The 72,089-nt window shown below is 37.3% G+C and overlaps 3 protein-coding genes across 4 annotated transcripts; all 3 read left to right on the top strand.

Annotated features, from left to right (window-relative positions):
* Positions 1-14,464: 14,464 nt before the first annotated feature.
* Positions 14,465-15,818, top strand: LOC102226720 (forkhead box protein Q1-like). Its single transcript, XM_005796110.2, has one exon. It carries the CDS (start codon positions 14,618-14,620, stop codon positions 15,368-15,370), a length of 753 nt encoding a protein of 250 aa, XP_005796167.1. The 5' UTR covers positions 14,465-14,617; the 3' UTR covers positions 15,371-15,818.
* Positions 15,819-17,119: 1,301 nt separating this feature from the next.
* LOC102226978 (forkhead box protein F2-like) lies at positions 17,120-20,461 on the top strand. Of its 2 annotated transcripts, none has more exons than XM_005796111.2 (2): positions 17,120-18,390; positions 19,469-20,461. In XM_005796111.2, exons 1-2 carry the CDS (start codon positions 17,451-17,453, stop codon positions 19,648-19,650), a joined length of 1,122 nt encoding a protein of 373 aa, XP_005796168.1. In that variant the 5' UTR covers positions 17,120-17,450; the 3' UTR covers positions 19,651-20,461. The 2 variants fall into 2 exon arrangements, with proteins under 2 accessions (XP_005796168.1, XP_023190817.1); XM_023335049.1 differs by having other exon boundaries at positions 17,120-18,225.
* Positions 20,462-24,166: 3,705 nt separating this feature from the next.
* LOC102237989 (forkhead box C1-A-like) lies at positions 24,167-26,316 on the top strand. Its single transcript, XM_023334939.1, has one exon. The coding sequence runs from the start codon at positions 24,372-24,374 to the stop codon at positions 25,788-25,790; it is 1,419 nt and encodes a 472-aa protein (XP_023190707.1). The 5' UTR covers positions 24,167-24,371; the 3' UTR covers positions 25,791-26,316.
* Positions 26,317-72,089: the final 45,773 nt, after the last annotated feature.

Consider the following 72,089-nt stretch of genomic DNA (forward strand, 5'->3'; position numbering starts at 1 on the left):
CGATCTCCTTTAGAAATTTCACAAGCTGGGCATGACCAAGTCAATTGATGGGAAAGGGCCCTGCATTGTGTTCATACATTTCTTTCTTAGAATTCCTGGCTCACCAAGGGATCTCCTAAAAACTGAGTCATAATCAGATCAGAAGTCAACAGCCAGTTGTAATAGGGGGAAGTGATTGTTTAATGGGTGTGATTTGTGTGATATAAGGTAATATCCAGCAGGCTTAGGGATCTCAGTACCTGTGGGGTAGAGAGCTGAGTTGGGAAGGGCTTAGCCCTCCTGACAATGAAAATGTGAAGAAGCTTAGTTGGGACAGATTCAGTGTGATAAAAACAATAAACTGTTTCCAGAAAAACTCTAACATGACATTGTCCAAAAAAGAAAAAAAGAAAAAAACAATATTTAATGGTAGATAAGATGTAGACAATACTCATGGTGGAGTTGAAGTTAAAACACACAGTGCTATTTCTCCATTTTGTCAATATTTTTTCAACTGAAGAATGAAATGTACCATGTCTAGATTTCCTGGTTTGGGATACTATAGAGGTTTTATAAACCTTATTTTCTTCTTTTATTTAAATAACATTTGGTTTGGAATTGTAGTGTTTGACATGTACACTTGATGTCACATTTGAGTTACTCAGAAACTTTGCGTTTGGCTTTCCTTCCAATCTTTCCTGCAGAGACCATTTCTATTTACGTGCGTGAATTTCTAGTTAGCCGAAAACCAAGGTGCAGATTTGATAATCCTGTTCATTTGATGATCTTGTTCAAGCCTTACCCTCATGATTCATAAGCCAATTTGGCTTTTTTTCAAGCACTCAAACCCACCCTTCTTCTCACAATCAGGAATGTTTATGTAAAGAACTGAATCATTTTTGCTTTATCTGAAGTTACTGATCAGTCAAATGACAAATGATTCATGCCAAAGGGTGGAACCAAATCTGTCACGCACCTTCACCAACTGCCATTGGTTGCAAGGGGATGATTGGTAAAAAAACAACATTTGGAAAATTTTTAAGTTCTTGCTGCAAGAATGTCCTCGTAGCTTGAGTTCAGTTAATGAAAGAGAAAATCTCATAGTCTGCCATATCCACTAAAACTGTAACACCAATTATAATACCAGAAGTTATGAATTCCGGTACAATGTGTCATCTTAGTCTATGAAAAGAATTTAGAAATATTGAATTTTTATTCTCTTCACAGCAGACCTGCCAGAGATACAAATCTGGAATTATAGCTAGTGTAAAACAGCAATGCATTAAAATAGTTTTGAAGAAAAGTTATAATTGCTTGACTTAGACATTATTACGATATCTGCCTCTTTAAACAAATCTCCATGAAATCTAGAAGTATTACTTTCATGCATTAAGATATCGTTACATATAGTTGAATAAATCTAATCCTTCCACTTGGTGTGAAGATGCTACATTAAACGTAGAAAGTGTCTTACTTAATTTGTCCAAAGGTTGCTTTTTTTTTATTTAATTGATCCTATAACTTTATGAAAGATAAATCTTCCATAAAGTCCTTAAAACCATGACCTTGGTTTGAATAATCCGTGGTTTTGATGTCAACCCCTTGGCATTCAACCCCGATCTGCCAAAGATTATAGGAGCAACCAAAAAAAGGTGTGGAAAAGATGTTACGCAGCGTAGCAAAAGATTGTTTAATGTTGTCTAGTTTAAAACTCAGATTCCACTACTATGCTGCTGCCTTGTACAGCATATAAGTAATTTTTGACTTTAGAATGTGATTCAATGTATCTCAAGAATTTTGAGAACATACAGTGTATGTCATTGTCTTAACCATCTTGTGAGACCCTTCTGTGCTTCCTGCACAAGGATGATTTACAGATCCCTTTCTACAGAAATCAGAATGTCTTCTTTAATTTGCTCAAATATTGCTTATTTAGTTTATTGTGAAAAAAATTTTTTTTGAGAAAATTGTTTTTGTTTTTTGTGATCTGTGAATACTGTACTTTCAATGTCTTTATTTGGGAAGAATCAGCACGGCTCCACGGACACGGATGCATCCACCTGACCTGGCAGGGATGCACCTGCTGTAGTGTGCTTAGGGGACAGAGGTAAAGGTAAACATCCATCCATCCTTGTCCCTAGTGGGGTCAGGAGGTGCTGGTATCTATCTCCAGCTACGTTCCAGGTGAGAGGCAGGGTACACCCTGGACAGGTCGCCAGTCTGTCGCAGGGAAACACAGAAACAGACAGGACAAACAACCAAGCACACACACACTCACACCTAGGGAGAATTTAGAAAGACCAATTAACCTGACAGTCATGTTTTTGGACTGTGGGAGGAACCCGGAGTACCTGGAGAGAACCCACGCATTCACAGAGAGAACATGCAAACTCCGTGCAGAAAGACCCCGGGCTGAGAATTGAACCCAGGACCTTCTTCCTGCAAGGCAGCAGTGCTACCAACTAAGGCACTGTGCAGCAAGGTAAACATTATTCCGCTATATAAATTTTATTTATATAGCACATTTTCAGCAACAAGGCAATACAAAGTGCTTTACAGGAATTAAAAGGAAATACAAACAAAATAACAAACCAAAGGAAGGAGCAAAAGAAGAAAAAGCTAATAATGTTGATCCAAAGTTAATAAACGATACTTCTATTCAGAGTTGGTAGATAAGTATAAGTAAGTATTCTCTGGTCTAATTCTTTTCTGGTTTGGAAGAATAGGAGTCTAAAAAGTAGTTGATAAGGTAGATTTTTTGGGTTCCAAGTTCTAATCCCTGTTCTGGGTAGCTAAATAAGTGTAAGTAGGTAAGTATCCTCTGGACTTCTGGGATGCTAGATAAGTATAAGTAAGTATTCTCTGGACTTTCTACGTGTGCTCTAAATTTGTAAAAGTAATGAGTATACGCTACAGTTTCTAATAAATAAAGTAATAATAAATACTAAATGTTCCTGTTCTGGAAGATTTTTTTCTGGATTCTAAGTTTGTTCTAATTCCTTTTCTGATTTGCAACAACAGGAGTCTCTCTGCATCTAAATAGTGAGTACAGTACTCTACAGTTTCTAAAATATAAGCTAAAGAGAGACTAATAAACTACAGTCTCTGGATTCCAAGTTTGTTCTAATTCCTTTTCTGGGTTAAAAGCGAGTACTCCACAGTTTCTAACAAAATAAAATAAAAATACCCAGAGGCTGGGTAACGGGGCCGTAATGTGAGACAAATATTACCATGGAACAGCAAGACAGCAGCTGTGTTTTTTCTGTATATGATCATTAGAGAATGAGGTGTTTGATTACACAACATATTCGATTCTTTAATGGTCAACACTTTATAGGACCTTTAAAGTACACAATGAAAGACTTTTATTTTTGTTTATGTTTTGTAAAACTTTACTACATTTACTTCTGACTATTGGGCAGTACTGTCCAGGCAAAATAGGTGGATGCATTGCTAAAATGTCTTATACATGCTAAATGCAGCTCGATATGTTATCAGCTTGTACTTCTCACAGTTCCTGAAAATACAAGTAGGCACAACATTTAGCAAATCCTGGTTTTGCCACTTGCAAGCTGAGCATGGTTAGGTTAGATTAGGTTCAGTGTGACATCATTCCCAGTACTGAGCTCAGCACCTCTCCAACATCACAAGAACATCAGAGGCACTGAACACATCATTTAAAATCCAAATCGTAAATGCAGTAAGATAATATTGCCTCTTTAAACTTTGTTCTAGTTTTTTATGCTTTTTGAAGTGTCCACTTTGCTAAGTTAATTGGTAGTGAAATGTTAAAACAATAAAACATGTGTCTTTTAAAATGGCCATTTACTTTAGTACATTTGACTTGCCGGAAGGTGTACTTAAAACATCATTTTCAAGTTTTTTTTGCAGTATCAAGTTTCCTATCCCTGATAAGGAAAAGCTTCCCAACAGCATGACGCTGTAATACCGTGTCTTGAAGATTAAATGCTATCTTCAGAGTTTACCATTCCTTTAAACTTCTCTAAAAGTTTAGTCCTGACAGTCTGGAGTGTTTTTTGTTTTTCATGAAGCAGTTTGTTCATTAGCCCTCTCTAACAAACCACTGCTGCCTTTACAAAATGGCTGTATTTTATATTTGTATTTAGAACAAATTGGACAGAGATGGACTATTTACTGATTAGTTCATTTCTAAAAGCATTTCATTGTACTACTTTAGTAAGGGATGGCTCAGCAGAGTAAATGCACATGAACACAAATCACAACAATTTTCAGTTTTAATACATAAAAAGATTCAAAACCATCTATTTTTTCTCCTTCCAGTTCACAGTTTTGCTTTTCACTTCAGTTTATTACAAAATGTGAGAATGCTTAATGTTCTTACAATGCGCTTCGTAGTTAGTGAGTAGTGGACAATATATAAGTGACGACCAGCGACAGCAGCAATTAGCAAACTGCTAATTGAACTGCCAGTCTGCTGAGCTGATACAAACTAGCCCTCGGTCCAACCCTCCTAAAAAAGGTTGTAAATGGCATAACGTCAGAAAGAGGCCAATTTTAATTTGTCAATCTGCAAAGTGAAGTTTCTTTTAAGTTATATTTCACGCGCACAGTATTTTTATAACAACTGATGGTAACATAGTTACTTCATTGCATTATAAAATGGCACTATGTGCCTGGAGAATACATAGAACCCCTTTAAGCTAATGAAGCATTGAGTGCTAATTTGATACAGCTATGTGGAGAGCCACAGTGGGACAGCAATGTGTGGACTACAGCTGAGGTGCTTAATCTTCATAGCATGGCAGGTAGGAGAAGGCTTTCCCCCTCAGGACAGCTTGTGTATTTAAATCGTCAGAAATGATCCATTGCTGTTTTCAGCGCGTGTGCAAAAACACAGAGAAACAGTAAACAAACAACACAGTGCTCGCATGCTCTCGTAGTTGGAACACACACTGCTGTAACCATGCTGTAAACAGTCTCTGTTCACAGGCATTATGAATAACCTCACAAACTTTAAGTATTCAACTTAGCTGAGGTCTTGTCAAAAGAAAGGATCCAGAACAGGTCTGGAAGTGAGTTGCTAGGAAGTGAATGCCATTTAACTTTGCTGTCAGATTGTGTTTTACTCTGCAGAGTGTTCTGGCATGACAGCTTGGCTGTCCTCCAGTGGAAGTGCTGGTTTTATCTATTCCCTCCATTTTTTAACATAAACATGGTCCACCATCACAGAAATAGATAAATGTTACTCCATGCACATGCAGTTTCTTTCGTGTACTAGTGAAATGTGTTGTTTTACCGAATTCGACAAAACCAGAAATAACTTTGGGTTACTTTCATCTACCAAAAATCTAATGGAATTGGAAAATGTACTTAATTAAAAGAAAAAAAATAAAACAACAAACAACCCAGAGGGAAAACAGCAGAGCTGCTTTGTGGCAAAGTAAATACCAGTTAATATTTTTAACTTTGCTTTGTGATGTTTTGTAGAAACAAAGCAATTAAACTTGGTAGACAACCCTGGCAACAGCAGCAACAAATATAGCCATCAAACACTAAAAATAAAATGGGATCATTAACATTATGATCGCTCTGAAACCATACAGCTCTAAATCACTTTGACAAGATGGCATTTGGCCTTTCAATGACTTCTTTTGGAGTAGGTGTGAATAAGGTGTGTGTTAGAAGATCAGTGTCGGTTTCGTGCAAAGCGAACAATTTACAGGCACTCACCTGAAGGGAGTTCCTCCTCTCATTGGCACGCAGGGCCCTTTGTTGTCTACACGCCAAGCCATTACTTTTCTCATGCCTTCTTTTTTATCTTGTTTGAAAGTTACCCAAACAAGACCTGCAGACTTAGTAACTTTGATATTATCTAAGCATGCTTCGCTTGAAGGGAATCCCAGTGCACAGGTATTTCTTTTTTTTCGTTTGTTTCTTTTTTAGGACTGGAGTGCCTGGAGGCAGCAAAAACAGGTTGAGCACAGTTGGAACAGGTTAAATCCTGTTAACAGCTTTGAGATATTTTTGTTCTGTTTTCAAGCAGTTGCTGTGATTCCACATGTGAGATGTCATTTTTTTATTTATTTTTTTTATTTCAGGCTTCATTAAACAATTAGGCACCAAGAAATTTGAACATTTTTGCCCATCAAGATTCCACATACAGACTTCTAAAAAAGGACTAAAATGTTTAGGTACAGGGCACCAGACCATCACCTCACACAACTGTTGTCCATTCGAGATTAAGGTTGGAGATGTCTGACTTACGGTCATACAAGTGCAACACGCAAAAAACACAATAATTAGATGCTTTGTCTTGTACAGTTTAAAATATTTTTGAAACAATTTTGTTTTTTCAGTCATTCTTATTTATTCATTTATTTTTTTACATCTTATCTTGTCACATCCACAGGTTTCAATGTTTTTGTTTGGGATTTTATGTTATCCATTAATGCAGAGTGGCACATAGCTGTGAAGATGAAGAAACTTGATTCATAATTTTGGAAACACAGGGCAATATTCTGGACAGAGCATTCCAGGAAGAAAACCTTTTTGAGGCTAACTTAACACACAGGCAGAGGTTGACTTTCCAGCAGGACAACAGAACTGTTATAGAAAAGATTTTTACTGTGTTCAACATCCTAATATGGTGTAAAAGTTTAAACCGTATGCTCATATGAAGAAGATGTGTGGTTTTTATCACCAAAGACTGGTTAGTGTCTTTGGTAATGCAACGACTAATGTAATTAATTGAGTTGTTTTTAAATATCATGTCCCTCTCTCACTGAAAAAAAATTGGTTCCATGACAACATGCAACACCAATAAATTACATAGATGCCTGAGTAAATACAATACAATTCAGCTCAGTTTATTTGTATAGTGCCAATTCACAACACACATCATGTCAAAGTATGCAGAAAACAAAAGTCAATTCAATCAAATCATACAGACAGATTTCTAGAAAAGTACATATTCCAATTAATCAAACATTGCAGTTGAGTTCAGTTATTTATTCAAATTGGTTAAAATGTTGTTTTGTTTCAATGGAGCAATCTTCTAAAGATTTTTAGGCACAAAAAATAATTATTTTTCTTTTAATGGTTTACTGGCCATCACTCAGACCAGTGATTACAATTATCTGTTACCACAGGGATCACAGAATGCCACAAGATGTAACTTTCAGAAAACACCTACATAGATTGTAATAATTAGATCTAAGATCTAATGTTATTTTTTCCTCTAATGTTTTTCTGTGGGAAACTGTAAACTGTGAGATCAGGGAAGGTGATAAAACTGGAGAGCTGCTTCATTGGTACGCTTCATTGGCACTTAAAAAGCCTATAAACACAAAGGAATGGTACCAAAACTCTGATTAAACTTTATTATTTTACAATTGCAGTTAATCTGCAAAAATTGTCCAAACTGTAACAGTGACCGTTACAGTGTTGAAACGGCTCTTCCTTTGCTCCCACACTCCCTGCTTTACACAGATTGCAATGTTTAGTCATCATCCAGTGATGCTAGCAGTGGTTTTGAACCTCTGTTGCTTGTCAGTAACAGCTTATGGGTGTTTGTCTGCACTAAGAGAGACTCAGCACAGACATCACTACAAACAGAAACCTTCAGATAACAAACAGAGAAAGACTTGGTCTTTTGATTCTTTCTCTGTCATCGCCAAGGCTGTTATGATGTTATACCAACGATGTTTTCTGAACGTTCTGTGATATGTTTTTGGCTGAATTGCTCTCATTTTGCCTTTTTAAAAATGATCGGTTTGAGTAAGTTTATTTAAGAGAAGTTGAGAATGTAGGCTGCTCTACAATATGGCTTGGAAGAAGTTCAGATGTCTGCTTTTTATTAGTCCTTCACACAGGGCATCTGTGCTCACCACAAAGCCTTGTATGCCTGACCTAAAATAACTTCCAGTGAGCATTTCAAACATGGCTGGTAATTAAGAATCAGAATTTTGGTATGCATTTGCATTCAGACATCTGTACTCTGATATCCCTAAATAAAACCCAGTGCAGCAAATGGCCTTCAGAAGTTACCTGAGCAGTACATAGTGTCCATCTGTGTACCGCGTAGGTTTGTTGGTGAAAAAAGGGGATAGAAATGACTTTAAGAAAACCACTTCTGAAAAGAATTGATATGGTTTCCCTTTTATAGTCGGCCATAAGTCATTTGTGGACGCAGTAAACTTGTGGAAGATGTGCTTTGACATAATAGGTCCAACACCAAACTTATTTACCTACATGCAAGAAAACAGAGGAGTGGGGGGAAGAAAAAAGAAAGTAAAGGAAAACAACTATCCTAATGTATCCCAATGTGCACATCATGCTTGATACCTGAGCATTCCCAGTGGTGAGTGATATTTTCAGTGGTTTAAGCATCATCAAGTAGGGCTGTTTTTTTTTTCAGCAGGGACAGAAAAAAAAAAGCAGTTGATGGAAAGTTAGATGGAGCTGAAGACATGGTAATCATGGAAGAAAACCTGTTAAAAGCAGCACAAGACTTCAAACTTAAATGTAGGGTCATCTTCCAGCAGGATACCCTGAACATATAGCCAAATGTACAAATAAAATGTTTAGATCAAAGTATTCATTCCTTATAATGGCTCGGTCAATGTACAGACCTAAAGTAAAACAAGAATATGTGGCAAAACTTGCAAAAATGATGTTTGCAAATTATATCCATCTGAAGACAAATGCCCATAAATATCAGCTTCAGAAAGTCCAACGCTGGCAGAAACATGGCAAAAACACTTTCTACTGCAATCACTGCGAAAGAAAGTGACTCAGTCCCATCTGAGCCGTTGCATTTAATCAAATAAATACAATTCACTTTTTAGCTTTATTTCACATTTATTCCACTATTTTTTTGCTTCAAAATGACATGTTTTGTGTTGGTCTACGACACAAAATACCAATGAAATACAATGATAAAAACTTAAAGGAGCATAAGTGTTTTTGCAGGGTTGCAGGGTAGAAAAGCTGGTAGCCCTCCTGCCTTGCAGCTTTTCCACTCCGGGTTTGAATCCTGGCCAAGTGTCTTTTGGAATGAAATTTGCATATTCTTCCTGTGCGTGCATGAATTCTCTGTAGGTGTTATAGCTTCCACCCACAGTTCAAAAACATAACTGTTCGGTAGATATGTCTGTCTAACATTGTCATTATATGTGAGTGTGTATGTGCATGGTATATCCATGGTAATAAGTATACATCTTTATTTTAACTATGCAATGAGTGCTTATAAGCTAGCAAGATCCACTGCTATAATGACCTTGAAAGAATGACAGATCTTTATCGCAGAGCCATTTGGCACCTGTTCTTTTTTTTTTACTTTATGTGTTTATAACCCTCTGATTACCATCTCAACAGTGAAAGATGGGATTTGGCCTGAGTTCATAATGACTGACTTACTGAAAGGTGAAGACTTCAAAAAGAGTACACCAGCACCCAATTTTTGCATTTTTGACAATGTTACAGCCATAAATCAAAACATAAATCCGGGTGACCTACACATACTTCTGGTCGTTGGAGTACAAAACTACTTTTAATACATACAAAAAGCCCTTGTGTGCAAAACTGGGGATAATCTCAGATGCGCCTCACAAGATCAGAGCTGCTGAAAGTCAATGGAAGACGGTTGTGGTCCTACCCGCTGTTTAAAAGTGTAATTAAAATTTTACCTAAATCCCAAGTTTCTCCATAATATTTAAGCTGTTGTGCAACACACCAAAAATACACCTCAAAATGCTTACTCAGTAGCTAATTATAGATTTCTTTCTGTCACGTAATGACAATATGCTGACATGGTTTCAGTCTTTAACTTGTAAAAACATGTACATGTATTCAGCAGCCATCAGCTTTTAGCAATGTATAGAATATTAACACACTGAAAGCATGTCAGCATATTATCATGACCTGACAGGAAAGAAAACTATAATTAGTTGTAGAATGCATTGTGAGGTGTATTTTCGGTGAGCAGCATAAATAATGTGGGGGGAACTCTTCGGATTTAGATTACATTTTAATTGCCCTTCTAAGGAGTGGGTAGAACAATAACTGTCTTCCAGACACTGACTTTCAATTCTTCTAATCAAGGGCAAGACATCTGGCTATCTGAAGTCATTCACAGTTTTGCACGCAAAGGCTTTTTGTTGTTATTGAAATCTTTCAGATAGAGTTGCTGACATCATCATACAGTTAATTTTGGATAAAGTGGTATGTGCTGCAGCTTTTTACGTCACTGATGAGCTAATCAATGTTTCAATGGTGTGCTGACCACTCCTAATTTGTTGAGCGCATTAAGAAAAAGAAAAAGATGATAAGGCTAAGTTGATATTCACACTGTAACACCTCTGAACATTTTGTTGTGTCTTGCTCTTTTTGAGCTGTTTTTAGCAACAGCTTAACTCCATACACATCTAAGTCTGTTTACTCTTCCTCATACTTTCAAACAAGGGATTGGAAGAAATTCCATTGCAAACACTTAGTCAAGAGGAACTTTCTTGACTCATTTCTGTATTTCTTTAAACACATTCTAATTGGGTAACTTAAAGAAAGTTGACTGAACAACAACACAAAACTGCAACTTGAAGGTTGCTATCCGGTCAGTAAAACACATTGCTGGTTTGATTTTAGTCTCAAATGCACATAAGTCTGGTTTGTTACACTCCTTAATGACAAAGAAGGGGAATGAACTTATGAGCCAGTTTATAGGCTAGAGATTACAGGTTACAAGCTCTCTGCAAGATCAACTTAGTGCTGCCCGACAACTGTACGTTTTTAGGTTTCTGTCCAGGAAATTATATATTTGCATGCTTTGCATTTGTGTTCAGAAATTTTTAAATAAGAACACCTTGTCCTTTCATAGGACAAGGTCATAAGACAGCATATTAATGCCGCAAGGAGGAACTCATCCTTCAGCTACCTCTGGCCATTCCTAAAACATCAGTCAAACTGGCCATGTCCTATGCATATGTGAACTTGGAGAAGCCTGCATTGGAAAACCAATTGAGGTGTCCATTGGAACTCAGCTGGGTCTGTATGAAGTGCTGCTCTTTGTGCTGAAGATATCCAATTCTTTTTTTTTTTTACCCCTCCAGGGGGTCTTTTGTGGGCTCTAGTGTCCCTTATATGACAGTGGGCTGACAGGAAATGGGGAGGGAGAGGGGGGAAGACATGCGGCAAACATCGTCGGGTCCGGGAGTCGAACCCGCGACAGCGAGGACTCAAGGCCTCCAAATATGGGTCGCGCCAACCGCTACGCCACCACGGCACGCCCGAAGATATCCAATTCTAAAAGGTCAAACACATTGGTGGCATATGTCACCTTATCAACTTTATTCTATTTTCATTTGTAAGAGCTACAAAAGAAACCACTCATGGGTGAAGTTTAGTGGTCTGTTAAGTCTCTGTGCACTTTATCGTGACTTGTCCAAAGAATGTTCATGGGAAGAAATAATGTGCATGATGCACCGCACGACAATCTCCCAATCAAAGTTTTGTACAGTTAAGCCAAAGGTTATCCATACCTTTCCAATCAAATGGTCAGGTGTACTGTTGCGCTATGTTTTGCATGTGTGGGAGTGGTATGCACCAAGCTGTGATTATTCACGTCATTGTTTTCCTCATTCCAAAATTTCCAGACAAGTGTCAAACCCAGAATAGCAGACATTTCCAAAAGTCTGATCTGAAATCTCAAAATCAGTTTGTCTGTCATGTGCACGACAATGCCTTCATAGCTATTTTACCGTCGGTGCTGTTAAAAAGGAGCCATAGTTGACATACTTGTGCAGCTCAGACAAAAACATTTTTTTTGTACCGAGGAAGTTTTCACCATAATGCTTGATAATGTGTAAGCTTGAAAAAAAAATGAGTTTATGAAAGGGGAAGATGCTCTCTGATTGTGTATCTGCACAAATTATTATTATTACTATTTCATGTAATACTTTTGTAATTCAAATATTAGAAGACACAAAGTGAAACTAGCAAAGCAATAACTTTCAAATTGAACTACACTGTATTGAATTTCTTTTTGGGAGCCAAGAATCAATTTTTTTGTGCAGGCAAAAAGCTGGGTGTAAGTAGAAAAGACAAAAGCTTTCTGAAACAAAGGCATAGAATGTTCAAAGCTTGGGGAAACTTCTTCTCTTCATAGAAAATACATTTTCACAAATGAAGTAATTCTGACACTAGTTAATGGCAGAATATGTTTAGAAAATTATACTATTTTAGAAACACACTTCATGCTAATACCTTAGCTTGTCTTAGCTTAGCAACGTGGTGTTTTTAAATATATCCATAGATCGCACTTTGTACGCCTTATTTACACTGTGCATTCATACTTGAAATTCCAGCTATGACGCTATAACTTACGGGTTAAGCTCTCCTTCAGCAAATCACAATGCACGAGAGAACTCACAGAGTTGCACCCTGTGCTCTCACAAGCTCCTACTTGCAGAGAAGCAAACAAATACCCACTGTTTGGGCTCCTGTCATTGTGTGGTTGGCTTAAAGGAATCTCCACTTGACATGCCACCATTGAAAATAGTGACCTTACCACAGCTTCAGGTGTCACACTTAACACAAACAGATTACTACATGGACAATCCAAACATCCACACCAGTACAAACATGTGTAAGCAACAGTGTTAAACCATGGTTTGCACACTCCTCTATGGAAGCAGTTGGTGACTATGTGTTTCGTGACTATTATGTCAGCTTTTGTCTGCAGGTGTGTCTAAAAGGTATTGTTTTTCAGATAATCTTTTGCTGCTGGAGAACCGAGAAGAAAGCAGTGTTGGTGTTTGTTTTTAAAGAGCGACGGTGACTCTTAAACAAATAGTTATTTTAGCCGAAACAAACTCCCAGGGAAATATATGACTATGAGGATAATTTGTTGAAATAGTAAGAAGACATAAACATTAGCTTTAAGGACTTTAAGGCAGAGTTCAGACTTTAATTGGTTTGTTTGGTTTGTAGCCTTGACTCAAATTGTCTAAAACCGAGGTTTTTCATTTAGAGAGAACATAAATCATTGGAAGCAATTTGTCATCAATCATCCTCTTGGCACTGAGCAACAAGATGAACAACATTGGTTTCTAGTCTGGTAGTGAAAGCTACAACCTATAGCTGACAGATTTGATGTGGCAGATCATGAGTGCATTGAACTGTCCAAATATCGATGGCACAAGCAGCACTTCTGTTGATTTGTTTGAATGTCATACTAGTAAGTTTTAAACCCACTGTAGGAATTTTTACAGTGCTTTGTAAAAATAGTCACACCCCTTGAATCATTTCACATTTTCTCCTGCTACAACAACAAAGTTAAAAGTATTTCATTAGCATATAGTGTGAAAGTAACATGTATATAAAGTAGAGAGAAACTGAAACATGGTTTATTTTTTCTGTAAATAAAAATCTGAAATTTGTAGTGACCCCTCTTTTACTCTGACAATTCTAACTCCTCAATAAATTACAGTGCAACCAATTCCCTTCAAGCAGGGTTAGGTTAAAACAATTTCTCAAGCTGAAACAAAGGCATAGACATCTCACTGCAGACATCTCACAAAGCTGAAATGTATCATGTGAAACTGGAAAGGGTATAACATAACCACAACCCAGACATGGATTTTCCAACTAAAGATACTGTAGGTGCTTAGTGTTAATTTCAAGAGGCAGCATAAACACTGAGTTACATGAAATAGGTGAATCTAAAAGTAATTATATATCTTAAAAGTTAGCATTTTTTGTTCTACAAGTTTCATGCATTTTTGAATGATTTTCTATGACGGACCAATACAAGGAAGTATATAACTAGGAAGTGGAAGTATGCGTGGTTTTCCTATTCAGATAGAAGACTGAAAAGTGTAGCATGCTTTGCACTGAGCAGCCAGGAGTGAATGCCTTAAAGAAGAGCCTTTCAGACCAGTTATAATTCATTTGTAGGATATCTCCATAACTGTGATGCAGACACCACCATGTTTCATCATAGGAATGGTGGGTTCAAGATGAGCAGTGTTTTTTTTTCTCTCTGTTTGTTTGTAGCAAGTGGGATTACTTTTGGCTTTTATTTAATAATGACTTCCTTTTTGACTCTTCCCAAAAGAACAGCTGATCTAGGGAGCTTCTTTAAAGTTTTGATGTGCTTTTTGAACACATATCTTTATTAATGCTCTTATTGTCATGTCACTAACTTACAGTAGAGAGTTACGCCCCCTGGTTGTAACAGGTGAGATAGTTCTAGAGTGTTTGACTGAACACGTTCAGCAGGTACGGTGTTGAGAGAAGTTGTCTCTTTATGTTTGTTTTATACTACGTGATCAGTCAGTATTCATTCATGTTATTCTATTCACTGTATTCACAGTACTCTATTTGTAATACCTATTCAGATGGTAAACACGCATTTTTCTTTCTTTTTTTTTTTACATAAAGCCCCGCCTTTTTTGGGTTGGTCCTGAGGTGAGGATGATATAAACAATAGTCCGTAGAGTAAAGGTGAGATGGGCTGTTGCGCTCCGGCAGGTATGACTGGAAAGACACTGGCCCTGAGAGACTCTCCAAGGCACCGCGCGTCTTGACGCACAAACCACCTTTACGCAAACAGCTTTTCTGCGCTTTACGCTGGATCTTGCAACTCATCACCTCTATCAGCATGAAGTTAGAAGTGTTGTGTGGAAACCATGATATGACGCAGCTTGAGATCCCCGTGGATGGAAAGGGGAAAGAGAAGTCCGCTCTTTCTGCAGAGGAGGAGTTGGGGTCCGATGGAGACTGCGTGGCCCACAGCCCTCCACTGGTTACTCCAAGTGGGAGCAGCAAATCGAAACCATACACACGGAGACCCAAGCCCCCTCTTTCCTACATCGCTCTGATCGCCATGTCTATCCGAGATTCCCCCACCGGACGTCTGACTTTGGCGGAAATAAACGATTACTTGATGAAAAAGTTCCCTTTCTTCAGGGGCAGCTACACCGGCTGGAGGAACTCTGTGCGACACAATCTGTCTCTGAATGACTGCTTTCTGAAAGTGCTCAGGGACCCATCCAGGCCCTGGGGAAAAGACAATTACTGGATGCTCAACCCTAACAGCGAGTACACGTTCGCTGATGGGGTGTTCCGGCGCAGGAGAAAGCGCATCAGTAAGCAGTTCAACCGAGTGCAGGACGTGTCGGAGAGCGCAGAGGATCCTCAGGGTACCGACAAGACTGACCCAAGCAGCAAGACTGAGCCCCGTCCCAAGTTTACAAGCTCATTTGCTATTGAGAGCATCCTCAGCAAGCCTTTCAAAAGAGACTCAACCAAGCAGCCATTTTACCCTGCATTGATCTGGCCATACTCTGAACTTATGCTGCCTCACTCAAGTGCATCTGCTTTCCCCCATCCGTTTAGCTGGGCTGCTCGTTGAGCCTGGTGCTGGAATGCTTTTGTTTATGAACAGAACAAAAGACAGACTCATTTTGTTACTGTTTGTATTCTTTTTTTCTTGTTTGAGAATTGAAAGTCATCAGTGAGTGATGCTTTAATTTATTACCTTATTGATGCTGGCATGTTTTTTTTTTGTTTGTTTGTTTTTTGGTTTTTTATTTTATTTTATTTTTTTTTTTACCTTTACAGGCTGCCTTTTTTATTTATTACTTTGTTGACAACAATTAATGGTAAATGTGACTGTGTACAGTACACTAACACTTTTGTTATTTGATAGTCAAAAAGTCTCAAAATGCACTTTGTTTTCTTTGTCAAAACCTTTATCATAAAATATTTAAACACAGCAAAAAGAAATAAACAACGGTGTTGTGTGTCTTATTCTTATTGGAACCAATAAAAAGCTCCTCAGATACCAAAGCAATAATGTTCATTTATTTGTTTGCTCATTTATATAAATCTTGGAAATTTTGATGGAGTTCATTTTGAATGTTGTACTACTATTAAAACATTATTTTTTATTTTGTCCATCTGTCCATCCATCCATCCATCCATCTATCCATCCATCCATCCATCCATCCATCCATCCATCCGGGGCCTTAAAATCAAAGCCTCAAGGTCGTGTGTCCTGTACATTTTAGATGCCTCTGCTTCAACACACTTGAGTCAAATAATCAGGTAATTACTGATGATGTAATTTGGTTTTTTGATTCATGTGTGTTAGATCAGTGGCACATCTAAAAGTTGCTGGACATCAGATCTTGAAGCCTAGATTTTGAGACCCTTGATATATACCTTTGTCCTTGCAGGGTCACAGAGGCCTGGTATGTATGTCCAGCAGTGGGTCAGAGGAGATACACAATGGACAGGTTACCATTCCATCCTGTGCAACAATGCAGACATCTAAGATCAATTTTAGAGAAACCATTTGACCTGTCAGCCAAGCTTTTGCACTGTGGGAGGAAGCCGGGGCACAGACTGAACCCACAGTGTTCAAATCCAGGATCGTCTTTATCTTTCTGCAAGGCAACAGTGGTGCCAAACGATTATAGCAATTGGGGCAATTGGACTGTAACTTTGCTGCCAAAGACCACTTAACCAATGCTTAACCAATGTTTTACATTAAGTTGGGGAGAGGAAAATAGGTTACATATTTCCAGGTGCAGGGTTGTTTATTTTGCCATTTATCTATGAATATTTTATGTTTTTGTTTGCTTTAGCAATTTGCTGGAGAGTCTAATGAAACACTTGAAATTCTGTTTTTGCTGATAACTCTTGAGTGTCACCTTACACATGAACATCAGTGGACCCCTTCAATCCACCCTCTAAGAAAGCCCTTTAAGCCCCCCTCCCCCTTCATTTTTTGAGCGATTTTTCATTTAAAAACAATTCTTGATTAAGAATTAATTTATCAAGGGATTGATTTCAAACTCAAGAGGAAACACAGCACATGGAATCTGTGTTTGTGGTATTCCTATACAAGCTACATGCTTTGACAAACTCAAAAAATAAAATAAAAATATTTGTTTTAAATAAAATCCTGTCTTGTAGATAACACAGTAGGACTCTAATACTAAACAACTTCTGCACAAACCGTCAAAGATGTCATTTTTGCAACGAAAGATATTTGGTTATCAAATGTGGACAGAAATACTTTGAAAAGTGAATCGTGGGTGGGGATTAGTCTTGCTGTAATGCGCTGTGTCCGACTCCTTGTCTGGATCTTGGCCAGTGGGGCAGGGAGTATTTCCTGATTTCTTGCAGTGATTTGGGGGAAACGCAGGATGTAATGGGGCTAAGGACACAGAGGAGAAAACGGATACAGTCGAGTTCTGTTTGGCCAGGTAACAAATGCACAAGTGAAGTGGAATATCTTTATTCCTCTTGACATAAAGGATCATTGCCAACATGGCCAGTGAGACGAAAGACGGCAGAGGACCGCTTATTGCCACGGCTGTAAACCTCGCAAAGCATTTTAAAGGAACTTCTTGAAATGCTGCGTAAGGAAAGCGGAGTAAACTACGTTATACAGGGAAGGCTTGCATTCAAACCGGAGCGTGAACATGACTGCTGAGATGCCTCAGCAGCAACAGCTGGATCCCTGTGATTCTGCGCGCTCCTGCGCCGCGCTGCTCAGCCCGCAGCCAGACCTGGAGAGCGCTCAGGGCGCACTTAGAGGGAAAAAATCCACCACCGGCTTGAGGCGCCCTGAAAAGCCGCCCTACTCTTATATCGCACTCATAGTAATGGCAATCCAAAACTCACCGAGCAAAAGAGTAACTCTGAGCGAAATTTATCAGTTCCTGCAGGCCACATTCCCCTTTTTCAGAGGATCGTACCAGGGATGGAAGAACTCTATTAGACACAACCTGTCTCTCAACGAATGCTTTATAAAACTGCCCAAAGGTCTGGGAAGACCTGGAAAGGGTCACTACTGGACCATAGACGCAGGAAGCGAGTTCATGTTCGAGGAGGGGTCCTTTCGCCGCAGACCGCGAGGATTCCGGAGGAAATGCCAAGCTATGAAACCAGTGCACAGGATGATGAATGGCATCGGGTTTGGCGCGTCCATGCTGGCGCAGAACTTTGATTTCCAGTCTCCTCAAGTTTCAATACCATACCACAGTAACTACAACCTAGATTTAGTGGGTAGTGCAGTTCAAGGGGGATTTGAAGGACTTGGAGTAGGCCATCTCAACCCGCATATTTCACCCACCTCCCTGACATCCTACGTGACGGCATGTGAGACAGCATCTCCCACCAATTATTACCCAGGCAGCGGCAGCAGCAGTCCCTTACACTCTTCACCAAAGACAACAGCCACTCTGGACCGTACATGTGCGTATGAAAATGCCGCCTCGCACTGGAGCGCACCCGGGGTGTTCTCACACAGAAAACAGCCAGCTCTGCCATCAAGCTGCAGCAATCCCTCTGCAACTTCACCTTATTTTTTGCCTCAAATCCATTTTCATCATAACACACGAGAATCATCTGAAGTGGCAGGTAAAAAATCCACTTAAAGAAAACTGTGATATGATGCTGATATCTGCGCTGCAGTTTATTCACTTATTTGGTGTTGGCTTGTCTTAAACGAGTTTAGAATTTTTCTCCAGTATATTTTTAATTTTGAATTAAAAATGTGGATGTGTATTCTAGATATTTTCCGGTAGTGTGTTTTAAATATTTGCTTATATTTTTTTTGTATATAATGTTCGAATACATTACAGAAAATAACGGCTATTTCCGCTGAAAGTCTTTCAAAAAAGACGATGATTGACCCTAAACGTAAGGACGTCAAACTGTAGGTGAATTATAGACGCTTTTTCATTTGTGATACATTTAAATGTTGATAATTTCATTCCATTTAAAATGGCACCTGTCATGAAATTTTAAAAAAAAGAATAACAGATGAGTGAAAAGGAAGCTGCATAAACTGCTCGAAGAGAGAACTGGCTACATTTCAGGGCCTCAAAACTGTGTGGTGCAATTTGAGAAGATTTTTAATTATCTGTGACCTTTGGTATGTCCTACATATGCTGCACCTACTATGTCTTGTCCTTATTTTTGTTATAAACAGCACACACAACTATAAAAATACATAGGAGATGCAATAAAGTAGCAAATTATTACACAAGTGATGCTAAGAAGTTACATCACTATGTGGACACTCAAACACAAGGAGACAGAATTATTATCTTTTAACTTAAACTTAATTTGCATAATATTATATTTAAGATTGAATCTGAAATAACATTGCCAAACTTTTGACTAATTTTACTAATTTAGGCATGTTTAAGTTAAAAAAAGTTTTCTACAAACTACTTAAAACATTTTTTTAAGTCATGGAAAGCATAGTCACTTCTATAATTCATTTGCAAAAAGAGAGAAAATATTACAATAAACAAGTTAAAAAAACTTTTTGTAGCAACAAAAACAAAACATGAAAAATCTGTTGGCATTTTTTTAAAGGGCTTTAAAAAAATGCTTTAAAAAAAGCTGCCCTGTGTGGTGTGTGGTGGTGTTGCTGCGGCAACGCCACCACACACATGCTGATCCTGACTTTGGTTCTGTTTGTTTCCAGTGGGATTGCCTCGATATTGCAGCCCCTCAGCTGTTCGAGCGCCGGAAAGGAAGGATTTCGTTTTGAACCTAAATGGAATCTCTTCCTTCCATCCGAGTACCGGAGAATCCGATTATCCTCAGCTTCATCACCACCACAACCACAGCGACTGCCAGGACGTAAAGCCATGTGTGCCTCGATGACCACATTTATACATAGCCCATGTGCGCGTTATTTTCCTTCCGTTCAATGATTGTCTTGTTTTCAATCTTAGACTCTTTCTCCCTTTTCTACACCTGAACAAAATACAAAATTTTAATTTATCTTTTGAAGTCTATTTGAAATACCCAGTTTCTAATGCTTATTCATGTCATTTTATCCACTCAGCTCTCCACCAAACTGCAAAGTTCAAATCCTTCGATCCCATTGACTTGTTCTGCACTGCCATCTTGAGGTGTCTAAATGTAAAGACAGGGTTTCAGGGCATTAAGCAACAGCCAAGTTGTAATAAAATTTCTGGCAAAAGAGGCGTTAATGATGCGTGCATGCTTCTACAAGAAATTCTGGTTCCGTCGAACTGGTAATGTGCAGATGCAGAAGTGTGAGTGCAGCTAGCTAAAAGTCAAAGGCCGAAGCTATTCTCGAATCATCGTTAAAACGTTCTGAAAACATTGTTATTTATTTTTTAAGAATTGTGCATGGCGTTGTTTCACTTTCAGCAACCTGTTTCTTTACTGTGCGTAGTACTGGAAGTTAAGCTTCATGTGAGTTAAAAACCACAAATGTGACACTACTATTTCTGTAGAAGGAGGAAAATTAACAAATTAATATTTTTGGAGGTTGAATATTTAATTTTTTTGTGGATACTTGTTGGCCTAATCCTTGCATGTAAATAAAAAATGTACATTGCTCATCAAACACCGCCTTTACAAAAGTTAGAATCTTAATTTTCAGCTACTCACATCTAACTTTCATGATAATTGTTGTAACACACCAGAAAATAAAGGTAATGTATGATGATTTTGTCCATCAGTGGCATTTCATTGAATTCCTTTTTAGTCTCCTCAGGTGTTTGCTTCAGTCTTTTGTCCTTACAGTATTTTCAGGCTGTCAAAATATGATTTGGAATGACACTCCAAATAGCCTGTAATGAAGGAAAAAAGATAACAGAGAGTAGAAAACATGCATGTTGAACGTATTGATCTGTACTGAATTGGTAAATTGCTGCCAGGTGAGTCCTGCATTTCTCCAATATTGGTAAATGTGTGAAGCTTTAGATCAACCAATAATCAGCCAGTTTCTGAAATAGCTCAAAGGTATGGCTCATGAACCATCAACTGCCAATCAAGCTTAATGTACATGGGCAGAGAACAACACAGTGTTACAATTCTGTCAATAGAATGACAAAGATTTTGACGTGATCAACAGCCAGAAAGAAGAAGAGGAGGAAGAGGAACGAGGCTGTGACAGAGAAGTTAGGAGGCAAAACACTGGAAGAAGCCAAAGACATACTTTATGCTCCAACATCACCAGGCAATGGATTGTGATCCACAACAAGATGGTGATGGCGTTCCTCTGACGCTACTCCTCATTAAATAAACCCAGAGTTATTTTCTTTAGTATGGAGATGGAGAGCACAGGAGAATTGTGTTTTGTTCCTCCAGCTCTGCCTGTGCAGTTTTCTAGTAGAACACTTTTTGTGCTCTATAGCTGTGTTTTCTAACTTTTTTATTCTTGGGTTTTTATTTTGCTTTACATTTACTGTATTTTGCCTATTATTTACCATATTTTATTTACAAGTCCGTTAAAATAAATAATGCAGTCAATATAATTTGCATTTAAGCATTTCTGATTCTGGATCCAACTCTTTGCAAGAAGGAGAATTTGGCAGTGTTGAAGCATTATTTCATGTAGACTTGTCCTTTACAGTGCTGAAATTATGAACTCTTTCTGCTATGATCGCAGTTCAATCAGCCTCCTATCAAAAATACTCCCGGGGTTTTGTAAGCAACACTGGCAGTGGAGTATCTTTAGATCTAAGCCATGAAAATTCCAACTTCACGTAATCATGGTAATACTTCATTATTTTTCTTTTTCTTTGCCCAGACTCTGTAGCTTTAGATACTAAAAGTCACTCAATTCTGTCTCTCACACAGGCATGAATCCAGAATCAGAAATGCTTGAATGCAATTTTATTGATTGCAAAACGTTTTTTCCTGAGCTGTAACTATTAACTGATTCTAAAATATGGAGTTTGAGTTGAGAATGGCATCAAAGCAATAAAAAACGGTATCCATGCAGCAAGAACTTGTCATACTGATAATGCTGACATGTCCATTGACAGATGTTTACATTTGAGAGATCAACTAAGTATTTTGAGAAAGAGCCTGACTTTTGCAGAAAATACACAGCATGTTGCTATTTGTATGAAATGTTTTGAGAGATGCACTTACTGCTTTGCAAAATGCATGATGATTCGAGAAGCGACTGAGAGAAAGTATATTTCATCTGAGTGCAGTGATGTAGTACTAAAGTGTATCAAGAGATGGCAGCACCCCACCAGAAACTTCCTGCAACACTCTGTTCTGTCTCTGTTGAGAAATTATGTCCAATACTAAGTATGTGATTTATAAAACGGTTTTAAAAAATTAATATCAGGGTGAGTAATACTTGACACGTGCTTTTTAAAATGTCTTTGTTAATTTTTTGTGGGGTTTTTTCCTGCATTTTTTTTTTTTTAGAATTGCATGGCCTTTAAACGAACAAGCCATGGTCACTAACAAATATCAAGTTGAAATCCAATACAGGTCTAAAAATGACAATATTATTTTCACAGTCTGTACAAGTTTCCCTTCCTGGCCACTAGAGGGAACCGAGCTTCTGATTTTGATGGTAAGACTTAAACAACGTGGTCTTTCTTCTTGCTCACTTTTAAAGTTGCAGGAGAGTAATTTGTACGAAAGTAAAGTCACTGCATTTCTGTGTTACATTAATTTGTTCCATTTGTTAGTCACATTTTCATCACTTACGTTTGTCATCATAATCATAATTTAAGGTTACACAATCAGGACTATTGTTATTAATATATATAGACTTTGGTGTATGTCTTGACCTGTACAGTAATCTCAATACATCAAAAGATGTTTTATTATATATAAACATGCTTCTATTTATTTATTGCTATTTCAGACAAATATTTGTGGTTAGATGTAATGAAAACATAAGATCAAAAATAATTCTAAATCTATAGTGAGCTAAATTTGATCCAATATGACTTTACACCATAACATGTCTAGATGCAGTACCATACTGAAGGCGTTAAAGTGACCCCTAAAATGTACCTTTCTTCAAAGAAATATTCATGATCATTCCGTCGTCTTTTTTGTGAAATAATTTGACACTCTGTTATGCCTGTCACGGTGCCTCAGTTGCGAATAGTTTAAATTATCAGGAGTTTTGGGGGGGGGGGGTACTGGGTGGGCAGAGCGCCGCATTAAGTAAAAGGCCCGTCGTGAACTGTGTAAACAGCCCAGGGCGGTGGAAAAAGTTCATGCCCGGGTCCATGTAAGGAGAAACCAGCGGAACGCTGCAGGCCACCGCACGGACATTTAATTAAGAAGACCTGAGGAGGATTTCAGTGAAACTCTGGCTATTACTGTTGTCTCAGGGTGTTCGGTGCTGATTTTAATGCGCTGCTGCTCCCGACAGTCAGAGGAGCAGCAACTGTCGACCTAAAGCAGAGAGGCCTTAGGTGTCAGCTTTTTGAACCTTTTGTGTTTTAGTCCATTTTTAATTTTTTTTTTAATTTAATCACTTTTTTTTTCTACGTTAGGCTCTAAAACTATAGCATTCACGTTAATGCATATGATAATATTTTAATATGATTTTTTTTCTGTTGTAAGAATAAATAAAACAATGTTTAATTAAAAGATTTTAAAAAATAATAATTCTTCACAGTGTTTGTCTGGCTTCCGACACAATAAAACAAAACAGTTTTATTTCAAATGTTTCGTAGCGTGCTGTGCTGGTCTCCGTTACTTCCTCACGTTTCTCACATCTGCAGGGTGTGAGTTTCGACCCAAATTGTCTCTAATTCTGGTCTGAATAAGATTGCATCTTACTGCTCAATATAAAAGGACATTTATTTCCTCCTTTGATGTCACTCTGAGCCACAGTTGGAGCTCTTTTGTCAACACCTTAGAGACGTTCCCATGGGTGTAAGACACACCATTTGCTTTGCTGAATAACTTAATTAAACCATCAGCTATAATTTAACAACATATATAAAAATAAATAATAATATTTTAAAATGGATATGCTATATTTTACTATTGTAAAATACGTTTGAAATTGAGACAAAAAACTAGATTCCCCCCCCCCCCCCCCCCCCCCCAATATCAAAGTGTCGCACTGTGTTTCTCCCTTTCACCTTAAAGGCAATAGCTTTAACTGATAGAGGATGCGCCGCGCAGGAACATGCGATCATGTTGTGTCTCTGTGTTCATATTAGTTGCTCTGTCACGTCTGAAGCTTTTTGGCAGGAGCGCGCTGGGAGTTACCGACACCTCCTGAAACCTTCTCCCTGAGAGCTGCGAGTGTGGCCAGGCAAGTGCACGGGCTGGCCTCCCATTGGACAACCCGCGCACTCTGGAAAAGGGGGCGGGGGATCCCGGCCAGCAAAAAACAGGAGGAAAGAATTTAACTGCGCAAAAAGTCCTGTGTGGTGACGGATGTCTCAAAGTTCAGAACTTTTTCCGAATAGTTCCAAGGATGGGGACCGCTTGAAGACGTTTCTTTTTTATTATTAATATTGTTGTTATTATTATTTTTTTTAAAAGTAAAGCAGCAAGGCGCTGTGATTTGAACCATCATCGGAGGGAGAAGTGGAGCTCACCCTTTGCAGACTCCGGATCAAAGCGAAGACATGCAGGCTCGCTACTCCGTCTCCAGCCCCAATTCTCTGGGCGTCGTTCCGTACATCAGCAGCGACCCCAGCTACTACAGGGCCGCTGCCGGTGGGGGCTACACGGGGATGGCAGCGCCTATGAACATGTACTCTCATGCGGCTCATGACCAGTACCCCGCCAGCATGGCCCGGGCTTACGGACCGTACACTCCCCAGCCTCAGCCCAAGGACATGGTGAAGCCCCCCTACAGCTACATCGCGCTCATCACCATGGCGATCCAAAACTCGCCCGACAAGAAAGTGACCCTGAATGGGATTTACCAGTTCATCATGGAGAGGTTTCCATTCTACCGAGACAATAAGCAGGGCTGGCAGAACAGCATTAGACATAATCTGTCTCTGAATGAGTGTTTTGTCAAGGTGCCCCGCGATGATAAGAAGCCCGGCAAAGGCAGCTACTGGACCTTGGACCCGGACTCCTACAACATGTTCGAGAATGGGAGCTTCCTGAGGAGGAGGCGGCGGTTCAAGAAGAAGGACGCGCTGAAGGAGAAAGAGGAGCGGCTGCAGAAGGACGTGCCGCCGAGACAGCAGGGCCGGGATCAGGACCAGCCAGTGCAAGGCTCCCAGCCAGTACGGATCCAGGATATTAAGACTGAAAACGGGGCCGTCACGCCGCCGCAGGCTGACTCGCCCTCTTTGAACGCAGTGCCCAAAATCGAGAGTCCAGACAGTAGCAGCAGCATGTCCAGCGGGAGCCCGCACAGCATCCCTTCGAGCAGGTCCATCGCTATGGACAGCTCCGAGCACCACCAGCAGCAGCACCACAGTCAGGCCTCTACGCAGGGCTTCAGTGTGGACAACATCATGACCTCCCTCCGGGGGTCTCCACAAGGGGTCACCGAGCTTCCCTCCAGCCTGACCGCTTCCACTAGGACAACAGGTATAACGCCATCTTTGTCCCTAAACTATTCTCCAAATCAGACATCTGTCTATAGCTCGCCTTGTAACCAGAACTCCATCTCTACTACCTCCAACGCTACCTATCATTGTAACATGAGCCTTTACGCTGGGGACAGGTCGAGCCACTTGGCACCGAGCACCGTGGACGAAACGTTGCCAGATTACTCAGTCACAACCACCTCGTCCTCCCTGACCCACGCTAATCTGAACTCAGGGCAGGAGGGCCCTCATACCCACCAAGGGAGGCTAGCGTCATGGTACCTGAACCAGGCCGGAGACCTGGGCCATCTGGGTGCAACGTACCCGGCGCAGCAGCAGAACTTCCACTCAGTTCGTGAGATGTTCGAATCCCAGAGGATTGGCTTGAATAACTCACCGGTGAATGGGAATAACAGCTGTCAGATGTCATTCCCACCGAGTCAGTCCATCTATCGCACTTCGGGAGCTTTTGTATACGACTGCAGCAAATTCTGACCAAAAACCAAAGAAAAATGAAAAGAAAGAAGGAAAGCTCAGTATTTTCTTAACCACACGGTGTTTGAACTCTGTCATTAAAACCCCATTTTACCTCTGTTTCCTGCCCCATGACAGTATGGACAAATGTGAGACATAAAAAGACAGAAAAGACTTGATCTTGGTTTTTTCTAAAGAACAGTGTTACATCAAATAACACGTAAGTTTCTTTCTTTTCTTTTTTTTTCTTTTTTTTTGTCTTTTCTGGCTTTATGTGATATGTTAGAGATGTGTCACTTGTCTTGGATGTGTATAGTTGCATATATAGTAATTTATTTCTAAAACTGTCGCCAAATATTATGGACCAAACACTCCAAAAGTGTTTCTAAATTGAATTGCCTTAACTGTCCAAAAGTATGTTCCACTATAAAAGTAAAGAAGAAGAAAAGGAACGTGTATATCACCGTGATATTTTAATTAAATGTTGAAAAGTATTCTGAAGGATTTGTTTGTTTGTTAAATAAATTGTCATTTTATGTGAGTTAGAGTTGCGCCTCATTTCTTACAAACAAGAATTTAGGATGGTAACTTACATGCAGTCTCGTCCATCTTTAAATTTTTGTAGTTTTAATTTTTAAATTCACAAGTTTATCAAAGTAATACAAAATCTAAATATTTGCAGTATCCTAAAATATAGGCCTTTTTTTTTTACAAAGAGTTTCATAATTTAAAATGCATCTTGCTGTGAGTGTTTCTATACAAATACACCATAAATTGCCTGTTTACGGTCTTTTTGGTTGACATCACTGCATTTAAATTGTTTCAGTCTATATCATCAGCATGTGTAACAGAATAAATGAAGTCAACCTGAACCAGCAGCTATGAAGCATGGAGGTTAGCCGTACACGCATCACAACTTTGTTTTGGACTGCGTCGTGTGTTACTGGCTCACACCGCTGCCGATTTAATATCATACCAAACATGCCAAAGATATTCCCGTTGTCACTTTAGATTGGACGTTTCGATTCTCGCGAGTCTGACAGGTTGTTGACTCAAAGGAAGAGAGAATGTGACCTGCACGTTTTTATTAACTCCGAGTCTCTGTGTGTTTCAGACGGATATATCGGAAATCTCCACTGTAGATTTTCACTGGTTGTGTGTTGTATCAGTAGAGCTTTTTCATAAAAGGTTTGTAAAATATCTTTTATCAAGTAGATCTAAAGTGCTTTTATATATGCATCAATAATCCACATTTCTGAATTTTTTAGATGTTGAAACATTTATTAGGCTATATGCTATGTTGTTTATTGAGTGCTGAAAATATTTAGGAATTATATTTAAAAGACATGTTGGCAAGTATACTTGAAAAGGCGTGCCGAAATTGTGTGCGTACGTAAACGCAGGAGCGCAGTTATAATAATTAACAAACAAATCAAATAAACAAACAACTATTATTATGATAATTATTATTATCATAATAATAATAATAATAATAATAATAATAATAATAATAATAATAATAATAATAATAATAATAATAATAATAATAATAATAATAATAATAATAATAATAATAATAATAAATACTTCATTATCATTGCGATACCACGGCGATAGTATGGATGGTAAAAAGATCAGGTAATTTTAAGGATAAAAAAATAGAAGTTTAATTTAAATGAAACATTTTTTTTTTTACTTTTTAAAATCTAAACACTTGAATAATTTGCACATTTTAATCCCAAAATGTACAATCCGTTAATAGAATTATTTTAACGCACTGGCTGGTAGCTTCTTCTCGCAGACTTTGAAAAACGATTCAAGACACACCTGTCAATATGTAGCCTCACATGCTACAAAAAAACAAACAAAAAAACTTAAAAAAAATAATAAAATAAAAAAAAATGCAGATTATAAAGGCAAAATTAGAATTCGAAGTGTTGACTTAACGTAGAGCACGTTCATATATCTGAGTGTAACCACGTTTAACACACGATCTACGCAATCACATCTGTGGATTTTAATCTGTCTCAGATTTTGATGCTATATCGCCAAAATCCTTTAATGTGCGCAGCCTCTCCAACTGCAGCTCAGTCAGACTCCTAGATTCCCTTTCGAGTGTATGGGCCCAATAAACAAACGTCGTGTTAGTCGAAAGATTGATGGCGCTCTCAGAGAACGGACCAGGTCAGGAAGGAATAAAATTCAATCAGAGAGCAGGAATCGTTTTTCATGAGACGGAAAAGGCAGAGAGGGAGACGGAGGTCAATGAGGAGGATGTCGGCCGCCAGAGCGTCAACAATACAACAGGACGAAGCTCAAACAAAGAAGGAGCATGACAGGGAGCCTATACGTTGAGATTGTATTAATTTTTTCCTTAATTACAATTGGATGATTTTTGGTTTTATTATCGAGAACGCCTACAGACAGAACGTCAAAAAAAAACACAGAGCTTTTGGCACTGAACGTATTGAACAATTGGCTCCGGGCCTGTAGTTTCTCCCAGTGGGTCCTGCTGCTCAGCAAAAATAGAGCACACATTTAATTTCACTTTCATTTCCCGTTTTTCAGAGGTGGTGGTAAGAATTAACTTGCCCTCAGCCTGTTGTTTGTGCCCCACCTAAAGCAGATATGGTAACGATAAAAATCCTTTCTCACACACAAAACACAACAATCAGGCTCGTGGGGAATACACGTCATTAAACGAGGGCTCGCGTCTTTCCGGGGCACCCAAACGTACAGAAAATCTGAAGGCCACAGCGCGAGTCTTTCTCCAGACTTTATACTCTGCGTCTTCCTGAAGCGTTCCGCCACATTCCTGAAAATGCACAACTTCCCTCAGTGCTTCGGGTCAAATGCCAGAGACAAAAGCCGCACTGTCGGGCCTGCCTTTCATATTAATCCAGAATCGGGATTGTATAGTTGATTTAAAAAAAAAAAAATGGTGCATACTAATTCTTGGTGTTTTGAATTTTATTTTTGAAGACACATTCCATCGACACCCCATCACCCTGAACCATGGTTTTACAGTGCCAAGGAAATCACCAAAATTATATTGGTTTGTTTACATTCGGATTGATGCGGCCAATGCCGCTTGTTAAAGGCCACTTAAAGTCCCTGAAATGCACAGAAGACACGAAAACATGATTATTTCATGAATGATTTAAAGACTAGTCTCACTTTTACTAAGTGACCTACCCCTAAGCTAAACCCATTACCTCCGTGATCACATTTTGTCCTGTTTATCCCAAATAACCACGAACAAAGACAGAGTATAACTGATCTGGTTGGGTTAGGTTCTGAGTTTTTTCTTCATAACCCAAATTAGACTATTCAAACTACGACGATTGAAGATAATTATTTGTATATTTTAAGTCTTTTTTTTTTTAAATCGCTTTTTATCATGATGTTGGCTGTATACCAGGGCAGGTTTTTTTAGTTGCAGTTATACGAGGAGGCAGTCAAGTAATGGTGGCGTTATTTGCCAACCTGGGACTCAATCACCCCCCCTCCCCCCCACGACTTTATCATTTCTCGCAGTGCAATTTGCTCGAAAATGAAATCTGTGTCAGCATTACTTTTACTATCACAAAACTCCACTAAAAATACTGCTTTACACTAACTTCGTTTCACTAAGTTCTCCGCGGGGAGACTATGGGAATATAAATGGACTTAAGGCCAGTCGGGGAGTCCCTGCAGACTTTGTATGCACCTGTATGGCTGAGTGACCGCAGCTCAGGATGGAAAATGCCTTGCTTCAGCTCTCGGTTGCTCCAAGCACCCATCTGTTTCTAATTAGGAGCTCACAGACGCAAATTCTGTCTGCTCTGCTGTACCGCCAGCCGAGGGAAAGGCCGGAGGTCCAACACTTGTCTCTCAGAGGGAAATATAACCACCGCATGCAGCCTCCTATGTTGCACGTTTTATTATATATATATATTTAAAGGCAAAATATAAATTATCTTTCTTTTAAGTGAATAAACCGATCGTTGTTTTTTTTTTTTTTTTTTTTTTTTGGTGTAGAAGAAATGTTGGGGCCTAAATGCGGAGATTGTATTCATATTAAATAAAACTAACTCCTTTTGGTGGGATAATGGAGTAGTGTTTATTCAGACCAGGAGGAAACTGCCGACCTGCGAGTAACCCGGCAGACTGAGAAAGGAACAGAGTTGCCTTCTAGACCGCCACACAAAACCTGCTTTTCTGCAGCTCGGCCCCGCGGTTTCAAACTATGGGAACTTCACGCAAGGAGCGAGCAAATGAATGTTTCAGTTATAGAACAGCATGAAATACATTTTCAACCGTATAGTTTAATTTTAAATAGGAAGCGTATGCAGTGTATTCAAAGTAGCATATATAATGGGCTGTTTATTTTTACAACAGTCACATAAATAAATCTGTAAAATTCTGATAATTTAACCCAATAGTTTGGTCACGTGTCTTGAAAGGACTATACGACAGTCCGACAGGTTTAGATTGTACAATTATGCATAGTGCAAGCTCATCTTGCACACAATGCAAGATGAGGTTGCATTGTGTGGCTGGTTATATCTAGAAAATGAAAAATGTGGATTTAAGAAATGTTTCGTATTGGAAGCCATGAGTTGGTCAAAATGTTTCAGCTCTAGTTGGAAGATGATTTTCAAAAACACATTATACGATGCTTTAGAAAACCTGATGTTGGTGAATTGGATCATTTCCGCAATAAAAAGCCAGTTGTTCAAAATGCATTGCCATTGGTAATTTGATTGTCATATTTTCGTGTGCAGTCTATATGTGTTTGGAGCACAATGATAACAAAGTCAAACTCCAAGATTTGTTTTTTTGTATTTAAAATATCATAGGAGTTATTCACATATGGAGAAATAAAAGGCAAAGTTTGCGTCTGAACATAATTATATCCACACGATGCCTAAGTACGTCTCTATACCATCGCTTCTGTTTAAAGGACAGTATTTTATAATAAATTAAATCAATCCAATAAAATATAGGAAGCTATTAAAAATAGCTATTTTTGTGGTTTGAAAAATTAAAAATAAATATACGACAGCTTCAGTATTTTATATGTACCAGTGAGCAATTAGGTTATGACATGAAGTCCAAGGGAGGAGCAAATTCACTTTCAGAGAGGGGCCAAAAGAACAGACTTGAACTCTGTATCACTTCAAAGCAGTTCGGCTCCTGCTATCTGAGCCACAGTAGCAGTTGTCTGTGTCTTTTGAGGGTCCCATCTCATTTTATAGTGCAAGGCGACCACTGAGCCGTGTAAACGTCAGCAGAAGACCACTTTTACTACTAAACTATAAGGCCGCGATAGAACTGCCTTCCCTGCGTGTGATTCGTTCACTGCACTGAAAACAAACAAACAAAAAAAAACTGTTAAAAATTTTATCAGTTAAACAATTTGCGTGGATTTCATCTTTTGATAGATTCTGATCAATATTTTGGATGATAAATTATGTAAGTTGAATAACTTAAGTACAGTTAAAGCCACAGGTTTAATTTTAACCAATTTTTACTTACTGGATGACACATTTCCATCATTATGAGCCCTTTGCTAAACGAACTCACCTCTATGTTAAAGTAAACAAAAAATAGTATAGGTTTCTAGCTATAGAATCCTATTTTATATGGAATCCTATTCCAAAAATGTGAAATTTAAGCAACAGCTGGGGTTAGGATGTACAGCTTTCTAGCTATTTTTAATTTAAGAATTAAAACTGCTACTAAGCCAGATACAAACTTTTAAATTAATATTGAAACATTTTTCTTCACAATCATATCTAAGCGGTGCAATTATTAGCTCTGAATTGCAAAGTCTCCCAGCAAGGTTCAGCTTGCTACTGCAGCATTGGTGCTGCTGCAAAACTAGCAAAACCTGGTATATACCTAAATTCTTGCTGCCACCCTCTCACTCAAAAAAACAAAAAACCCCAAAAGAGAAAACCTTGAATAAAATTAATTCACAATACAACTTATGCAATTTTAGCCATACTGTTCTCTGTTGAACATTCAACACCATATGTGAGAACAGCTGATCGAAGCGTCATCTTGGGTTAATGTGTTATCATAATGTTTCAGTATAGGATTTATTTACACACTAGAGATTTAACAATTCATGCACTAATATTAATAACATTTTTATGATTGAATTTTCTCATAATACAATCCACAATTAGTTTTTAAAGTGTGATTCATAAACTTTGCTTGTTCTTCTTTTTCTGAATAAATACATAAATAAATAAAACTAATGGTTTGTAAGAAATATCTCCAGTACATTTTCCCTCAAACGTGGCCAAAAGAATAATCCGAAAAATTTGAATAAAACATATAACTGAAAAATCGGCAATGTAACCCCAAACTGCTTTTTCCTAAGGATTTTCTAAGTATAGTACTGTAGGTACAGTCTGTATAGATAAGAAACATGTTTTAATATAACATCTACCTCTGGTTCATTCAGTATTTGTCAGCACACCTGGCCAAAATCATTTAAAGTAAGTTAAATAATGAAAAGACAAAAAAGGAAGAAGAATCAGCGATGGGGGATTGATCTACTAACAATAATTCCTTGAGTGTCACGTAAACCAGAGACAGTGGCAATAATGAACTTTCCCCAAAAATGAAAAAAAAGAAATATATATATATATATATATATATATAAAACAACCTTGAAATTTAATTTAAATAAGGCATGTGTGCACGTACTTATGTGTATAAACCAGCCAAACACAGTCCCAGAAGCATGAACTGTGTTACCTGAAATTTACAAATAAAGTTTTTAAGGCTATTACTCTTGCTGGATTATTCTGCAGTAGCTTAGAAGCTGAAAATAAAGACAATAGCAAAAGCAGCACTCTGTTCTCTGGTATTAAGTGATTTATTCATGGAAAACAGACACTTGGGCAGATCAGCCCAGAGATTAATATATCAGATAACATTTTAACTGTTGATTTTCTACAGCGGTCACCAGGTCATAAAGTTATCAGATTCAGAGCTACTAGACCTAATCACACAATAATAATAACATATTCAGTGGGAAAACAGTTTTTTCCTCCATCTTGGCCTCAGTGTGTCCTGTTTTTATAGTACTGCTGACAGAGTGGATATGAGCTGTTCCGTCAAATAAGGTTCAAAGGAATATCTCATTTCATTATAGTATTTCTGGATTTTCATCAAATGTAATTTACTCCGTAAGTTTCTAAAAAGCATGCTAACTAACCATGCTTGTGTAAATGCATTTTCTTTTTTTTTTCCATTTATCATTCACATACAATACAACTTGAATACTTGCAGCACAACTGAAACGAAAAGCATCCCCTTCACCTCCTCCAACAAATTCCAGCAAGTCATGGTACAAGGTGAACTACTTTGCAGGAAGAAAATTTTGAGCTGAAACATAGATGAGTAAAAAACACATTTCCTTTTCCTTTTCCTTTTTAAAAACCACTTTCACATTTTCACTGTTTTTGAAACCGTAATGGGCATCATCAGGATCGATAAACTAGTGCTTCTTCCACAGATTTTAGGTCTTAAAAAAATTCCAAATTAAAAAGAATTAAACAATACATTGTTAAATTACAAGTTTGTCTGTTTGGAATGAATATATGAAGGAAACTCCAAATAATTATGAACAATTGAAATTATTATAAAGCCGGTTTGGTTTTAAAAAATATGCACTAATAACCCTGAGAACATCTGAAAAATATTGAAGATACATCCCCAAACTTAAGAGCTTGTCAAAATGATTGTTTCTTCAACTATTAATGTGAATATGGTTTTACAAACATTATGTTGGGATGAAAAAAAAAAAAGACTTGAAGCCCATTATTTCAATCATATATACAGTACAGACCAAAAGTTTGGACACACAGTTGTGTCCAAACTTTTGGTCTGTACTGTACATTGGCAAAGAAGATAAAGTTTTTAAAAATACATTTTATCATTAAAAAGTAAAATTGTACATCAACCTGATAACATAAGCTTGACAGTGTAAAATGGCTGTGATAGTATTATTCTGTGGGAATGTTTATCTTTAACAGGTATAGGAAACCTGATCAGAGTTGATTATAGGATGAATGGAAATAAATGCAGACAAAACCTGTTTTACATTAAATTTGAAAAGAAAATGTAAAATTATTCTGTGCTTATCTTTACATGCCACAATATGGCTTTATGTCTTGCAAAGTCCTTGTTTCAAACCTGCCAGCATCAATCTGAACATATTTCCTGAGACCTAAAGCAGTGGAGGTACTCAATAAAGGGCTGAGAAATTAATGTCTATATAACATTCCATATATGGAAAGCTCAGCAGAAGTCAACACAGAGGAGTTGTCTGAACTTTAGTCTGCAGACAAACTCCACACTGATTTCTGAGAGTAGAAACTCTTCATCTCGGTGACTCTTTTCAGCAGTCAGTTGTTTTTTCTTCAGCCAGCTAAATCATTTTCTTTAAGTCAACTCTTCCATGCAGAGGAATGACAGATCATAAACAGCACAAAAATGGAAAATCATACTTGTGGAAACCACAAAAGCAGTTATTGTCAAAAATCAACTAAGTCTCAAAGAACTACATATATTAGCTGGGGTTCTTTGTGAGTTTCTGAGGAGGTGTCCAGGTGTGAGGTTGTTTCCGTGATTCGTGAAACAGCCAGATGGCATTTGTGTGTGATGGCAAGCAGCAGCGATTTACTGCAGTGGTTCCTTTCACAGATCAGCACTCATATCTCTGTTCCATCTCCAGGCTCTCTGCTCATATAAACATCCCCAGTCCATGGGCCTCTGATGTTTCTGCCTTTGTGTTTACAGTGAGAAGTCAAGCAAATATGTGAACTTTGGGACAAAGAGAACAGGGATGAACAATAGAAGGAGAAGCTTTCTGCTTGAATGAGTTCCAGAGAAACATTATACTTTTTTATGATGCAGCATTTATGATTTTATTGAAAGAAAAAAAGAATAAATTTTTTTACCAAACAAAAATTGCTGACTGATGTGCATTACTTCTGAAAATCTATGGTTCTTGTATTAAATATTACCTTTCCAGCAAAAATGTTCAAACATTCATTGAAGTAGAAGCTTTATAAATACAAAATTACCATTGAGTCTGTACACTAGCAACAGTAGGAAACGTGTTCACTTACACTGATTCAGCATGGCCATCGGCTGGGCCACTCTTCAGCACTCAGTGCCTGCAACGACCCAAATGAGCAATTTAGGAATTAAAAAAAAGGCACACAGACACACACCCCAACATACACACCCCTACAGACGGCTACATTTTCTTTGCAGTGGAGCAAATGAGTTGTAACATTTACTTCTGAAGACGGAGGTTTGTCTGAAAATAATCTGGTTAAAAAAAAAAAAAAAAAAAGAAAAATCATGCACGTTTCCAATCAACCCAAATCCCGTGCAGTGTGCTGTGACTTCAAACATCAAAGCATGCTTAGAGCAATTGTCTACCCCTTTGCTCCTTCTAAACTGCCTTTTTTTTTAGATTTCGAAAGAAGAAAAATCCCCTGTACATCAAAGCAGTAGACAGAGAAAGTCATTTAGTCTTATCTTAATTGAGCTGCAATTTTAATAATGATCTTACACATTGGGACCGAGGAGGAGCTGCTGGAGGAGAGGCCAGTTTACTCGTGCTCCACTGCTCCACTCTGGCTGTCTAATCTCAGTTCCAGACATGTCATTGGCTGGTGATTTATGATGACCTAATGTTTTGTTTACTTCATGTTCATAACAGGCCAGCGGATTGCATGGGGCATGCAGTATATGGAAACATGAAAGCGCTCGGGCAGCTTTGCAGGACTCCAATCCCCAGCAGTTCACAGAAATAAACAGCTCTGTGCTGCAGCCACCTGGCAAAGCACATCCTTTAAACTGAGGGCCAGGGCTTCCAGCCGCTCAGAAGTTTATAAAAATCCCAGGCTGTGTGCTTTAATTGGTTGGCATGATGCTGTTGGGAGGTTGCTCTCTTAAATTAACCTCTAAGAAACACACGGAGCCACTCCGCTCATGCATTTTGTGAACAATTGACTTGCCTCTGCCATGTGTGAGAACAAATGTATGGGGTCTGACAAATGCTTGACAGTGAGGTCAAGAATCCAGTAAGCCAGTTCACTTGAATTGAGCTTCTGTTTGTGGTGTTCTGGCATTTAGCAAAAGAAGTTGAAAGGGATTCAAGCAGCACACGCTTCATTCAGGAAGTGTTGTTCTTGCAAGGGAGAGTGCACACAATGGATACTTTATGTAAGTGACTCATGTGATATGATAATTTGAATAGGACATCATAATTCATTTATTTACAAGTGTATGCTGCCATTACAGAATTTCCTTATGTCCATGAAGCTCTGTTTCTTCCACAAGCCTCATCTTGAATATCTGATCTGGAAAGGCAACTATGGTTCCTTTTCGCTGAAAGGAAAAAAAAAAAAAAAACCCCGCAAAAAATAAAAATAAATAAAAAATAAAATAAACATACGTGTATGTTGGGAGTATTACATGATAACTTAGCATAAGACCAGGGAGAAAGGCACCGTATCTGTATCTCAGGGGTGCAAACAGGTTTCACCTTTCTGATGCGGGCTGTTGAACAACTAATGGCTTCTTGTGTTTTTCTTTCTGATATTGGTGATATGACACTGTAAATTCAAAGGCGAACTTATATGTATAGCACATTTAAAAACAACTGAGGTTAACCAAAGTGCTTCACAAGCAAAACAGACAATGCATTGCTCTGTATTGCAAATAAAACATAAAATGCATACATAAAAATGTCAGAAAATAAAATCCCAAAATGCAGCATAAGGATTTGGGTCAAAAAGTTGAAGTCAAAAAGGGGAGAAAAAAATCTGCGCAGTCTGTGTTTTGTGGACATAAAAATGTAAGCTATTCCAAAGTTTGGAACAGTTACTGTAAAAGTCCAATCACCATTATTTTTATGATTGGATCGTGGAATCTGGCAGGCAAAACAAAAGTACCCTCACTGCTGTATCGATGACTAGAAGATCTGTTAAATTTGATGAGACGAGATCATATAAAGCTTCCAGCTTTAGTTATTAGAAAAATCTTAAAGCCATGTGAGGTGGTCATTCTTTTTAGTGCCAATTAAAACATATACTGCTGATAATTGCACTCACAGAAAAGGATGTAGAATAATTATGTTGACAAATGTTAAAGAACATTGCAGTAGTCTAGACCGGACATTATAGAAGTTTGGAAAACGTTCTCTAGTATTTTGGAAGGAAGATATGGCTTCACCTTGGTAAGGGTTTATTGGTACAAAACAATTTTGCAGCAGTATTCGTTTGCTTTTCCAATTTAAAAATTCTGAAAAATATCTAAAGAAATGAATGGTAACCCAATTTTGATTTTACAGTTCCACCATGCTTCCAGTAAATCCACTTTGCTGGGTAAAAAGTACTGCAAAGGAAAGTAATGTCATGTTATCTAAACCTGGAACCAAAAAGCAAAGTGGATCAACACAAACTAAGACAATAGAGAAGAGGAAAGCAAAAAATACATGTTTAAATTTATAAGTAACAATCAGAAAGATGTGGTGTGTTAGGGTTTCTTTACTTTGATTTCCCTGAATCCAGTGCAATCAATGTCATTCAGAAGTCACTTTATTTGTAGACGTAGTCAACTTGTAAGCAATTTATTTTAAGAATGAATACAGCACACCATCCCCATGGTGAAACACGGCATCGTTATGTGAGCTTTTGCATGCTTTTATTCAACAGGGAAAAGGAAACTGCTCTGAGTTAATTGAAAGATGGATGTAACCAAATACAAGGCAACCTTTGAAGAAAATCTATTTAGTGTTTATAAAAGATTTAAGACTGGAGCAGAGTTTCACCTTCCAGCTGGACAATGACCCTAAATAAACACTGCTTTACTTTTGTGATATTTCCTTTGTTATAAAGGTCATTGTCTTTACTGAAATCCAACAGAGAATCTGAGGTAAGACTTTAAAAAGGATGCTATCATGGATGGTATCCTTCAAATGTGACTTACTTTGAGGTACTTTTGTTAAAGTAGCAGTGTATTTTCCAAATCTAGATGTGCAAAGCTACTTTGTGTTGACCTATGACACAAAATACTAATAAAATACAATGAAGTTTGTACCTGTGAATAACAACATGTAAAGTCTTTTGACGGCACTCTAGATGGTAAAGATGAAATGAAAATGGCACAGTCCTAAAACAGTAGCAAAACCATACACAGGAAGTTAATATCACTTTATAATTTTGTGGAAATTGAATAAACACAATCTTTAATAAGAAATTATTGGATTTTAAATTTTTGACATCAAACCCAGTGTCATGAATATAATGTGAGCTATAAGTTTTATCAAATTTTTAAAGACAAGAGTGTCTTTATAAACCTTCCCAGTTTAATTGTATGAATTTCAGTTGTTTATAATATGGTGAATAGGCCATGCCTACAACTGCAAGGGATGGAGATGTCATTTGTGTAAATATTTTTCTTTTTCCAGCCTGACCATCTAGAATTCAATTTCAAAACCCCATCAGATAGGAATTTCCTCCTTCTGCACCAGCGACCAGAGCTGACGGCTGCAACATTCTTATCTAATCAGCAGCAACAATCTGACGTTGAATCGTGCCCAAACAGGGAGTAAAAGAACTTTCATAAAGGTGGTCATGCAGCTTTACACTCCTCCACAAAATTGTGCACATTAATAATGAAACTAATTTGCAACTTGTAGGATATTTAAACGTGGTTAAATATGAACTCTTTTTCCAGTAAAGGACTAAAATGAAAATGATGATGATAATAATAATAATAATAATAATAATAATAATAATAATAAAAACATGTCTTGTATCCTAAATTTTCTCTCTGTTTTTTCTCTTTTGGCTACAGAATGCTGTAGGTGCAGAGAAGCGAGGTATGAGCTCTGTCAAAGTCTGCACAGGAAGTTCAGGCGAATCAGTGTTGCTGTCCATTAACGACAGCCCTGCTGCCGTCACAGTCTAGAACAATGGCCACAAACTCCCTCTGGTACTGGGAAAAACTGAGTCAGTGCGTAATCTCACTGGCAGGAAAAGAGAAGATAAAGTTAAGGGGAAAATAAAAGAAAGTAATCAGGGAAATTGGCTTTACAGAGGCCCATGTAGTCATACCGTGTCCAGATATTCAATTAAAGCAGAACCATCCCAAAGCTTTATAGGGCTTAAGGGAAGAATTGCAGGCCTATTTACCACCAATCACCAGTTACTACTCAAATGTTTAATGAATTGTGCAAGCTTGATCATTTACGGTTTGTACATTCATTACGGGTTTAGTTAGCAACAAATTTAATAAATTCACACTATGGCACGAGACTGTCACTTTTACACTTCCGTTTTCTTGGTCTGGCAGTTGTGTCTCAATTTTTTAATACGAACTTGGAAGAATCATGGATGACAGTTACAGAGGATGTGAAGCCTGGGAATACACAGCAATTATTATTGAACTAAAACACTAGTGATAATTTGCCACTCTTATTTTAAACATAAGTGACAAATTGCAGAGTTTTAGATTAAGATTTGTCAGATGATCTGAAATATTTAATTGTGACAAAACAGCAAGAGTAAAAAAAAAAATGTTATGGAAAAATACTACTTATGGTAACATAAACATCAAAATACATACATTTTCTTTTGCTTAGAAATAATACAACTTCCAGTTCCTTTAACCTTAAATAAATATAACTTATAATATAAAAATAATCTGAAATTGCTCTAAATTTGCTATTTCTAAAAATAGTTTTTTTAACAAAACAATTAAGCGATTATAAATACAAATATTAAGTTTTCAGAACTTTCTGGTAAAATTGTAAGATTGCTGGTTGGCCTCCTGTTGATATGGGAACTCCTGTAAGTGTTTTGCTTGCGCCTCAGGCCGACTCTGAATAAAATCATGAGTCTATGTGTGTAATAAAAGAGATAAAGTCACATGTTTGAATAAATTGCAAAGTACATTACGTCCATATGAGGCAGTGTTTCCTTTCATAGCTTAAATAACTTTGTATTCTCTTTGCACAGAATGGAGTAATAAGTGTTTACACTTAAACCTGCTGAAATCCATTTTTACTAAATTTATGCCACTCTCTTCTCAAGTGCAACCAGTCAAATGAAAACATTGCTGTCATTGGTTCCTTTGTACAGCAGGAAACCTAACCCCCAGTCACCCAAATGCAAAGCAAAGGCAAGATACCCAATGAAAACAAACAAAGCTCCAAGACTTGTTAATGTAATGCTATGACATAAATTATTCTGGAGGAAGCATTCCTGGCTGCCAACATAAATACATTCCAGTCTCACACTGGGAATTAAAAGCAATCAATAAAGTTGTATCTAGTGTAAATAATGCCCCCTGGTGCAGATGTAATGACGAAAGATCCAATTGCTTCTGTACAGAAATGTGCTCAGGACTTCCAGTACTCCAAGAGTGGGTGGTGTGGAGGGGGGTCATGTGGCTTGGAAAAGACTAGAATCCCCCAAGATACTTTTTATAGTGGTGGAAAATATGGAAACATAAAGCCCTTCGTGCCACACTGACACACACAGATATTAGCCATGCGTCCTGGACAGGACATTGTGAGTTCACTCTTCGGCCCTCTCTCACTCACCGAAGGGGAAGAAAGTCCTTGACTATGACATCAGCTCAGCAAAAGGGACACCATTTATCACTGACCACTGCAGATGGAGACATTCATAACATCCTGACAGGAAAATCTTGTGGAAAATAATCACTTGGTCTCTGATAACAACTATGCTACTTCTTCTGGCCATAATTCAGAAACTGTTCTGAATTCAGTCCTTATCTGAGGCTCGCACTTAGTTATGAAGCGCTAAATGTGCTATTGAATTTTAATTTCGCTTTACTTTATATCAGATTGATTTTGAATGAAAAAAGATAACTCCAAAGATATTGAAGTATGGTATGACTAACTGCTGTGACTATACAAAATTATTTGGATTATTTGGGTCAGTTATTTAGCTTTTTTCTACCCAAGCAAGTCAAAAAGTCTCCAGCCACTATTTGTAAAATGACCAGCTCTCACTTAATGTCCCTTTTGTACTAAGGTGAGAGGTGAGCTTTTGTCATATGTCAGAAGAGCATGGACTGCAGCCAGGCCTGTCTGTGGGTCTTCCTATTTTGACACTCTGAAGCACCTGCCCTCACTCAAGCATTGCCGGGAGTATAGAAAGAACAATAGAGAAAGGGCCTCTTTCGAGCCACTCCTTACCGGCCGATCCAACTCTGACTGCCTGTCACTCAAACCCATTATAGGTCAGTGTAGCTTACTACCCACAAACCCTCCCAGGAGGACACTTCCTAATGGACCCTGCCAGTTTGACATTTTCTTTTCCCCTCACCACCATCTCTCCTTTTACTATCGTGGGTCATAATGGGGGGATATCCCAGAAGGAAATGCCTGAGGTCTAAAGGAGGTGCCTGTGCTTTGTATCTTCCCCTCACTGCGTTTGGCATTGTCCTGGGTGTTATCACTCTTATGTAATTTGGTGCTGGGTGCTGATAACAGGATGTCAGAAGAAATCATACTGACTCTCCCTCCTTCATAACAAGACAATTAACCTAAACACGTTTTTTGGTGGCAAAGTTAATGACTGATCTTCTCACACAGTGAATTTTTGACAAATGGTAAAAAAGCACACTGAATTATTTTAATTTTATTTAATTGTTTGTACAGGCAAACTAATTGAAGACACAGTGTCTCTATCTTTTTTGTTACTGATCTTAAAAGTCTCTTTCTGTTTTAATTAAGGCAAGCATCAAATAATAAATGTTTGACTTTCAACAACAAACCAGAAATTTAGTCAGATGAAACGCCATAAAATTATTATATTTATTGTAGTGTTAAATTAGGATGGGAGTTAATAACAGTAACCTTTTGCTCAATTATGTACTTGAATATGTACGGTAATTAGAAATAAAGTGAAATTTAGATGGACTTGTTCACATTTAACAACACTGATTATGACAAAAGCCTTACTAAAATGATTCTAAATACTTGTATTTGCTTATAGTGTACTTTGCTTTTTCACATTTTTCACATTGCATTTTATTGGAATTTTATTGATAGACAAAGTCTAAGTTCTACTTTACTTGCTGCAATTACAGCTGCAAGTCTTAGCTTTTTTTTTTTTTTTTTTTTAAAAGTTTAGAGAAAATAGCTCAATCTCAGGGTTAACTCAAGGATCCATTAATTAAAGTCCGTTAATTTTTATTTTCAAGTCTGGGAAAATATTCTCATTTGGACTAATGCCTGGATTTTAACTGTTGTAACACCTGAAGATGGTTTGACCAAAACACTTGAGCTGCGGCTTTGGTTGCATGAGCAGGGTCTGTGTCCTGTTGAAAGGTGAAATTCTGCCTAAGTCTCAGCCTCTCACCTGAGACTTATTCATCCATTTTAGATAAAGGTCAGATTTGTATTGAGCACAACTAATAGTTGTCCTGTCAACATATTTTGTGTATGTGTGTGCTTCGCTGCAAGTTTATGTTTCCACCCAATTTAGCCATTGCATTCCAATAGCTTCAACTGCATGCCTTTACTCAAGTAACACACGAGGGAAAAGTGAAGGAGAATTGAAAGTAAGTGGAGAGGTTGCCGTGGAGATATTTATGCAGCACCTCGTTTGTCTCTTGTGCCGTGAAGACAGATAAATCTCTTTTTTTATGCCAATTCCATCATCAGGTCCAGGAGATAGAAGGCTTGCTGTCACAGAGACGCTGACTTACCCCTATCACGCAAGTGTAGGGAGTTACGTCTGACTGGCTGCCCACCTTATCCATCAAAACCAAATATGAAAAGCCTTTATTGTATAATTCTTTTGGCTGAAATGGGGTGTTACCCTGTGGGCAACTGATGACATACATGAAACACATTCAGCGAATACTTTCTATGTACATTCCACCTTAGATTGACCTGTGGTAAAAATACGGGGTACAATAAAGGTGTGACATTTTCCAATGAAAAAAAAAATGGGGAAAAACTCAAAGAAGACTGAATGTTAGTTAATTATCCAGAGTTGAAAACTAAACTGATTTTATAACAGCTTTCTTATAATGTGCATATGGTATATACATTTGCACAATACTGAGTTTTTATGAGTGTGATTACATCATAAGAATCTTGGGAGAAAAGAAAGAATTTCATGGGGAGGATCGCACAAATAGGTTTATCAAATCCAAAGCATATTATAAAGAATCTGTAATCAGTGTAGAATATTTCTATTCAGGTTTGATTGGTTTAACTATATAACATTTTTATACCTTTTGCTCAAGTAACTTTTAACTAAAGGATGAACTCTATTTTTATTTGATTTTAGCTTCTACAAAATATGTTGCCTTTATATTTCAACTGTTTGATCTTTCTTTAAGAATAATTTTAATAATTATAACAACAGTTACTAATAATGTTAATCAATTTGAAATATTTGCTGTGTTTCTATAATAACACTCAGTTACTCAGCATAAAATCAGATTATTTTTATTATTTGTCCTTAGCTACAAGTTTAAATCATCTCAGCGGGTTCATCTAGAACGTTTGAGCTGAATTGTTAACAATGTAAATGAAGGAGATGAGAGCAGGTCGCCTGCCTCAACTATGGCGGCTGTCAGCCTTGGCTCGTGGTTCCTTTCTTTGGGTCAGGGGTCATCCAGCTGTGACTCCCCCTCCACTCCCTCCTCCTGAAATAGCAGATGTGGTTGGACCACCGTGGCGAGAGCCTGACCACATCTGGCTCTGATTACAGCCAGACAATCCAGCTTTATCAGCTCCATCCACTTTGCTGAGCTCTGCTATGCTCATTCTCACAGAGGTGATGTGTGACACATTCTCAACTCGCCAATACCAGCTTTACGGGGTGATTTATAGGAATTTAAATCACCAAAAGAAGGTTACATGCTGCTGAAGTTACTCACGACAATAAGGTAACAGCTAACAAGTCTTCCGTCTCTTTTGTTTAGTAAATCTTTATATTATCTTGACCCTCATTTACCCCAAACCACTTTTAAGAGAAAAGTGATAAATCCCTGGATTTCAAACAAAACAATTGACTAATGACTTAATGATATACCACTCTCTCTGAGGACCCCTGGTGTAGTGCCATCATTTAGTAACCAATAGTTTTCCTGCAGTTGAACATGTCTGGTCAATGGACAAATCATTACCTTTATAAATACCACCTTTATTTGGATGAATGGTCTTATGTTTGGGGTCAGAAATATGTCACACTTGCAGATGAAATCCCAACATCCATAAACAGGGGAGCTTGAGAAAGGATTGTGTTGCATACAGGGATAACGTGGTGTAGTTTATTTTCCCAGGCTGCCCTTCCCATTATCCCCACCCATTTGCCAGTGAAATCTCCATAGCTCTTAGTTGCTGTGGTTAGATTGGGATATCTCAAATCCCTTCAAACAAACAGCTGATACTGGAGAAGAAACTCTGAAAAAATGAAAGTAGAGACTTGAATGTGAGGCTCTAATGAAAGTTTCATGGCTATATTAATCAATTTTAAAGTGGACACTGAAACAGCACTCTGCAGCATCTCCTAAACTGAGAGTGCTTCACAATCCTACACCCAACCAAGTCAGTTTTAATGGTGGTTCTGGAAACACATCATGCAGGATAAAATGCATTCAATGCCTAATGTGACCTTCTGTCCTTCTTGCTTCCAAGACTAACACAAGAAATCATCAGAGTGATTATCGCAAAGTTGTAAACCTTTTGCAACTCATCTATCCTTGTAGCCATCATCACCCACTTTAACCCCACTCAACCCTAACAGCAGGCCAGAGATGAGGCACTCTTTGCAGGCGAACATATGTCAGAGGTCCGTATGCGGTCCAGACGCAGGGACAGAGATATGCGTTCTAAAACTGTCACCACCTTCTTCATGTGCCAGGACCGGGGGTTATCTTCCCTACAGAAGCCCCTTATGTCACCAAAATTTATATGTGGACTGATTATGGAGTTCTTCAGATTGAGATGTTCAAAAACATGTTTGCATACTGAGATTAAGCTTTTAACACAGCGAAGGAAATTATTGCATATCCAACAAAACATCTCTAGTTTGGTCAAGTTAATGGTATTCCTCTAAGTTGGCAGCAAAATAGTCTCAAGCCCTTTTTTCAGCCATGGGACCAATGTGCTTTTTTCACATGAATGTCATATGAAAGTACGTGGAGTAAAGAGACAGTTAAAGTTTATCCTCTGGCTATATGTTCCTTTGTCCAGTAACAGATTTATTTACATAGCCTAAATGGCAAAATTCCTGTCACTCTACTGGTTTACAATGAAGGCTTCTTGTCTTTAAGCCTACACGAGTATTGTGCTGAGCTTCATCTTTGTGAACTGCCATAAGGAAAGAGGATGTTATATATTAGCACCATTGGGGCAGAATGGCTTCAGTCTAAAGTGACGAGTTACATTGTAATAGCTCTCTTTTATCCACCTATTTATTTCCCCACCAAGATATATTTTTTCTGGATCCAGAGGTGAATGAGGTTTGAAACCTTTGTATAATAACAAAACTTCAAGGCAGAGCAAAGGGACACTGATTCACTCTGATTAGACAATTAGACAAAGAAGAAGTTATTTGTGTCATGATCACTGGATGGTTGGGTTTACTTTGTTTTTTCTTTATATATATCTTTTTTTTCAACTTCCGCTCACTTTCTTCTTCTTGTGGTAATGTTGCTATTCTGGGAGCACAGTCATCCTCACTAACTACAATCAATACTGCTGCAACTCAAGACTTTAAGAAGACCAGAATGAACCACTGCTCTCTGCCAGATTACCTGTCACTGGTTTCAGTAAAGACATGCATCCTGCTGCTTTTTTTCTAGATGACTAAAGTTGCTTACATTCCTGAGTCCCTGTCTCTGAAAACCAAATTCAAATCTTCCATTATGTCTCCAGTGACAGAGTCCTTCTCTTCCTTTCTTATTCCTGTTCACTGTGCTTTGCCTAACCACCTCCAGGTATCTGCAGTTCAAGAAATGCAACACCAGCCTTGCCAGCCAGATGCCCTAGCATCCCTACAGTACAACTTCTCAGGACAAAGGGTGAATTCTTTCCTCCCAATACTTTTGACTGATCATATGTGATGCAAATTCAACTATGTCCATCTGGACTCTTCACAAAAGCTGCCAAGATTTATGGAACCAAACTCACAGCAACAGAAATACTGTGAGTTTTTCTCACAGTTTTTCTTAAAGAAAGAAATCTGTGAGCCAAACACAAATCTGACTAGATTTCATGTTCAGAAATCATTTTTTCTACTAGCTCTCCAAGACTGCAGTGTAAACTTTGCATCTCTTTGTTGAATGTCTTTGTTCAGAGTGTTGGGTTCACATCCACACGTGATGCATTCACATAGACAAAAAAATATATTTTCAAACGATAGTTCTCAGCCATCCTGATGCAAGCCTTGGTAATCACCCTATTAGAACTATTAGAACAGTTTCTCTCTTTTTTTTTAAACATAAACTTATGTTACTGACTAATCTCTCTTCTAATACCTAGGGTAGCCATACCATTGACAGAGATCTTTCTCATTCAATTTCCATAATTCAGAATATATTTTCTCCGAATTTTATTTTATTTTTTTAACATTTATACCTATTTGTATTTTATGACACCCACCCAATGTTGCCACCTTTAGATGTAGTTCTGAAGAGAATCACTAATTGCTATTTTTTCAGTTCATTGACGAGACTAATACTGTTAACAACAAAGTGCTCATCAAGAATGGGGGTCTTGCTTTTTTATTCATAAGAACTATTTTCAATCCTTTGACTGGACTACAAACAAAAATCACCTATCACAATAACTGAAATGCAAATGACTACAGTTAAATTATATACATACAGTATATATTGTATATATACTGTAACTCAGTATATATTACCAATAATTTTTTTTTTTTAAGTTTAAGAAGTCCTCCTTCAAGCTAACTTTTGATTTCTCCACTTTTTTTTGTTTATTTCAATTATATCATCACTCTGTGGTCTTTGGAAATATCTTCCACAAAGACTAACAAAACAGTAAAAACTTGAATGTCATTTGCTAGCCAAGGGCCGTTTGAAATCTAACTTGCACCTTATGTCAAATTTGTCAAGCATTTTCTTTGTTTTCCAAAGTGGACAATCGAATCAGACATGCTGCCAACTGGCTGATGAGTTAGAAACTTTTAGGTGTCATTAAAGTCACCCAGTTGGTTAAACCTCCAACATGTGTGTGAGTGTTTTCTTTTAGGGGGTTGAACGAAGTTCTAGGGGACTGCAGGGAGCTAATTAGAAGCTATTCTCTAACTCAGGGCCAAATGGAGCAATTATCTGGCCGAGTGAGTAGATAATTCCCTCCCATTTATCTCCCACTGTCAGCGTCCCACAACCCCACCAACCTGGGCTAAAGATGATGGACCTTGTTGACACCAAGGTTTTGGCTTTTTTCTCTCTCCTCTAACTCTCCACATCTGCCCTTTGTAGGCAAGTCAATTAATTGTGAATGACTGAGCTGATAATTTCTCCCATGGTTGTTCTATACTATAATCTGCCTGCCTGAAAAGGATTTATGCCTGCCACAGCTTGGATTAAGCAAGAACTACAGCTTTACCAAATACAGGAGGGAGGGCAGGCATACAGACCACAATTTATGTAACTCCCTATATCTCATTGGAAAGAAAATAAACAAATAAATTTACTCAAGTAAACAAAAGCTTAGAAAACACCCTATTTTAAAATGACTTTTGTTGAATGCATAACATTTATTCCCATTAAACTTTACATCATGGTGAAAAAAAAAATATTTTCCCAACCTGAGAGAAGTTAACACACTGTTCAAAGTTTGATAAAACAGTGTTTGCTGAAGGTTAGCGAGAGAGTTAATGCTGCTGACAAAAGTTGCTTATTCTTATAATGAATATCTCACCTATAACCAGTACGGAGACTGTCTTTTCAGCACATTTCATGCACTAAAGTGTGTTGAGAAAGCTGGACCAAACAAACATAACTTTGCTGCATCAATGTTTCTGGAGCAATTAGGATACTAATACTAGACTTTATTTAAGTTTCCAGTTTGACATAATAGATATTTTATATAAATCGGTTGTGTACAATACCATCCGAAAACTATACACACTGCAGAAACCTGCTGTTTGAATGTTCAGAAATTGCAGGCCCTCAGGCAGCACTACGTTGTTTGTGCTGTCACACTTTTTTTATTTTTTATTTATCTTACTCAAAACCCTGGGGTGCATGGTCAGGTGACATAAAACATAAAACCTTTCTTCTAATATTTGTAGAAAACATAGGCTACAAGTATTTAAGATTTATGTAACTTATGTAACAAACCACAATATATAACACTCCACAATGATGTACAAATGAGGAAGATACTGTAGAAAACATTTAAATATGCAAACAGTAAATGTTAACTTCTGATGTTGACATGCCTACATGTCAACATGCTGCTTATTAAGCTTATTAAGCTTAAGAATAAGCATTATATTTGTGCAAGTATGCATTAAAATTTGGATGAAGAGTGACATTTGGTGATCTCTGCATCAGAAAGGAGTATGATTTTTTTTCTTGACATTACTATTTTTTCCTATGTACTTCATGAAAATGTGAACATGTGAGGATTAGTGTTCAATGCAATAAAAAGTATTGTTTTAACTTTATTGCAAAATTTGTCATCAGCAAGGAGGTTGGGCTATCATCAGTTGGAGACAATATATTATTTAAATAAGTCTCTAATTTTGTTAAAATACCAGCATTTCCATGATTGCCAGAATTTTACCATATATATACAAAATTCATATATATATATATATATATATATATATATATATATATATATATGATTTTTGTCAGAGATTTTCCTCACAAATCCCCAAAAGCAAAGCAGAATTTGATAGGACACTTTCTTGGTGGAACAAATGAATAGTGGTCACATCTCTTTCTGTCATTACCAGGGGTCACCGAGGAAGAGGAGGAGGGAAATCTTAGGAATGTCTGGTACTGGTCTGGGCGCCACTGATGAAGTATTCAATCACTGAAGATGGAGAGAGGCCAGTGGACAGCACGGGGCCTCCCCTGTCCTCCCACCTCCAGATATACGTGCCCCGTCACACCTTAATAATCTCTACTTTCTCTGCAGCCAAAGGTCTGTGTGACAGAGAAACTTATGAAAACTTGCATTCTCTGTCCCCTTCTGCCATTCCATCCTACATCCTCCTCCCTGAGGTAAGCAGACAGGGTGAGAGGAAAGGGGTGGAGGCATGCACATGACCTTGGAATTAGTAGAACTCCTGGGACACAGCTTTCTGGGTGGGACTGCGATGGCAGCTGCTGAATTTTTCCCTCTTGAGTCGACAAGATTAATGCATGCACTGGGGGTTTAGAGGAACATAGGCAGTAAGCAGTTATAGAGGCATATGGATTTCAAGTAAGAATGGTTTGAGATATGTCTAAAGATTTACAAAGGACTAGTGAAATGTAGAGAATGGGAAATTAGCTAAATTTATTTTAAGTATTTAATTACCTAAAACATCAAAACGTTTTACCCTTAAAACAAAACTTTCAGTGATGTTATTGCTTGATTATCTTTTCATTTCCAATATACAGTAAGGGTCACTGTCTAAAAGCTCTAACTGGTTTCTGAACTGAGGCTCTGTGAAAAGGTTTTACTTTATCTGTAGTGTATAATTCTCTCTACATTATTATTTATTACAAATCCAGATTAATTTAACACAGGTATAAGACCAAAGTGGACTTTTACCATCTCAAAACTCCAACACCATTACAAAGTAATGTCAACATTATGAAAGACTGTATCAGTGGGAAAAATGCTGAGTAAAAAAGATGTAAAAACATTTGTATTAAGCTCAGTTGTCTTGTGTGAATGTAAAGCCAACCTTTATATTAGATAGTTATGACTGGAAATGGTTTTTATGCAAGTTTCAAACCCACAAAAAGATGATTTCAGACATACCATCTACTTCTTACATAAAATAATGACTTACTGTGTATAAAGCCCAAAATGGAAACATGACAATGTTTTTAAGGATAAATGAATTAGCATTTGAAAAAAATCTGTCCATTGTTTTTTTTTCTTTACTGCTGCATTGGGCTCATATATTCTGAGCAACAAACTGGATAGTTAGCTGCTTTGCTCGTTAAAACTGGGGTAGCTTTGAATGACAACATCCTAAACGTTCAACTATTTTAACATAGTGCAGGATGCTTTTGATGTGCTATCAAAAGTGTGGTTAGTCAAACTAAATGAAGGTATAACATTTTGTCATTCCTAATCAAATTGAGACATAACAGTGAGAGTAGATTAAACAATAATAATAAAACAAACACATAAAAAACAAAAAAATGGTATTTATTTGTACACACTGAATAAAAAGACATACATAGCCTATCCATTTTTTTTCCAATTATCCTGCTTTTTTTTACTTTTGCTTCAGTTAATTGTTTTCTGAGCTGTAGCTGTCTGATTGATTGTTTTTCTCAAATCCTTTTTTAATCTTAAAATCTGTTGAATCTACTCTTTCAGCAACAAATTAACCGTAGTTGTTTTAAAATCACACATGTTGGCAAGACACCTGCCATAGAATCCAGGCTTCGTGTTACTTGATTCTGTCTGTAGCAAATTTTCATTGGTCATTTTTTTCTTAGCTCAACACCTCAGGAGGCAGTAGCACTTCCAATGCAACCTCCAGACCTCAGCTGCTTTGGCAATCAGTGTTTTTCTAATTGGTGAAACCGTAGACACGTGTGTTTGTTTGTACTCTGAGTTTGTGTAGCTTGTGGTGTGTGAACATGTTTAGCATCATGCATTTATCATATTTGTGTGACATAAATCCATTGGCTTCAGGCTAAAAGTGTCACCACCATAGAAAAATAAACACTGGGCAATAAAGAGCGACTGATGTGTCATCAGCTGTTTGACTTCTGTATGTGTATTCAGGCCACATATATCTATTTAACCAAATGTATTTTGATTAGGTGAACAAATGTAGAAAGATAAATGCTAAAACGATTGGGTCCGGTACCATGAGATGTATATTTATCTTGGCACCATGAAGTACTTTATAAAACTGATCCTGCAGGAGTTTTCAAGTCTAAACAATATTTGGGATTATGTAAAACATTTAAGGATTATAGACGGGAACAATTAGTCAGAAAAGTTGCTGGCTGTGTAAACTGCAAGGACAAACTGTGCACTGGCTGTACTCAACAAACCATTTCATCTGGTATTAATTGAGATATTTCATTTGACTTTCTTTCTCCTCAAGTGCATGTTTGTCTGTTTTTCTGACGGGTGTTGAAACAAGAAGGCTACTCCACATTCGGTTCCTGTCTACTGCAGCCTTTCAGTGATTTAATGTTTTCTTTTGTTTGTTTGTTCCACAGGTTCTACCTTAGTTTAATTCCCACTGACCTCATGCTGTAGAGTGGAGAGGAGGCATTAATTATAGTTTATAGGCATGTTCTGTTCCAGGCTCTGGTGTTGGGAGTGCTTGTGAAAGTGCCCAAGCGCACCAAATCCTAGCATCATTTCTCCATATGAACTCATTTCCTTGTGGTAGTTCTCGGGTTCATGGTAATGTAACCTGAGGAGAACACGGACAGAGAGCCTACAGGGGATGAAAGCATCCAAAAGACTGAGAATTAACCCCTTGGGTCAACTGCATTATCCCCCTCTATTTATAGTTAAACTTTAATTTTTACTGGGTGAAAAAAAACAGGATTACAGGGGTCACAGCCAGAGATTTGCAGATAATTAAATCAATCGTATGGAGGGACAAAATCTGAAATTCTTTAACTCTTACTATTCTGTTCCATTATTGACAACCTTACTCAATTACAGCCATTATACGTCATACAAAAAAAAAATCAATCCGAATACTACATAAAGTGGGATATTGGTAACACACAAACCTGTTTTTTTTTTTCAAATCAAATATACTGAAATTCTGGGCCCTTGTAACATTTAAAACTGTACAATTCATTTTTAAGGTAAGAAATCATCAACTTCCACCAAATATACAAAAAAAATGTTTTGTGACAGAGAGGGGGGTTATAATTTAAGAGGAGAAGGACATTTCAAAAAACAATGTATTAGAACAACCAAGAAGAGTTTTTATTTATCGGTGTGTGGAGTAGATGTATGTAATGGATTGAATGATAAGTTCAAAAAAAGTACAAACACAAACCAGCTTAAAAAACTGTTTAAAAGGGAACTTATTGGGAAATACTGTATGTTCTATAAGATGAGTGTTTTAAAAGTCCATAAACGCTATTGATGATATAAAAAGTGTTTCAATAATTGTACATCTAAAGATGAGAATGTGAGATTTAAATATCTTTGAATTTGATATTTGGATTGACTGAATGTGCCACATAAAAGGGCTTAGGCATAGGGCAGAACACCTCTTTATGTGGAATGTTAGGCCATTTTTATACAGTAATATGTGGCTTACCTACAAGAAAAAAAGAAGAAAAAATGCAAACATTTCATCAGCTGTTTTACAGTGATGCCACTTTAAAATCTGAGCTTGACGATATTCCAAAACAAATATTCTCCTTGTCTTAAAATAATTAACTATAACTTATAAAACGGGTTTATAAGTTATAAAACTTATTAACTCTGGCTTATAAAATGTTTAGCAGTCGTTTGAAAACATGTTTGAAGTTACAGAAACACCAGCAGATATTTTTTTTCAGCATCTAAGGTCAATATTGTTAGACAAAACTTCCTGTGTATGTTTAATTATATGACTTAGTTATGCCTTATCTAATCAGGTATCTTGTTCTGTTTTAATCCATATGTGTATCTGAGAAAACTGGACTTTTCTATGTTCCATCACTACATGTTCCATTTAGTGATGGAATATGTAGTAAGATATAAAAAAAAAAAGGAAATACAAAAAGCATCATAATCAGAGATCAACAAAATAATTAGTAATGTTGACTTTTCTTGTTTGCTGGGGTGTCTTTGCAATCAGAAAAAAGGAGGTTTAAGTCAAGGTTTAGAGCTTTTATCTTGTCAGATTAGGCAAGGAGACAAGATGGATGACAGAATGTTTGAGTTTGGTAATGACCAACTGGTAATTGTTCCGTGAGTTTGGCCACCTCTTTGTGCTACCCCGCTATTTGCAACTAACACCTTTCACTCCATATTGCCCCCCCAAACCCCTTCCCCCACCTCCAAAAGCAATGCTAACCTTTGCCCACAGCACAAAGGGAGTCTGTGTGAGGTGTTAAACCAACCCCACCTCCCAGCTCTCACTCTCCTACTCGGCCAGGTTCTCTCCCCCAGTGAGGCTGATGTGCTCCATTTGCTAAATGATAGACAGAAGGGGACAAGGCAAAAGTTCACACACCTTTCCTGTTCACTTGGTTGGGACTGTAGCTTGACCCTGTGTCCCATGTCATTCCTGGCTGTTAGCCCTCCTCCCTTACCTACAATTTGCCCCTTCGCTTGAGGCTGGGCACACCACAAATGTTGATTAGGGTTTATATTGGTTTAGGTTTACATATATTGTATTAATAAATCAAGTTTATTTACATAAAGGATTTCAGCAATGAAGCAGTTCAAATTGGTTTACATCGTAATAACACAAAAACAAAAAAAATCAGAAAAAAAAAAACAGTCGACAATTGAGAAACCAGTGACAAACGTGAGATTTCAATGAACACATTATAGTTAATGTTACATTTGTTATGGTTCAAAAGCAATTCTAAAAAAATAGAATTCTGCCTTTGATTTAAAGGAACTCAGTGTTTTAGCTGTTTTGCAGTTTTTTGGAAGTTTGTTCCAGATTTGTGGTGCACTGAAGGGTAAGGTTAGGGTCTGAAAGGTCTGAAAGCATCAGACCTTCCAGATCTCATGTTTGTTGAGATCTGGAAGGTCGATGAAACATCTTTAATGCATTTTGGTCCTTAGCTGTTCAGTGATTTATAAACTAACAACAGCATTTTCAAATCTATTTTCTGAGATTCAGAAAGCCAGTGAAAGGACTTAAGAACTGGGATGATGTGCTCTCTCTTCCTGGTTTTAGTGAGAACATGAGCAGCATTGTTCTTGATTTTTTTATGCAGACCAGTAAGGACACTGTTGCAGTAATCAATCTGACTAAAGACAAATGTATGAATGAGTTGTTTTGCTTCTTGCTGGGACATTCGTGCTTTAATTCTCAAAATGTTCTTTGGGTCATGTAGGGACAATTTTATGTAGGGACTACCTACTGTGTAACTCATTGGAAATTTATGGGTAACTTATTTCTACAATAACGAAACAGCGCTGACACACATAACTGATGACAGCCATCATTTTCACTTTTAAACATTGAAAATACAGGCATACAAATCATATTTTTTTCCAGCTACATTTTTAAAAGATGTCTTAACACATATGTTCCACAAATTTACTTATAATGGATTGTAATAAAGCTTAAAACCATTTCAAGTCCTAAATATTTAACTATAGTTGTATACTGAAAGCAGGATATTACTGTATTAAATTAGCATGCATTCAGCATATCAGTGTAAATTATCAGTAAACAAATGGCAGAGCCACAAAGGTATCTTCTTTTCTCACCTTTCAGCTCTCTTTAAAAATAATCAGCTAGTGACTGAGCACAATTTGGCATTTCTTTCACCCCCACCTTGTCACCAGCAGCAGTCCCCACCCCCTAACCACACGTTATCATTGCCTTCTCTGGCCCTCTTCCCCACACCCCTAGTCAACACACTTTACTTCAAGCCCAGAGGAATTCATTTTCTAATTTTCCTTGACTGGAAAAACAATACACATGCCTTAACAATGTTGACATCTCTAATGCCTTAAAAGCAGTAGTAATGGAGCTTTGATTGGTAGTAAGTGGATACATGCACATTACAAACACAGACAGACACAAAACTCCTCCTCTATACCGGAAAGAACAAATATTTCAGAACTTTAAAAAGATAACCCAAAATAACTATGATAAATATATATGACAACGATGCAACTTAGGAATAACCCTTCACTAAATGAGGTAGTTTGGAAATAATAATAATAAAAAAAAACACGCTGAGATTCTCTGTGAAGACACTATGATCACAAATGTTTAAAATCAATAACAACATATTTATCTGGAAAAGAATCACAATACCAATGGAGACCAGATGACATGATAAAGACTGTGTAATACTGCCCTTATCTGTGGTTAAGCACTACCTACTGTGTAACTCATTGGAAATTTATGGGTAACTTATTTCTACAATAATGAAACAGCGCTGACACACATAACTGATGACAGCCATCATTTTCACTTTTAAACATTGAAAATACAGGCATACAAATCATATTTTTTTCCAGCTACATCTTTAAAAAATGTCTTAACACATATGTTCCACAAATTTACCTATAATGGATTGTAATACAGCTTAAAACCATTTCAAGACCTAAATATTTAACTATAGATTGCAATTAAAGCACAGTAGTCCTTTGTCTAGCCATTGTTTTTAAGTCAAGAGTCAACCAACTATCTATTTGTTGATTTCATAATCATCTAGCACCAGTGACTGGGAAAAGGGTGGGTACCAGCCTTTTCAGGCAATAAAAAACCCAAAACAAACAAAAATAAAAAACATAAAAATCCAACCCAACCCGGCCCATTGTGGAAAAAGTAAATAATCTAAACTGCATGGGGATACTTCAGTACTCCTTACAAAAGAACATCAGTTTTACTTGAACTAGTTCTATTAGCGAACCCTGTACTGCCTCTGCAATATAAAGTGAATCAATGCCAACGAGAGCTTCACTGTTCTACACATAATTGTCCAATTTTCACTCATCTCAAAACCTTTTTCAAGAACTCTGTCACACTTAAATCTTATAATTCTATATGAGTTACAGTATAACTGGGAGTGCCTTATTCTTCTGCTGTACTACCTTTAAGGGGGAGTTGCACATTAAACAGCGCTGTCCTGTTCAGCACCTGCAAATATTTGTTTTGTTTTTTTGAACATGGGCCCCACCAATCTTCAAAGACCATAGTTTTAGTTTGTGATTCATTCAGTTTATATTTTGCACTTGTTTCATTTGTTTCAAATGAATCTGTCCACAATTATGATATTTTCGCACTCAACAAAGCCAAAAAAGAAAAAAAAAAAGATGCCAAATGACTGCTTCATTCACAGTTTGTCACTTGCTCATTGTGGTGCCGCCAAAAAATGAAGTAGTAGAGTAGAAAACCCAAACATGATGAGAACTGATCATAGCTCATTATTGAATTAACAAATCGTGTATATTTCAAGCATTTTTCAAATGTTTATCTAAATAGGAGTTATTTCTTATAAACTCAACAGTTCAGATTAAATATATTTAAATTAGGTGACACTATTTTTGCAGGCACAAGATACATTTCTATTGTATATATAGTAAGCTAATACTTAAGTAGTTTCTATTACATGTTCTGTATAGAACATGCAACATCAATGAAAGTGCAAATTAACTCCATATTGTCTCGTATAATGTTTTGTTCCCAAGACATTTTAATGCGCTGTTCCCAAGAGAAGTATAAGCGTACTGGTAGTCAATATTTTACACAAATTCATAAGAGATTTTGGACATTGGCAATTACTATCTTAACATTTTATTTACTTTTTTAGATTAGCAATTGCCTTTACTTCCATTGTAATGTCTGAATATTGTTAAAAAGCCGGAGAATCACGAGACATGGAAATGATTATCCCTAATACAATACATAAACCATTCATTCACCTATAGATAAAGCTAAACAGAAAAACTCAAATCAAGTTTCTAAAAACCTGTCTTCTCCGTAAAGGTACCTTCAGAAGGCATTACAAGTTCCTGTCTGAGTGCACTCATTAACCAGTTTGTTTCCCTTGAACACCTCTCCCTGTTCAAAAAGCTAATTTTTAGCTATATTAACAAAAGCATTATCGTTCTCAGCCGAGCAATGGCTGTGCTTTTTCTTTGCAAAAATTCAGGATAATATTTGCAACACATTAACTAATTAAATGCATGCTGTTCACCCTTTTTGAATATTTAAACATTCATCTTTTAGTATGTATACAAACTATTCAAAACTGTCAGAACCATTTTAAATCCTTAAGTCATACAAAACTAAATCTTAATTTTTATCTCTGCACTTTTTTTTTTTTTACCCCTCCAGGGGGTCTTTTTGTGGGCTCTAGTGTCCCTTTTTACAAAAGTAGGCTGACAGGAATGGGGAAGGAGAGGAGGGAAGACATGCGGCAAATGTCGCCGGGTCCGGGAGTCGAACCCGCGACGAGGACTCAAGGCCTCCAAATATGGGTCGCGCTAACCGCTACGCCACCACGGCCAGGCCCTCTGCACTTTATCTACAATAATGCAAGATGTATTTCCAGTAAAATATGGAATGTCCTGTCTTATGCCAGGATATGCAATCCATAGGAAACCCTGCCATATGTCATAGTGTGACTATGCAAAATACTAAACATCTTTGACTGTTCCAAACATGCATATATTCGTAATGTCTTGTAAGTAACTGCACATAAAACCTATAACATGGAATATTCAAAGAAACGATCGGAAGAAATACAATATAGAAATGAGAGAGGGTCTAAATAAATGTTTTTTTGTCTTTTTCAGCAGTCACAATTGTTTCTACCTGGGAAGTGATGGCTTACTGGTTGCTGTTTGGTTGCAGTTTTACATGTCTGTGCAACCATGCCGTAAACCATTAAAAAATCTCTTACCCAGTGATATAAGACCATGTCTGAGCAAGATGTGACTTCTCCCTACAGTCCATGATTCCCTGACCTCATTGTGTACATTGCCATTTATGTTACCATAAAATCATCTGTTTCTCGCAAACCAGTCGTTGAGTGAATTATGCCAGGATTGTTGGCCACAAAGAAGAGGGGAAAGGAGTCTAATCTCGGAGTGGACTAGCTCTAGGTTCTGGCCCACACTCATAAAACTACCTCTTCAATCATTCCCATGGTTCTTATTCCGGGCAGCAAGCGTGGTGTCTAAAGTTTCCCAGGCTCCTCCTAAAAAAAATGACACATTCTCAGACTAGATGCTTTGGTCAGCTTGTACTGTACAGAGCTGTGATTATTAGCAGGACTGTCTTTTTTTGTTCAAGGCAGAGTGCAAAGCTATTTTTAGCCATCGCATAATGTTTGAATATATCTTTAGCCCTTGTGCACATCAACAGCCAATGCCAGAAACTCAATGGCAAAACAGCCAGATGGCACTGTGTCGTTACAGGCAATGCAACATTTACTTCATTTTTCTTCCTACAATCCAGAGCAGGAAGCAAAATAAAGCTTTTAGAGTTTAAAAATGCTGTAAAGATGGTCTGGAGTTTTTGAATATATTTAACTGCCCTCTTATTCTCTCTTGATTGGCAGAAATTGTGAGTGGCATTCCGAGCTGTGCCCCCCATACATTCCTAAATCTGTGGAGAGGATTCTATAGTGGGGGCTGTCAAGAGAACGATGCAAAGGACAAACTAAGAATTGTGAGCAGAATGAGGGCTGTCCAAGATGTCAAAATAATGTCTACTCCAAAGAACAGCTAGGAATCCATGTTGTTGGTGCTTCTGTCTTCTATACTGGGAAATGGTATAGAAACCAAAACAATGTTTTTTGTTGTATTTTTACAGGTTCTCTGACTAGCATGTCAGTTCACAGCTGCTTGTTGTCACAAAAACAAACAATGTTGCAAGTCCGCTCATTAGGAATGTTAAAGCTGCATCGCATGTGATCATTCATTTTCATGATTAAGCATACTGCAGACTTAGATTTAAATCTGTTCAAAAACTGAAAGCTGTTTGTACAGTAGGAGGAAAAAGACAAAGTGCCAGACATTGAAATTTGCAAGTAAAAAGATGCCATCATCCTGATACAGGAACACACAAAAGAAATAAAACCCACGTCTACATAACTTACACAAATGTTGATATAGTTTAGAAAGCAAATCCAAAACAAAACACCAATGAAGCAGGCAAAAGAGACCATTTTAAAAAAGGACAAAAAGAATAAAAACTAGAAACTTCATATACAGCCGTAAAATCCAACAATAACTAAAGTTACAAAAATTACTGTCAGCTTTTCAAAAGGAAACATGGTTTTGGTTTTGTAGACACTTTTTTTGTTTGCTTGTTATCATTGACACCTTTGAAAGTAGTTATCCACTAAAAATAGTAGCATTATTTATTGATTGTAAATGAAATGCTATTTCTTACTAAATCAGGGGATTGTTGTTCCTACAGCTTTGAGGAATTTCATCAGCACAATGAATCTGTTTTAATTAAAAAATCTTAATCTCTTCTCTATCACTTTTTTTTGTCAGTTCCGTTTGTGATAATTAGGGTAAATAGTTAGTTAATACAGCCTAACCCATATGGCACCTGGATGTACGCTTTGGAAGTAAAAAAAACAAAAAGAAACCTGTCCATTTTTAGAAATGCAACATGTAGTTGTCCAAAAGAAGTTACAGAGAAAATCTTCAGCCAACTGTGTTGTTAAAAAAGTTCTGTGATGAAATCCAATAACTGAAGTCAGAAAAGAACAAGCAAAACACTCATAAAAAACATACAGTAAAGACAAATCTCAACTTTTTTGTTTCAGTCAGCCTTCTTATGTCTAAAATGCCACCTGTTGACAATACCATGCCACTGATTTTAAGTTTTGCACCTTATGGCCCATTTTATTGGGCCTTAATTTAATCCTGGTACATAAAGCCAAAAGTAAACAATGAGCTGACAAATGTGCTGCCTTTATTTTGCTGCAAGAAACTGCAATACACTTCTATAAGTGTAGTGCCACTTTTAGTAGCACCATGCCTCCTCAAGTACAATATCAACTGAGTGAGCATGTAAAATAAAGTTGATGAATAATGTAACGAGTATGTGTAATATGACCAGTGTCCTACATTCAAGGTTTTCAGCGGAAGCTCGTGGCTGCCAAACTATTCAGCTGTGTGCACATATTCCTTTTAAGCAGTTTAGTAAAGGCAGGGATTATGCAAATTGCTTTTGCATGTGTATGTAAGTGATAAACCTGACATTGTTAGAAAAACGGCTCACTGCCAAACATCTTGTAAGAATTCCTCTTGCCCCTCAGACTTCTGCAGGCGCCAGCAACCAGTGAGCTGGAAATGACTGATCAAAACGAAGGCGGGGAAAAGTAGGGAAGTTAGACTATCTGGGGGATTTAATAAAAACATTTCATAAAAAATAATAGGTTAGTTTGAGTTCATGTCATTGAAAATGCCCGTGAATACATTAGTGCTGATAAATGGGGATGTGTTTAAAAATGTGCGGCACTGTCTTTTCTGCTTTGAATAAGGAGACAAACGGAAAGAACATGCAAAGTCGTGCCATTCCTTTTCTCTCTTAGGCTCTCTTTTCCCTCATCCCGTCAGCTTTTCCCTCATCTCTCCATCTCTCCGGGGGAAGAAGGTCTCTGAGTTTCTCAGGAATGCTGACTTCAATGTGCTTTCGTCACTTGGGGGACGTTGGTAGGGGTCTTGACCCCTCTCCTCTTGTTTCCCTGGAGTCTATCAGCTAACTAAGTTATCATGAGATAACTCTCTCCTCTTGGCCCTATGCTGCAGCCTCCTGCCCTTCCCTTCCTTTCTGTTTCCTTCACCCAAGGCTAATACAAGGCAGGAGCTTCATTAGAAGCAGCGGAACATCCATTTGACTGCCGTCTAATCTTGTCCTGAGGCAAAAATAGTCTTTTAGTCCCTTTCCTCCTCATAATTCTGTGTCCGGGGTCTGATGGAATCTGCTTTGCTAATCAGTTGGTCAGAAGTAATGCCTTCTTCTTAATAAACAAGGTTGCAAATTTGTCTTTCATATGACACTACTTCCTGTCACATCATCAATATTTGACTCTACATTTACAGTATTATGAAAAACATGTATTGATGGTTTGTAATAAAAAATAATTCACAACTCATTTCCTTCCTCTCCAATAGTCCAGAGAGTCTTCTGTTTTTCCATGCTGTGAGTCTGTGTTGTGTAAAATATGTCAGCACACTAGAAATTATTTCAAGAGTGAGGCAAAAATTATTCATAGTTCTGGCAGATTTGTAACTAAAATAATTTTTATTTCAATAAGACATCTGATTCTGATAAAATGAGACTGGCACCCTTTAAAATATGACAAAACGAACTAAAATAACTATCTGCTTTAAAGGAAAAAAAGATAGATAATAGACAATAGAAGAACAATCAAAATATTTGATTCAGATATTTATAGTTCAAAATTACTTATTTTATCTGCTTAAAAAGTGTCACTCTTGCTTGGTCTCACACCATCTGGAAGAATTGCAGATATGCCAAAATGTCATAGAAATTAAATTTACCTGAAAAATGTCTCTTTCATTTCTATGCTTCCTCTGACTTCTCTAAAGAACATCTCATTAACCCCAAACAAGGCAAACTTTGAATGGTTTTCTCTTAGTAACACCTACCAACACTGAAGAGTGTTGTTGCTTCTTGAAGCTCTCAAGTATAGTTATTTCACTTGTCTGAAAAAGATAGGAGTTTCTGAGAGGCTGATCACTCAGTGGCTGCTCACTTACAGAGGAAATTAGGCTCAATTGAGACAAATTTGGGGGACCACACAATTTCCTGGTACATCTCTGACATTTTAACAAGTAAGTCATATATCGTTTAGCTGGACTTTATTAGGAATGAATGCAATAAGTAACATGCTCCTGAAAGAAATTGACTTTTCTTTAGCCTTGTTCAAACTGGCTAAAAGGCATTCTGGAAGATTGTGAACTTTAGTTCATAACTGAACTAAAGTTGTGAGCATGCTCAGTAAGGACTGAGGAAGAATTCTGGGCCAATTAATTTAGACCACATTTAGAGAAAGCCTGACCTTTTCAATATTTGTTTATCTATGCGAAGACAAATCCATACAGGGCTGTAATGAAGGATCATCAGTTGACTATATGATTTACCACCATGATATTTTGTTGTTCTGTTTCAGAAAAATATTTTTTAAAATAGGTTTAAAAAATAGGTTTTTGTAAAGATTGGTTGGAATGTGGAATACTTGTTTGATATCTTAAAAACAACAAAATATGTAAGTCGTTCACTTACAGTTTATATAAAGTAAAACTGCAATGCTTTGGTCTGAATTTCTCCTTATTGCATATCAACAGACTCCTTGTTTATCCCTGTTCTGAAGCGCTTTTTAGAGCAACTCATTTTGGTGCCGTCTTCTTATATGTGAATGAGACATTTCACGCCCCGCCCCACTTCGGGTTGCAGACCTTTCCACTTCACTCCGTTCGGCCATTTTTGTAGTTTGATAGCAGCGATACAATTATCTTAACCTTAACAGAAATACCAAACAATTTAGTACATAATTATTTTTGTATTTCTGAAACAAAAACATTCTTATAAATAAATGTTTTTCCTCCTAAGATCTGCAAACTCATTTTATGTTGGCATTATCAATGATTCATGATCTACAATTGTCATTTCTTCTAACCTAAAGCAGAAAGCTTAAACAGAAAACAGCCACTATCCCCTAAAGCTGAACGACTGACCCATGATGTGCCCTCTCCATGTCATGCAGACAATTTTTATAAGGACCATGACTTGAAGATGATTGTGATCTGCCTCTTGTTTGTTGTGTATTTTCTCAAGCCTTTCTTATTTCCCTGTGAGGTCAGTCACCCCACAATTTTCTCCCACACACTGGTTAGTATTGCCTGTCTCTAGATCTGGTCCACCTCAGTTCTACTCACCAGTCCACATTGCCTGGGGTGCTGCTTGAACTTAACGACACACTTTGTCCCTCAGTGGGAGAACTTGGAACCTGGAGGAAATGGGCTTTTCCCCAAGGTTTGGACAGGCACCACTGGAATAAACATGAGGACTGCTTCAAAAAAAAAAAAAAAAAAAGGAGATTAGGGAATATGAGAGGGGAAAGAGAAGAAATGCTTTTTTTAAAAAATGTGTCACTGCTAAGGAGCTGCTAAAATGTGTTGGGTGTTTTTCTATTGTTGAAGAGAACTATTGGTCAATTAGAAAGTCAGGGAAAGAATGCATAGCTTTAACTTTTTCATGTCTTCAAACTTTTCATCCAAAAATCTGGATTTGGTTACATGCTGCAGGCTTGTTTGCTTTCAGTGAAGGTGGTGTTCATGCTCAATCATGAAATAATGGCTAATTTTTATTATTTACGATTTTATTTTCCATTCAGGAACATGAAAATAAAAACAAACAAACCAAAAAACATATACGTGTGTACACCATAAAAACTTAACTACAGACAGCCCTCCTAATCCCCTTCTTCCCTGAGCCATTTATTACTCTTCTCTTAAATGAACTAGGTGCCTGCAGACAATATTACTCATAACTCCAGCTGAGGCCAAATATTGGTATGAGGGCCATTAAAGAGCTTAAAGTCTACATTCATGTTTGTTCTGGATTGCTGTTCTTTATTTTAAATATGCCCTTGATTTTTTTTTTCATTACATACTACAGCAGCAATTTTCTGAGAGTTCTCACCATTTTGGTGTACGCTCCATCACCACATACCATTCAGCACCTTACATATTATATAGCCACCTTAACTTTTATTGCTAGCATAACCTACTTTTGAAAGAATTAAAGCTGTGTTTTTTGCAACGTTGACGTTTGGCCAATCTGTAAAATTAGCCTTTCAAATCTTGCATTGCATGAAAACAGTGTGCATCTGTCCCCAATCCATAGAAAGAAAGTTTAATTGCAATTAGTTATTTCTAATTACCTTGTGCTCAATCATAGAATAAAGCATACAATTTTTAAGATCAGCCATGGACTGGTTCCTGGTACCAATGTATTTAAAAATCCATTAAAATTCTACTTTATATAGATAACATTATTAAAACTGTTAAGAGAATATTATTTTTCACAGCTTAGAGTAATTTTCACTTTTAAAATTAAAAAAACTGATTGTTTTGTACGTTTCTTTTTTTATTCATTTATATTTCCTATAAAAGAAAATTATATTTTATATAAAAAGAGCATTATATTTTTGTATAATCTTTATAAGACTAAAACAACAACGCCTTCAGAAAGAGACTTCCTAAGATCCCATTGGAATACAAGACTATTATGAACAGCCTTTCTGCCTACACCCAGCATCATCTACAAGTCTTTCAAGAACATTGCTTAATATGAGTTCAAACATTTAATTTTATGTTGTGATAAAGAAATAATTTTGTAATTAGATTGAATTGAATCATATCATAAAAACTTTGACAGGACACTTCACCTTGCTGCCCTCGGGATGCAGATGTAGGACATTGCAGTGGAGCAGGGCTTGATTTGGGAAACGCCTGATGCCCACAGTTCTAGCAGCCCTATACAACAATGCCTGCTGAGGATATCATTTTATGTTGACACTTGTACGGTGGTGTTATGTTATGGTTTGTCTAGCGCTGTATGTCACTGTCTACCTAGTTGTTGGTTGCTATTGTCTACTTGTTGATGGGAGTACAGAGACTGGTTTGTGGAAAAGAATTTGCAAACTAAACTTTTAGTTCAGTTTCGGACAAACCCCTAAAAAATCATTTGGAATTATTTATATGAAATGATCCATTTTAGAGCTAGAGCAAAAGTAAGGCGGTGTGTGCTGAAATCGGAGTGTGTTTGTGACGAGATCAGATGTATATAATTACACACTTGCAGAGAAGCCAATGGACAGCTTTTTAAATCTTGTTTTATTTCCTATGATAAAATCAGTTTCTAATATTGTTAGATAGTGTTGTTTCTTAGTGACATTCTATTTTAGGAATATTTTTATGCTCAGTTTTATTAGGGCTAAAATATTGGGATGCAGTATTACTGTGCAATGATGTGCAAAATATAACAATATGTAGCAAAACCTTAAAGACGGAATGCATATTTTGTCTGAAGTTGCTGTGTGACTAATGTTCTATTTCAAAATCCCTAAATGCTCCTCTTCTCTTCTCAGGAATTGTCCGTTTTATTTTAAGACAAGCAAGATCAACTTTTCTTTTGCTCCTAAAATAAAAACTCAAAATGGTTTTCTAACAAAAAGAAACAAAACAAACAAACAAGAAAAATAAGTAGAAGCTGGTGTAAAAAAAAAAACAACAACAATAATAATAATAGTAATAATAATAAATGGTGAATAAACTTGTACTGTAAGCATGTCTCTTATCAACTGAGCTTCTGAAAATCTTCATTCTGGTATGTTTTTAAAATGTCAGTTTTCAGTTACTCAAAACTGTTTCTTGTGTGGAAAGACAAGACTTCTTTTTGGAGAAAATTCCTATGCAGTGAGTTTTCACTCTAATCACTTAATCAGGTCATTGCACTCAACCACCTCTCATTTGAAATCTTATTGCTGCTTATACTAATCAAAAGCGTAAGCACAAAATTTGTCTACTTTGAAGAATAAATGTTTAGAGAACATAATTTTAGGAAAGTTTCATCTTGCAGTATTTAGATTGCTACTAACTGACCTGGCCCATGCAAATGGGCTCTTCTGTGTTTATGAAAGTAGACTCCATGAGTCTACTTTATCCTCAAGGCTCATACAAGTGACTTGAGTTACACTGGACCCCTGTGGCTTTATAGTTACAAGCCTGAGCGCAAAAGTAGCTATGTGGATGAGTGCTTGGTAAGATTAATGGGCTGCTGATTGAGATAAATGATTTTCCAAAACACAGAAGGGATGTAAACTAATACTAAATACATTTAAGAGAACAGGAATTATACAAAGGAAGGTCTAAAGTACCAGTTAGCCCAAAATGTTTAGAGACAGTCATTACACATTTGCCCTTGGACGTTTGAAGGCTTACAAAAGGGAAACAGGAATGCACAGACATGCATGTTTGTACTAACTGCAGAAAAATTGATCAAGCAATAATTGTCTTATGATTGTTATGATTTTGGGTTCATATAACTTTGAATTACATTCAAAGTATCTGTTATTTCATACAGATACTCTGTAGAGCTGCCTTTCACTGCAATTATAGCTGCAAGTCTTCATACATCTGAAGTTTTAGTCCATTTGTCTTTGCAAAACAAGTCATGCCACAAATTCTCATGAGTTTGGACTTTGACGAGATGATTCTCATTAAAATTCTTCATAAAAATAATTTCATTGTGGCTTTGGCTGTATGTTTCATCCTGTTTTCTTGCTATGAGGTGAAATGAGTCTTTTGTGACCAATTTAGGAATTGTGTGGTTTGGGTGATGTGCAGAGATTGTTTTCAGTCACCTATAGTGGTTTTGATGTATCCCAAAAAGTTCATTTTTTTGTTTCTTCTAACCTGTGGTCCGTCATTCACAATTGTTGTATTCCCTTCATTGTTTAAGGAAAACTCCAAAGGGGACTACTTATGACCTCTTCAGGCCACTCTTCAGTAAGGCTCAGATTTTCCATAGAGCACGAGTAATGGTTTCCTGTCAACAGACTTTCCAGCCGAGTTGTGGATCTCTGCAGGTCTTCCAGAGTTACCATGAGCTTCTTGGCTGCATTGTTGATTGATGCTCTCCTTACCTGGCCTGTGTGTTTAGGGGGACAGTCATGTCAGTAAGTTTGAAGCTGTGACATACTCTTTCCATTTTCTCATGATGGACAGAACAGTTTTCTGTGATATACTAAAAGCCTGGGATGTTTTACAACGTAACTCTGCTTTAAACTGTAGCTTCAGGCCTGACAAGTTTGGCTTGTTTATTTGGTCTCCACCATGTGCTTTAAATATTACAACAAATATGCATGCAACACTTTCCAGAGTTTTATTTATAATAAAAAAAAAGACAAAAATGACTGTTTCTTTAGTTTGTTGAATGACAAAGTAAAGAAAACAGAACATAGAATGTTCTGTTTTTTTTATAAATTTGCTGACAAAAAGCAAAAATCAAAATGGTGTGTTCCATATGAATCTCAATCTTGTTAATTTATGAGCTGTTACTGGGGACATATAAGTTCATTAATGGAAATAATGAAAGGATTTATTTTTGAAATTGTGTATAGAGGGTATTTTTAGATGTTAAAACATTTTATCGCTTGTGATATGTCTTCTCTTTCAGATGATGCTGGCTCAAAATCTCCCTTTTTTAAATTACATGATGTGGATTGTTAAACTATTTAAGATGAACTAACGCTTGAAAAACAGAAGTTTTGAATTATAGATTTACTAAAGTAGTGCTACAACAAAATGAATACTTGTCAAAGAATAGCAAAAGCTAAAGCTACCATAAATAAAACCTCATGGTAATCACACATGGAAGGAGAACACAGTATTTCCTCTCTACTCAACATCTCTGGGCAGCAGTGTTAAGTGTGACTGTGGTTTCAGCTACACACGCCTGTCAGTCAGGGATTTTGGCTTTAATTACGAACCCAGGCTTGCTCCATAAGGCACAGAGTGTTCTCACATGGTGGTAGAGGTTCTCTTGAGGGAACCTCTGGTAAAGTGAATTATATGAAAGGAACAGTGCTCTTTGTTCTGCACAATGTGAGAAGAACATTAAAAGTAAAATATTCTCTGTCGATATTAATGCAGCTATTTTTATTCATTCATTCGATCCAAGAGCCACTGAGATTACTAAGCACATAAGAACTGCATAATACAGTAAACTTTGTTTTGTATTTAATTGCTAACATTTCAAAGCTACATATCTTTTTAAACTGTACTTTTGTGTTCAAGACTGACAGGCCCAAACAGAAGATCCAGTCATCCAAAACTTACCACTCTGGCTTTGGCATGTACAAACTGTTGTGTCTGGGACGTTCGCCACATCCTCAAATGTGTGCTATTTATCGTCATTACACCCTTACTACAGAGACAAGCAATGACTGGCTTCAATCTAAATAAAGTTAAAAAAGAGAGGAATTGACCTTGATTAGGACTAATGTCTGGCAGGAAAAGAAGCAGTAGCAGTTACCAAGGCAGATTTTTTGCCTGGGTGGGATACTGCTGATGGGGACTTAAGTAGGGAAGTCAAAGCAAGGCAGGCATACTGATGTTTAGGGCCTTTGATGTAAACAAGATGAATATCTTGTGTGTTTATGCTCAAATTTGGTGCCCAATTGTACGAAGATTGGTTTACAAATTGAAAAATGAAGGTCAGGTGCAGAGTCTGGTAGCAATATTCACCTCTGCCAGTGGAAACTCCATACTCAGATGCTTACTGTATGTACACACACACATGCCCAACGGCACAGAAACTGCTTGTTTTCTCATGTTCCATTCAAGGGGCCATCTTGGACCATCGGAGGTCCACAAACTCAGATGCCACTTCGCCTTCTTCTTTCAGAGAGGACTATGTGTGTGCCAACACTCTATCAGTGCATTTTTGAATCACATATTTAAAAAAGTTATGAGACTTAAGGGCTGTGAAAAGAAAGTGACTCATGATTCTGGTTGAATTGCTACTGCCCTCTGTTTTAAAAGCATAGTAACATCTTGTTTTCATTATTTAAGGGTCAGATGAGAGGAAGGCAGAGGAGGGAGGAGGAATGAATAGCAGCAGTTGAGAATGTTTTATCTGATTGTGTGTACAGATGAGGAAACATACAGTGAGTGTGTACTGTATGTAATCATAAACAGAGATATCTTAGTGGTGTGAAGTAAAAAGGAAGAAAAATCTTTGTTAACAAATACCATCCTCTAGGCAGGACCATCTGTCACTAGGAAGTTCTGGGTAGCCTAATTTGAAACAGCAAATGTTGTTTCACTTGTAATAGACTTCTGTTTAGAGTATTTGTATAACTGCATTTTGAGTGACCCCTGTGGTAATAATGTCAGGAAGGATGATACATTCAATGAAAGTACAAAGGCACCCAAGATATGATGCAGAAAGAGGGAATTCATTTGACAAATAATTTTTTGTCTTCATCCCTGACCTTTCTACATACTGAACATTTATGTAATTAATAATTTTAAACTTGATGCAAGGTGAAGAAATAGCAAAGAAAAAAAATCAAACTCTCATAGCTAATTTACAAATGAGAAATAACAAGTAGGAAAAATGTAGGTAGTTTTTGACATCAGAAAATCACAGAACATGTCTAAGTTTTGCTTCAGTTGATCTATGCTGTGTTTATGTAGTTTTATCTTTTCTGAAACTCAATAAAAATGCTGAAAATGTGTCAAGTACGTGCATTCTGTGCTCCTGGTGACAAACTGGTTAAAATACTGCTTAAGTTTTTTTTGCAGAAAGTTCCCATATTGTACAATGACATATTGCAGTTTATTTGGAACATTCTTCTGCAGATACACACTCATATTAAGTAAATTAGAGCAGTTAATTTATTTCACTCAATGAAATACTTTAATATAGAGTAATACAATGATTTTAAGCCTTTATTATAGTTAATTATAATAGTTTTTTTTTTACTTAAAGGATTAAAGATTAGAATATTACATCAGAATAATAATAATAAAAAACATTTTAATACATTAAACACTTTGAATCTGACATTTGAGAATGGAAAACATTTTTAATTTATTTAATATGACTGTATTGCATGTGGATTGAGAAACAGATTATTTTAAGTGAAGTAGCATGTTTTAAGTAGTAAAAGTGGAGCAGGGTTATATTTCTTCTCACTTTCACGCCAGAAGAAATGGCCTTTTCCAAATGTTTTGCAATCCAGGGATGTTTATATGGTCTGGGTGGTTCTGGAGATCATAGGATGGCCTAAATCCACTGTTAAAAGGGGCCTTACCTTGATACAATCATCATTAAATTGAGCAAAGTGCCTGTTTTAACTAAATTGAGCCACAGAAATAATAAATCTAATTTGTGTGACTGATGTGTCATGCTACACAATCCTAACTGTCCTGTGGACTAAGAACACACATGAATGTTTAAATTGAATATTAAACTCTCTTCTCTGTCCACAGCAGTGACCTTCAAGCATGGATCTCCTGTCACAGGTCCCCTCCCTACGGCGCTTAAGACCACAAGGCTGAAGGTCAATATTCTACAGGAACATGTAGAGGCCAGAACTGTTGAGGTGCCTGACCTTCACCCAACAAATGATGTTGGAAATGTGAAAATAAATCACTTTTTACAATGTGTTAATCAACTCTCACAAAGCATCTTGACTCCAAATCAAGATGTCATTTTTTAGTGACACCTATTTAAAAGAGGAGACCTAGAATGACTTGAGTGCCTATTAAACTGGAATTTGTGCAGAGAACATAAACGGAACTGCTTGTCTGTTATATTTGGCCAAGTTTTTCAACCTCATCAGATGATGGCTTACATGTCTTTAAAAGCAGGTGTTGGAGCATGTTACTGTAACCACTACTTAATTTAATTAGCAATAAATTCAGTAGGAAAGTTACTTTTGTTCTAGGGTCACACAGGAGGATGATAAGCATAAAAGTTTTAACAACTCAAGTTTATTTTTCTTTCCCCACAAGAAAAATAATAATCCAGGTAACACTAATTACCTTAATAAAATTAAGGTATAAAACTTAAATTGTCCACTCTTATATAAAAATATCAAATTAATATATAGAAAATTGAGGGTAGTTTTTTTAAACAGTAGCTTTAAAGCTTATTTCAACAAAAGAAATTACATATTCCAGTTAGTCCTTCAATATAACAGTTCAGTCAGTCAGTTCACTCAATGTGCACATAAGTTGTCCGTTATGAAAATGTTCATGAACAAATAGTTTGCGGAATTAAAAAAAAAATTTGGGGGCCCCCTTTTTGTTCAGTAAGCTTATCTGTTATCCACGCAAAACATCCAGCTCCAGCAGCACCAGGCCCTCCGTCTTTCCAGGCTTCAGTCCGAGTCAAAGATGGCGGCGGAACTCTCCTGCTTCTGGAACCACTGGCTCGTTCAGGTATCGGTCGTCCAAAAAAAAAAACAACCTGCATGCAGAGCGTTAACCAATCAGGCAGGTATACGGAAATCATAGAAATCTTTCAATTACTTCTCAGTGAAAATCAAATTAGCGTTTAAAATAAACCAAAAACGCTCCGTAATAAAGAAATGGCTTAATAAACATCACTTCATCATAAACGGTCTCATTTCACAGAGCTATGCTGCTTACAGAGCGACACTTTATACTCTGGTTGGTTTTTTTACAGTTCGAAAAAAACTGAGCAACGTTAGCTCCAGCTAGGTAGCCATTCCGCGTAAGTAAGCAGCTGAAAATAAAACAACAGACTCACCGGAGAACTCTCAGAACAGAATGTACATTATCCAGTTCAAAATAAACTGATTTCTTTCATATCACAGCAGCACTTATGCGTAGTAACTTCTCTACTTCTGCTGAAATGTGCTTAGTCTGCATAGTCTGCCATTTCTTTTTTCTTCTTCTCGTACCGACACAGGAGAAATGTGGGTCCAGTGCCCCCTACAGGACATTCTAAGAACTAACAAACACATTAAACATACAGACAGATCAGCATAGTTTATGGGGGTTACATTACCATAGAAATTAACACATTGATACAACTCAATTTCATTGCAGTCAATATCTTTGAGCTAGATGCTTCACTTTCGACTTATTCTTCAAATTCTCATTAGTTACATGAATATTTTATCATACTTTAACAATATATAATATGCAGAAATTCCTCTAATATTGGTAATTCATGCGCTTTATTTACTTTGACCTTTCTTGGTACACTTTAATTCAGCTGCACAGTACAAACTCTTCGTCTTGCAGATCTGAACACATCTCACCAAGGTTGCCACCAATGTAATGGAGCAATCAATTTCCTGTAGATCTGCAAGCTTTGCCTCTCTTGCTGTCAAACTAAACTGTGTAAAGTTAGAGCATGCAGACCAGATGTGAGCCAAGGTGTCCGTCCTCTCAGGCTAATCAGATTGATTAGGGGCGGTAATCTGGCGCTCTGGAACTGGACTTTATGCTCCATGAGGCTGAGTAGTGAGAACTCACAAGATGGCTGGATGTTACACAGTCCAGAACAGCTTAGGCTAGCCTGCACGTCCAGTGCACTGACATGAGAATGGTTTGGTAGAGCAGGGTTATGACTACAGCATTGTGTGTCTGTTTTAAATCAAAACAGCAGACTCAAAAAGACCCAGTAGTATGGGTGCATGGGGCTTTCACAGACTTTCTTGCTTTCTTCAGCATATTTTTATCCTGTGTTTTGATGTAATATTGCGCCTTTTCAACTTCACTTCCTTCCATCGGATGAAACTGCCCAAAAACCTAAAATCAAAGCAGTCGGTATATAAGAGTGGAGCCGAACTTATAAACAGGCGCAGCAACAGGAGGTCTTA

This window comes from Xiphophorus maculatus, chromosome 6, assembly GCF_002775205.1.
Source record: "Xiphophorus maculatus strain JP 163 A chromosome 6, X_maculatus-5.0-male, whole genome shotgun sequence".
NCBI classification, from domain to species: Eukaryota; Metazoa; Chordata; class Actinopteri; order Cyprinodontiformes; family Poeciliidae; genus Xiphophorus; species Xiphophorus maculatus.

Bases quoted from the DNA above. Each gene is read 5' to 3' on its own strand.
- LOC102237989 (XM_023334939.1), top strand. From the start codon at position 24,372: ATGCAGGCTCGCTACTCCGTCTCCAGCCCCAATTCTCTGGGCGTCGTT.
- LOC102226720 (XM_005796110.2), top strand. From the start codon at position 14,618: ATGAAGTTAGAAGTGTTGTGTGGAAACCATGATATGACGCAGCTTGAG.
- LOC102226978 (XM_005796111.2), top strand. From the start codon at position 17,451: ATGACTGCTGAGATGCCTCAGCAGCAACAGCTGGATCCCTGTGATTCT. The intron at 18,391-19,468 runs GTAAAAAATCCA...GTTTGTTTCCAG, and splicing joins AGAATCATCTGAAGTGGCAG to TGGGATTGCCTCGATATTGC.